Source organism: Ranitomeya imitator, chromosome 2, assembly GCF_032444005.1.
Source record: "Ranitomeya imitator isolate aRanImi1 chromosome 2, aRanImi1.pri, whole genome shotgun sequence".
In the NCBI taxonomy this organism is placed as follows: Eukaryota; Metazoa; Chordata; class Amphibia; order Anura; family Dendrobatidae; genus Ranitomeya; species Ranitomeya imitator.
Window position 1 is genome coordinate 500,051,739 of NC_091283.1, and position 72,089 is coordinate 500,123,827.

The 72,089-nt window shown below is 43.1% G+C and overlaps 3 protein-coding genes across 3 annotated transcripts; all 3 read left to right on the forward strand.

The window, feature by feature from the left end:
- Nucleotides 1–16,612: 16,612 nt before the first annotated feature.
- Nucleotides 16,613–22,544, forward strand: LOC138666702 (keratin, type I cytoskeletal 19-like). Its single transcript, XM_069754888.1, has 7 exons — nucleotides 16,613–17,086; nucleotides 17,195–17,277; nucleotides 17,398–17,554; nucleotides 18,511–18,672; nucleotides 20,463–20,588; nucleotides 20,954–21,174; nucleotides 22,442–22,544. Exons 1-7 carry the CDS (start codon nucleotides 16,613–16,615, stop codon nucleotides 22,542–22,544), a joined length of 1,326 nt encoding a protein of 441 aa, XP_069610989.1.
- A 3,933-nt stretch (nucleotides 22,545–26,477) lies between these two features.
- Nucleotides 26,478–43,816, forward strand: LOC138667520 (keratin, type I cytoskeletal 19-like). Its single transcript, XM_069755689.1, has 8 exons — nucleotides 26,478–27,035; nucleotides 27,104–27,186; nucleotides 27,378–27,534; nucleotides 27,614–27,775; nucleotides 32,554–32,679; nucleotides 33,072–33,292; nucleotides 33,396–33,430; nucleotides 43,209–43,816. Exons 1-8 carry the CDS (start codon nucleotides 26,517–26,519, stop codon nucleotides 43,229–43,231), a joined length of 1,326 nt encoding a protein of 441 aa, XP_069611790.1. The 5' UTR covers nucleotides 26,478–26,516; the 3' UTR covers nucleotides 43,232–43,816.
- Nucleotides 43,817–55,181: 11,365 nt separating this feature from the next.
- LOC138667521 (keratin, type I cytoskeletal 14-like) lies at nucleotides 55,182–59,056 on the forward strand. Its single transcript, XM_069755690.1, has 6 exons — nucleotides 55,182–55,332; nucleotides 55,423–55,584; nucleotides 56,304–56,429; nucleotides 56,627–56,847; nucleotides 57,935–57,969; nucleotides 58,530–59,056. Exons 1-6 carry the CDS (start codon nucleotides 55,183–55,185, stop codon nucleotides 58,586–58,588), a joined length of 753 nt encoding a protein of 250 aa, XP_069611791.1. The 5' UTR covers nucleotide 55,182; the 3' UTR covers nucleotides 58,589–59,056.
- Nucleotides 59,057–72,089: the final 13,033 nt, after the last annotated feature.

Consider the following 72,089-nt stretch of genomic DNA (forward strand, 5'->3'; position numbering starts at 1 on the left):
GCATGCTCCAAAAAGTGGATACTTTGCCCAGACAACCCTAAAACTATATAAAGAGGACAGGTCATTCCCAAATGTACCAGCCAGCAAGAGAGACCCTTCCATGCAAGAGAGACCCAGCCAGACCCTGCCAGCAAGACCTTGCCAGCCAGGCCCTGCCAGCCAGCCAGAGAGGCCCTGCCAGCCAGAGAGACCCTGCCAGACCCTGCCAGCAAGACCTTTACAGCCAGGCCCTGCCAGCCAGCCAGAGAGGCCCTGCCAGCCAGCCAGAGAGACCCTGCCAGCCAGCCAGAGAGACCCTGCCAGCAAGACCTTGCCAGCCAGGCCCTGCCAGCCAGAGAGACCCTGCCAGCAAGACCTTGCCAGCCAGGCCCTGCCAGCCAGCCAGAGAGGCCCTGCCAGCCAGAGAGGCCCTGCCAGCCAGACCCTGCCTGAGACAGCCATGTGAGTACTGCCATCCAGCGTGTGTGTGTGCGTGCGTGCGTGTGTGTGCGCGTGTGTGTGTGTGTGCGTGTGTGTGCGTGTGTGTGCGTGTGTGCGTGTGTGTGCGTGCGCCTGCCTGCCCTGTTTATATGTTTTTCATACTATGCTGGTATTTTGAATAGCTGTGCTATAAAATGTGTTTTGTGTGTGTGTATAAATGATGTGTGATGTGTTCTGCATTTTTGTTGTTTTCCATAATGTACTTGTATTTCAAATAAAGAGCAGTGTAGCTCCTACTGTACCCTAAAAAAAGTAAATTTTAAAAAAATATAGTAATAAACATTTCACAAAACTGTCAGTAGTCTCTTTTCAAGATAAATGTAATATTGGGTATACATGCAGTAAAGGTTATATATACAAATGCGTAATGCAAATCTTTGCTATAGAAAATGTTATCTGGTTTTAGAAAATACAAACTGTAGGTTAATCATAAATAACAATTTTTGGAATTGGTATTTTAATTTTGAATGAGGAACATTTTTTATAAGGTTAAACTTTGTTTAGGTGGGTTTTACCGACATGCGCATTGCGCATATCAAGTTAAGTAGTTTTGGTGTTGCTTTAAAGGGTTTTTTGGGGTTTTTTTTGTGGGGAAACAGGAGGTAGAGGGTTTGGCAGCTTGTGCATCAAGCATATCTAGCATATCAAGTATGACGGTTAAGAAATTTTTTTTTCTTTTGTGGTGGGGGAAATCTAAAAGTAAGTTGGTACTGTAGTAGGTACTGACCAAAACGTACACAGGCAGGCTCCCCAAGTTTTGGAAAAAGATGTAAAGTCCCAGCTGCATCTATCAATCTATCCTTCCCTAAAGCTGCATCTATCCTTTTGTATAGTAGCTTAGAACTCTCTTTATACTTACAGATCCTAGGGACCAAGAGGGACGCAAGGACCGACTACAGTACCATAGAAGCAAGCCCCCAAGTTTTTTAAAAAGATGTAAGTGTAAAGTCTCTACAGCTGCATCTATCCTTTTGTATAGTAGCTTAGAACTCTCTTTATACTTACAGATCCTAGGGACCAAGAGGAACGCAAGGGACCGACTACAATACCATAGAAGCAAGCCCCCAAGTTTTTTAAAAAGATGTAAGTGTAAAGTCCCTAAAGCTGCATCTATCCTTTTGTATAGTAGCTTAGAACTCTCTTTATACTTACAGATTCTAGGGACCAAGAGGGACGCAAGGGACCGACCAACCCAAGATTATTGAAAGACCATCACATCAGCAGCAAACTGAGGTGTCTATTTTTTTTTTCTTAATAAATTTTTTTTGGGGGTACAACTATGGTAATTGTATTTTAACCCTTTATGTGTTTATTCTGTATTCACAGGAATATGAAGCAGAGGGGCTTACAGAAGGAGACGGAAAGGGTGGAGAAATACAAGGAGCGGGAGCGCATAGTGTAAGTTTTGCACAGATCGATCCTCACATACAACGCACTACACCCAAAACAAACATTCAGCACAGCACACACAATACATATGCCTCTATCCAAGAACAATATTAACCCCTTTACCCCCAAGGGTGGTTTGCACGTTAATGACCGGGCCAATTTTTACAATTCTGACCACTGTCCCTTTATGAGGTTATAACTCTGGAACGCTTCAATGGATCCTGGTGATTCTGACATTGTTTTCTCGTGACACATTGTACTTCATGACAATGGTAAAAATTATTTGATAGTACCTGCGTTTATTTGTGAAAAAAACGGAAATTTGGCGAAAATTATGAAAATTTCGCAATTTTCCAACTTTGAATTTTTATGCAATTAAATCACAGAGATATGTCACACAAAATACTTAATAAGTAACATTTCCCACATGTCTACTTTACATCAGCACAATTTTGGAACCAAAATTTTTTTTTGTTAGGGAGTTATAAGGGTTAAAAGTTGACCAGCAATTTCTCATTTCTACAACACCATTTTATTTTAGGGACCACATCTCATTTGAAGTCATTTTGAGGGGTCTATATGATAGAAAATACCCAAGTGTGACACCATTCTAAAAACTACACCCCTCAAGGTGCTCAAAACCATATTCAAGAAGTTTATTAACCCTTCTGGTGCTTCACAGGAATTTTTTGAATGATTAAATAAAAATGAACATTTAACTTTTTTTCACAAAAAATTTAATTCAGCTCCAATTTGTTTTATTTTACCAAGGGTAACAGGAGAAAATGGACCCCAAACATTGTTGTACAATTTGTCCTCAGTATGCCAATACCCCACATGTGGGGGTAAACCACTGTTTGGGCGCATGGCAGAGCTCGGAAGCGAAGGAGTGCCATTTGACTTTTCAATGCAAAATTGACTGGAATTGAGATGGGACGCCATGTTTCGTTTGGAGAGCCCCTGATGTGGCTAAACATTGAAACCCCCCACAAGTGACACCATTTTGGAAAGTAGACCCCCTAAGGAACTTATCTAGAGGTGTGGTGAGCACTTTGACCCAACAAGTGCTTCACAGAAGTTTATAATGTAGAACCGTAAAAATAAAAAATCATATTTTTTCACAAAAATTATCTTTTCGCTTCCAATTTTTTATTTTCCCAAGGGTAAGAGAAGAAATTGGACCCCAAAAGTTGTTGTACAATTTGTCCTGAGTACGCTGATACCCCATATGTGGGGGTAAACCACTGTTTGGGTGGATGGGAGAGCTCGGAAGGGAAGGAGCGCCGTTTGACTTTTCAAAGCAAAATTGACAGGAATTGAGATGGGACGCCATGTTGCGTTTGAAGAGCCACTGATGTGCCTAAACATTGAAACCCCCCACAAATGACACCATTTTGGAAAGTAGACCCCCTAAGGAACTTATCTAGAGGTGTGGTGAGCACTTTGACCCACCAAGTGCTTCACAGAAGTTTATAATGCAGAGCCGTAAAAATAAAACAAAATTTTTTTCCCACAAAAATTATTTTTTTAGCCCCCAGTTTTGTATTTTCCTGAGGGTAACAGGAGAAATTGGACCCCAAAATTTGTTGCCCAATTTGTCCTGAGTGCGATGATACACCATATGTGGGGGGAACCACTGTTTGGGCACATGGGAGGGCTCTGAAGGGAAGGAGTGCCATTTGAATGCAGACTTAGATGGAATGGTCTGCAGGTGTCACATTGCGTTTGCAGAGCCCCTAATGTACCTAAACAGTAGAAACCCCCCACAAGTGACACCATTTTGGAAAGTAGACCCCCTTAGGAACTTATCTAGATGTGTGCTGAGCGCTTTGACCCACCAAGGGCTTCACAGAAGTTTATAATGGAGAGCCGTAAAAATAAAACAAAAATTTTTTCCCACAAAAATTATTTTTTAGCCCCCAGTTTTGTATTTTCCCGAGGGTAACAGGAGAAATTCGACCCCACAATTTGTTGTCCAATTTGTCCTGAGTGCGCTGATACCCCATATGTGGGGGGGAACCACTGTTTGGGCGCATGGGAGGGCTCGGAAGGGAAGGAGCTCCATTTGCAATGAGGACTAAGATGGAATGGTCTGCAGGTGTCACATTGCATTTGCAGAGCCCCTAATGTACCTAAACAGTAGAAACCTCCCACAAGTGACACCATTTTGGAAACTAGACCCCCTAAGGAACTCATCTAGATGTGTTGTGATAGCTTTGAACCCCCAAGTGTTTCACTACAGTTTGTAACGCAGAGCCGTGAAAATTAAAAAAAAAAATCTTTCCCCCCAAAATTATTTTTTAGCCCCCAGTTTTGTATTTTCCCGAGGGTAAGAGGAGAAATTCGACCCCAAAAGTTGTTGTCCAATTTGTCCTGAGTACGCTGATACCCCGTATGTTGGGGGAAACCAACGTTTGAGCGCATGGCAGAGCTCGGAAGGGAAGGAGCGCCATTTGGAATGCAGACTTAGATGGAATGGTCTGCAGACGTCACATTGCGTTTGCAGAACCCCTAATGTACCTAAACAGTAGAAACCCCCCACAAGTGACCCCATATTGGAAACTAGACCCCCCAGGGAACTAATCTAGATGTGTTGTGAGAACTTTGAACCCCCAAGTGTTTCACTACAGTTTATAACGCAGAGCCGTGAAAATAAAAAATCTTTTTTTTCCCACAAAAAATATGTTTTAGCCCCGAGTTTTGTATTTTCCCAAGGGTAGCAGGAGAAATTGGACCCCAAAAGTTGTTGTCCTATTTGTCCTGAGTACGCTGATACCCCATATGTTGGGGTAAACCCCTGTTTGGGCACACGGGAGAGCTCGGAAGGGAAGAAGCACTGTTTTACTTTTTCAACGCAGAATTGGCTGGAATTGAGATCGGACGCCATGTCGCGTTTGGAGAGCCCCTGATGTGCCTAAACAGTGGAAACCCCACAATTATAACTGAAACCCTAATCCAAACACATCCCTAACCCTAATCCCAACAGTAACCCTAACCACACCTCTAACCCAGACACACCCCTAACCCTAATCCCAACCCTATTCCCAACCGTAAATGTAATCTAAACCCTAACCGTAACTTTAGCCCCAACCCAAACTGTAGCCCTAGCCCTAACCCTAGCCCTAACCCTAATCCTAACCCTAGCCCTAACCCTAGCCCTAACCCTAGCCCTAACCCTAGCCCTAGCCCTAACCCTAGCCCTAACCCTAGCCCTAACCCTAACCCTAGCCCTAACCCTAGCCCTAACCCTAACCCTAGCCCTAACCCTAACCCTAGCCCTAACCCTAGCCCTAACCCTAGCCCTAACCCTAGCCCTAACCCTAGCCCTAACCCTAGCCCTAGCCCTAATGGGAAAATGGAAATAAATACATTTTTTTAATTTTTCCCTAACTAAGGGGGTGATGAAGGGGGGTTTGATTTACTTTTATAGCGGGTTTTTTAGCGGATTTTTATGATTGGCAGCCGTCACACACTGAAAGACGCTTTTTATTGCAAAAAATATTTTTTGCGTTACCACATTTTGAGAGCTATAATTTTTCTATATTTTGGTCCACAGAGTCATGTGAGGTCTTGTTTTTTGAGGGACGAGTTGATGTTTTTATTGGTAACATTTTCGGGCACGTGACATTTTTTGATCGCTTTTTATTCCGATTTTTGTGAGGCAGAATGACCAAAAACCAGCTATTCATGAATTTCTTTTGGGGGAGGCGTTTATACCGTTCCGCGTTTGGTAAAATTTATGAAGCAGTTTTATTCTTCGGGTCAGTACGATTACAGCGACACCTCATTTATATCATTTTTTTATGTTTTGCCGCTTTTATACGATAAAAACTATTTTATAGAAAGAATAATTATTTTTGCATCGCTTTATTCTCAGGACTATAACTTTTTTATTTTTTTGCTGATGATGCTGTATGGCAGCTCGTTTTTTGCGGGACAAGATGACGTTTTCAGCGGTACCATGGTTAGTTATATCTGTCTTTTTGATCGCGTGTTATTCCACTTTTTGTTCGGCGGTATGATAATAAAGCGTTGTTTTTTGCCTCGTTTTTTTTTTTTTTTTTCTTACGGTGTTTACTGAAGGGGTTAACTAGTGGGCCAGTTTTATAGGTCGGGCCGTTACGGACGCAGCGATACTAAATATGTGTACTTTTATTGTTTTTTTTTTTATTTAGATAAAGAAATGTATTTATGGGAATAATATTTTTATTTTTTTTTTCATTATTTTGGAATATTTTTTTTTATTTTTTTTTACACATTTGAAATTTTTTTTTTTTACTTTTTTACTTTGTCCCAGGGGGGGACATCACAGATCAGTGATCTGACAGTTTGCACAGCACTCTGTCAGATCACTGATCTGACATGCAGCGCTGCAGCCTTCACAGTGCCTGCTCTGAGCAGGCTCTGTGAAGCCACCTCCCTCCCTGCAGGACCCGGATCCGCGGCCATCTTGGATCCGGGGCTGGAGGGAGCAGGGAGGGAGGTGAGACCCTCGCAGCAACGCGATCACATCGCGTTGCTGCGGGGGGCTCAGGGAAGCCCGCAGGGAGCCCCCTCCCTGCGCGGTGCTTCCCTGCACCGCCGGCACATCGCGATCATCTTTGATCGCGGTGTGCCGGGGGTTAATGTGCCGGGGCGGTCCGTGACCGCTCCTGGCACATAGTGCCGGATGTCAGCTGCGATAAACAGCTGACACCCGGCCGCGATCGGCGGCGCTCCCCCCGTGAGCGCTGCCGATCGCATATGACGTACTATTGCGTCCTTGGGAAGTAAAGCCCACCCCACATGGACGCAATAGTACGTCTAATGGCAGAAAGGGGTTAATTTATTTTTTTATTTTTTATTTTTTTTATTAGTCTTCACAATCCGGGGCTCGACGTAGAGTTCCTCAAAGCACCTGCCATAGTCGTCGGAATGATAAACGCGGCGGTCGCCGAAGAGTAAGTTCCTTTTTGTTTTGGTTTTTAGTAAACTGTAAAATTCATGTGTTGTAATCTTTCCCTTTTTATTATCTTTTTGTTAGGCTTCACAGTGTGCTCCCGAACAAGATGACGAAGAGGAGGGCATCGATGTGGACACCCTCATCCAAGCTGTACAAATTCGGGAGCCGCTGTGGAACATGTCGGACCGCCGCCATGCTGACCAGTTAATCACCCAACGGCTATGGGAGGAAGTGTGCAGTGCTGTTATGGATAATTGGGAGGAACTCGATGCTGGGGCCCAGGATCTAGCGCGTAAGTATTAACACTTCATAACCTTATGTTAGCATGATTTAATGTGGTGTATAGTAACCAATTTTTGCTTTCTCTTTCCAGGTAACAGGATTATTGTGCGGTGGCGGTCACTCAGGGATCGCTTCAAGAGGGAGTTTAATCAGGAGATGCAGGCCCCGAGTGGATCTAGAGGACGCAGGAGCAGATACAAACATGCCAGAGCCCTGTCGTTCCTCCGGTCGACGCTGCTGAGCAGAAGGTAAATATTCTACACCACATATTTTCAGTCAAACTGTAAAAATGTGTAGCCTTCAATTTTATTTGCAGCAAGGGCAATTGTAATATACAGATACTCATTTTTTTTCTTCTTCTTTAACAGCACTTTCTGCAGCACTCGGGAGCCTGCATCAGAGTTGCACCCCTCTGGAGCGATCCCTCAAGAGTCCGCCACTGGGGACCACGTCGACCCCTCTGTTTCTGCACCTTCCCTTTCGTTTGATGCTGAGTTTGTAGGCTTATTTTCTTCATTTTGTTTATTTAATTTTTTTTGATATCACGTCAGGCAATATGTGATCACTGTACTCTGTGGACTGATATTCCTGTGCGCGTGCCTCCTGCTGCATTTACTGCAGGGTCTAGTCCTGTGGCGCCATTCTGTGTGTCACGTTTCATATACTTGCTGGATTTTAATATGAATAAAGTTTATACATTTTTGATGATACTTCTTTGGTCATTTATCATCTTTTCTTCGTTGTTGTTATGTATTTGATGATAGGCCGTTTAGGTCCTGTTGTGACTAATGGTACAGATTCCTGATTTTTACTAGTGCTACCATGGTAATTGTCTATATATATTTGTATCTAACTTTCGCTGTGTTTTGCACAGACTCTTCTATAGGCATGGACTTCAAGGCCAGGGAAACAGCCTGGCGTTCACATTTTGAGCAAGTGTTTGGGGGTGATCCTACCTTCTCCCAGCACACCGGTGATCGTAGATGGGATGACCATGTATTAACACTGCAAAATATGGTGGTTAAGCGGATGGGGGCGGAGGCGCGCTCCCGGGATCTTCAGTCCACATTGCGGTGGGTATTATTTGGTGGCGATATCGGCCGTATAGCTGTATTGTAGTACTTACGACTTAATGTGTATATCGGCAGCCCCAGGTTTACTATTACCTTTATACTGCACTGTCATTTTACTAACTCTCCTGGGTCTGTAGTCTGCGGTGTACTATTTAGGTCACCGTTGATGTTATCGCCTCCCACGTTAATTGGTCTGCCCATGTATTGCCGTATTTATGTATGTATGCTGAGTTTGTAGGCTTATTTTCTTCATCTTGTTTATTTAAATTTTTTTTATATCACGTCAGGCAATATGTGATCACTGTACTCTGTGGACTGATATTCCTGTGCGCGTGCCTCCTGCTGCATTTACTGCAGGGTCTAGTCCTGTGGCGCCATTCTGTGTGTCACGTTTCATATACTTGCTGGATTTTAATATGAATAAAGTTTATACATTTTTGATGATACTTCTTTGGTCATTTATCATCTTTTCTTCGTTGTTGTTATGATTTAATGTGGTGTATAGTAACCAATTTTTGCTTTCTCTTTCCAGGTAACAGGATTATTGTGCGGTGGCGGTCACTCAGGGATCGCTTCAAGAGGGAGTTTAATAAGGAGATGCAGGCCCCGAGTGGATCTAGAGGACGCAGGAGCAGATACAAACATGCCAGAGCCCTGTCGTTCTTCCGGTCGACGCTGCTGAGCAGAAGGTAAATATTCTACACCACATATTTTCAGTCAAACTGTAAAAATGTGTAACCTTCAATTTTATTTGCAGCAAGGGCAATTGTAATATCCAGATACTAATTTTTTTTTCTTCTTCTTTAACAGCACTTTCTGCAGCACTCGGGAGCCTGCATCAGAGTTGCACCCCTCTGGAGCGATCCCTCAAGAGTCCGCCACTGGGGACCACGTCGACCCCTCTGTTTCTGCACCTTCCCTTTCGTTTGATCTCTCAGCCTCATCCACCAGCGCTGGAGCAGCAGGGCGGACTTCGTCACTTGAAGCTGCAGGTGATGAGTTAGAGTTCCCTTTACCCCTCTGCCACTGCCGCAACATCTAGACCACCTTTGTGGTCAGGACGGCAGCGCCAGAGAGGTCAGGAAAGGAGCTATGCGCCTGACTTTTTGCAGCTGAATGCATCCTTTCACAGTGCCATCAAGCTTTTGAGTGAGCAGTACACTGCTGGCTACAATATGCCTAACAAAAGCATACTTGAACTCAGCAGTCGTCTGGATAGGATGCAATCAGATGCAAACCAGTCACCAAGACACTGTTTTTTTCAGTCGGTCCTCAGGCACATGGAAAATCTAACTTCTGACCTGCAGATGCATGTGATGCAAGGCTGCCACACTGCTCTAGCGCAGGCGATGTCCCATGCCCCTCCACCTACCCTTCATGTTTCAACACCTTTCCCCTCTCAAGCCACCGTCTATCCTTCTGTGCATCCTCCTCCTGTCCGTCCTCCTCCCGCCCATTCTACTTCTTCGTCATTCGTTCCTTCCCCCTTAGTCTTTCCCAGTTTTTACCTTCCCCTTTCCATTCTTCCACTTTAAGTTCTCCGTTCCCGATCCCACCCACACCTTCCTACCTCACACACACCACATCTGCACCTCAACTCTCTGCCCAAACTCATGTTTTCACCACCCATTCTACTTCTGTTCCTCCCCGTGATGTCCGTGATGTGCTGTCTCCCACTCTCGACGTGGTCCAACCTGTCAGCCCCTCCGCTACTATCTCCACCCAAAATTATGAAAATTTTTATAAAGTAAAGAAATACACTTTTTTTGGTTGAAAAACATTTTTATTGTCTTTCTCTTTTTTTTTTTTAAAAAAACCTGTTTTAACGCCACCAAGGTTATGGTAATAGCAACAATAAACAGTGTTTAAAGGGTACCATTTCAAAACATACTATGCTGCATTAAAGTACAAAGGTTTTGTAAGCAAACAAAAAATGGTATTTTTACAAGTGTAAAAAGCAAAAAAATTTTACACCATTTCATACTGCCAGTCAACTGATCCTGCAGGAGACATGAAGTAGTCAGCAAAACTGTCCCGCATTCTGGAGACTGCTACTGGACTGCGAAAAGTGGGGTTTTGTTAATCCCGCAAGGTGCTTTCTGAAACATTATCCTCCAGGGAAACTTGTTCTTTTGATAAAACAAAATTGTGCAGGACCACGCACGCTTTCACCACATCATCGACAGTTTCAGTCTGCAGTTTAATTGCAGTCAGTAGGACTCTCCATTTGGCAGTTAAGATGCCAAAAGCACATTCCACAACTCTTCGTGCTCTAGTTAAGCGGTCATTGTAAATTTTCTTCCTCTGGGTCAGTCCACTACTTCCAAAGGGTTTCAGCAAATGTGGGGAAAGCTGGAAGGCATCATCTCCAACACAAACAAATGGTAATGGTGGACCGGTGGTTCCAGGGAGAGGTCTAGGGGGCGGAAAGTCAAATGTCTCTCCATACAAACGACGCCCCATTGGTGAATTTTTAAAGATTTGTGAGTCATTTGCGCGTCCATACGCACCGATATCCACAGCGATGAACTTGCATTGTGCGTCGGCTATGGCCATCAACACAATAGAGAAGTACTTTTTATAGTTATAAAACTGTGATCCAGAGCCGGAAGGATTGACGATCCGTATGTGCTTTCCATCAACTGCTCCAACACAATTTGGGAACTGGCAAATTTGATGAAAATTTTGGGCAATCTCCAGCCACCTCTCCTGTGATGGCTCTGGAATGTATTCCACTTGTAGGCACTCCCACAATGCCCGGCAGGTATCTCTGATGATCCCTGAGATGGTGGATATCCCGAGCCTAAACTGAAAATGGAGGGATGAGAACGACTCTCCAGTTGCAAGGAATCTGTTAACAAAACGAAAAGACAATAATTAATAAAAAAATTCAAAAAACAACATTACAGTTATAAGTCTGATGAATGAGAATCATTTAAAAAAAAATTACTTACTGAATAGTCACCATGAGACGCTCCACTGGTGATATGGAGAAGCGCATCTGGGTGTCTCGTCTCCATATACATTCTTCCACTTGGCCCAATAAAATTTCGAAATTTTCAGCTCTCATCCTCACATAATTGAAGAACTTCTGAGGGTTTTCCCTTAGTTCGATGTAAAGCGTGGAATAAACACCACGGGTCATGCGTTGTGCTGTTATGGGATGGATCCACAGCCTTCTCTTCCGCCGCTGCCGCATGATTCGCAGTCTTTCTTCCTCCCTCTCTCGAACGCTGACTGCCAACTGATTAGCCTCAAAAGTAAAATCCGCATAGATCTTTGCAATGTTCGCCAGTACTCCTTCCATTTCTGCCACTTTCTCTACAACCTTTCAAAGATGTGGTGTAAATACACACTATATATAGTTTTCCAGTAGATTCCAGTAGCCAATCACATTGAAATCCTCCCCTTTTAAAAAACGGATCCATCAAAAAACGGTTACAACGGATGTGAAAACGGTCGCAACAGTTCTAACGGATCTGTTTTTTTAACGGATCAGGGCAGCTGATCCGTCAAAAAAAACGGATCCGTTAGAACCGTTTTCGCAACAAATTTGACGGATCCGTCGATCCGCCACGATGTCGGACCTAACTGACGCCACACAACTGAAGTGTGAAAGAACTCTTACCCGACCGTGGACACTATCAGTAGACGAAGCAGTTTTGTAACTGAAAAGTTCCTGCTGCCAACTCTGAGAACAGCTGATCGGCGGGGGTAAAGGGAGTAGCATTCCACCAATCGGACATTGACGACCTATCTCGCAAATAGGTCATCAATGTTAAACTAGTAGACAACCTATTTAACTGCATCCCCTGTCCCAAACTAGGTCACCCAGGGAAATTTTTCTTACTAGAGCACTAAATCAGAAAGGTCATGCTTTTTAAATGAGATTGCATAAATGGAAATAATTCCATCCACAGAAAATAAAGATCCTGCTATGGATTGTACACCTCTGCTGAACTAAATGTCCTATATCAGAACTTAGGATTTTAATAGATGAACAAATCCTTAGAATATCTCCACATTCCGGAACACAAAACTTGTGATACTAAGTCAAGATTCTTGGCCATCCAAATTGTATACATGAGTTGCCCAATACACAAACCACAGACCACAGGAGATCTGCAAAACAAAAAAGAACAGTTAGTTTCAAAGCTCAAGGTGAGCATAACCCAAAGAAGATGATTTCCATTTAGTTATGCTGGATCTAGGATTTGAGTTACTCTTCTCTGGCTGCTTCAGTAGCTGACCCAATATGGAAAAAATGTGGTCTTAATTACCCCGCTGAAATCCCCAGTGCTTACAATAAAAAGACACAAGGTTCCGCAATAAACATTCAAAAAAGGTAAAGGATCCAGCTTCCAGTATATATAAACCTAATATTGTATTTATTCTATTCTACTTCAAAAACAAGATCGACCAAACAAGGCTAACCTTTACAGTTCCATCGCCCCAACCACTCCATATACCAGACCTCTGCCCTTCCCTAATAACCTCCCTCTCCAACATCACTGAAGGAGAGCTTACTCGCCTCTTCTCCAAATCGCACCTCACCACCTGTGCACTTGACCCCATCCCCTCCCACCTGCTCCCCAACGTCACTAACATGCTCATTCAAGCCCTAACCCATCTCTTCAACCTATCGCTATCTTCTGGTACCTTCCCTTCGGCCTTCAAACATGCCACCATCACACCCATCCTCAAAAAAACTAACCTTGACCCAACTGCTATGCCCAGCTACCGCCCCATATTACTGCTCCCGTTTGCTTCAAAACTCCTTGAGCAGCACGTCCATGCTCAAATTTCCTCCCACCTCTCATCTAACTCTCTCCTTGCCAACCTCCAATCTGGCTTCCGCCCCCACCACTCCACCAAAACTGCCCTGACAAAAATTACTAATGACTTACTCACAGTCAAAGCTAACAGACAGTTCTCCATCCTCCTCCTTCTTGACCTGTCCTCTGCTTTCGACACAGTCGATCACTGCCTACTGCTACAGATTCTTTCTTCCCTTGGCATCAAAGACCTTGCCCTGTCCTGGATTGCCTCATACCTTTCCGACCGCACATTTAGCGTTTCCCACTCCCACACCACCTCCTCATCCCGCCCTCTCTCTGTTAGAGTCCCTCAGGGCTCTGTCCTAGGGCCCCTACTTTTTTCCATCTATACTCTTGGCCTAGGACAACTCATAAAGTCCCATTGCTTCCAGTACCACCTGTATGCGGACGACACTCAGATCTACCTCTCTGGCCCAGATGTCACCTCTCTGCTGTCCAGAATCCCGAAGTGTCTGTCAGCCATATTCTCCTTCTTCACCTCTCACTTCCTAAAACTCAATGTAGACAAAACCAAACTCATCATCTTTCCCCCATTTCACGTATCCCCCCTACCTGACCTATCTATTATGGTAAATGGCATCACGCTCTCTCCCGCACCTGAAATCCGCTGCCTCGGGGTAACTCTTGACTCTGCCCTGTCCTTCAAACCGCACGTCCAAACTCTTGCCACCTCCTGTCGCCTCCAACTCAAAAATATTGCCAGAATCCGTTCCTTCCTCAGCCCACAATCTACCAAAACTCTTGTACATGCCCTCATCATCTCCTGCCTCGACTACTGCAACACCCTCCTCTGTGGCCTCCCTGCTAACTCTCTTGCACCACTCCAGTCTGTCCTCAACTCTGCTGCCCGGCTAATCCACCTCTCTCCTCACTACTCCCCTGCTTCACCCCTCTGCAAATCCCTCCACTGGCTCCCCATTCCCCAACGAATCCAGTTCAAACTACTAACACTGATCTACAAAGCCATCCACAACCTGTGCCCCCCCTATATCTCTGAACTAATCTCCCAATATGTTCCCTCACGTAATCTCCGATCCTCCCAAGACCTCCTACTCTCCTCCACACTTATTTGTTCCTCACACAACCGCCTCCAAGATTTCTCCCAAATATCCCAAATATCCCCCATCCTCTGGAATTCCATGCCACAACACGTCTAACTATCCACCACCCTCGGCTCCTTCAGACGGAACCTGAAAACCCATCTCTTCAAGAAAGCCTACAGCCTGCAATAACCATTCTGCCGCCTCACCATCGCCAGAGCTGCCGCCTCGCCATCGCCAGAGCCGCTGCCTCACCCCTACCTTCTGTCTCTTCCCCACTTTCCTCTCCCCTCTGTACCAGTCTGTCACTGTATACCTGCTTACTGTAATCGATAGCTATAACCCTGTATGCAACCCCTTTCTCATGTACAGCACCATGGAATTAATGGTGCTATATAAATTAATAATAATAATAATAATAATATTAAAAAAGTGCAAAAATATACAAATTTTGTGAAAAGTTGAAGTGAATACCCTCAATAAAAAAAACAACGTGTTTCGAACATTGCAGCATTCTTAGTCCTGGTAGCATTTGGTTTATTTGAACTCACAGCAATAAATGTTACATATTCTGAAAGGTTTCCTAAGCCCTATTTCAGGATACTTTTAGTATCCAATGAAAAAAAATAATAACCTGACCCTTTAAGTTCCTGTTGTTTCAGGGAGCACCATGGGTATAATGCTACAATGGTCAGACTCTGACCATAACTTTTGGATTGTATCTAATGGACATGCAAAAAGGTCATTAATCAGCTGTAACATCACCAATTGTGATTAGTGAATCTTGTATCATCACCTGTGTATAGATGTGTCACCTGTCATTGTAATCCTGCCTCCAAGCAAAAAATAGTCTATTCTTATCGCTAATATGAAGCCATCTTGCCCTAAGAAATGATCTCTATTCCTTGCCATTGCTATTTCAGATGGCCTTTTTGGGTCACCGAAATTCGTACCAGTGACGCCAAATGTTCTTAATCAGCTCCCTCGGGTGTTGGGGGCACGACAACCACTCCTGTCAATGAAAATGACGTTGTTCCCAGAGAGTGACATGACTTGTTGTCATCAATTTCACAGTATGCGCTCTGATGAAATAGTAAAAGCTGCAGCTGACAAGCAGCCACTCATTGGCTGAAAGTTTTGCCACCTTCTGGGAACAGCGAAGCCAACATTTTATGAATGGCACCACTGTAGGATGTGAGTTTGGACTGTTTTTATTTTATTTGCTGTCCTGAATTAATTAAATTTGGGTTGTCCAGCAGTAGACATCCCCTTTAAGAATGGCTTACAAAATACCTATCTTAATGAATTGGGCAATAAATATTGTAGCAATGGTGGGAATGGAAAAGAAGAAGAAAGGTTGTTTACTCAGTGTACAACTCTCACATTATCTGTGCAGAAACAGACTCCTGTCCTTTAATGAATTGTCCTAAAGCTCAATTATTATTATTATTATTATTTATTATTATAGCGTTATTTATTCCATGGCGCTTTACATGTAAGGAGGGGTCTACATAATAAACAATTCACACCTGGTACAGTAGGAGAGAGGACCCTGCCCGTGAGGGCTCACAATCTACAAGGGATGGGTGAGGATACAGTAGGTGAGGGTAGAGCTGGTCATGCAACGGCTTGGTCGATTGGTGGTTACTGCAGGTTGTAGGCTTGAGGTAGGTCTTCAGGTTCTTTTTGAAGGTTTTGATGGTAGGTGAGAGTCTGGTATGTTGTAGTAGAGAGTTCCAGAGTAGGGGTGATGCGCGAAAGAAATCTTTTATGCGTTTGTGGGAAGAGGAGATAAGAAGGGAGTAGAGAAGGAAATCTTGTGAGGATTAGAGGTTGCGTGCAGGTAAGTACCGGGAGACGAGGTCACAGATGTATGGATCAATTACAACAACAATGGGGAACACATCCAAGAAAGTGAAGTTTCTTTAGAGACCTTCCAAAAACAAGTTTCAGGCTAAGAACTGGCATGCAACTCCTTTCCAAGGATTGCTTCTAAATTTATGGAATCCGATGTATGAAAGCATGAACCCCACAGTTGAGCACTTCCTTAACAAATATGACCATGGTATCTGTTAAGATTATCCCTCCAACTCTACATATCTACTTTAAGTGGAGTGGTCAAGCAAATGTGGGGATCCAGTCTCTTCATTGCCCTTAATCAAAGTGTAGATTACTACTGTACTGAAGGGTCTATTGGGCTAGTACCTTATGTACAGTATATGAATATGCTTGTGTTCAATTTGATATTTTCTCATTGCTCAGCTACAATAAACTTAATTTAATGTATATGAATTGCTCAAGTACAAGAGTGACTCTCATTTAAGGTGTTTGCAATGTCCTGTAATTTTTTAGTTAATAAGCTTCTCCAACTCAGAAACACATTGCTCATTAATCCCTAAACTGAATTTCTTTGTTGATAAAGCTTCTTTAGATTTGCCACACCATGATGAATCAAGAGAAGCCCAATAAATGACGACATTTAATGATTTCTTCTACATATAAAAGCCTCACAGAGAAAAGGAGTTGTATCCATTGCCTGAGTCCATTCTAGAACAACCTGAAATAATCATGAGCCACGGGATCAGCCATTCCTCCTCCAGATCTCTCATGGGGATCTGCCATTATCCTAAAGCTTCTTCACACCATGGAGGCATCCATAAGATCCACCAGAAGAGTTCCTCCATTTCTCATTATGGTGGTCACTGCAAAGTTCCCGTTGCTCATGGAAGCCCAAAACTCACATTTTCTGCCCATTCGTCATCAGGTCACCACAATCATAACACCCACAGTCATGGGAGCCATATCAAAAGCTCAGGAAGTCATCATGGATGGAAACACTCTGGTCTGCTTGATATTAATGAAAAGGAAACCTTACAACACCTCAACAGTAGATTATCATCTTATTTGGATAAGGTGCGCTCCCTAGAACAAGAAAATGCTCAACTGGAAAGGAAAATCTGTGAATGGTATGCAAGCCATGCGCCCAGCTCTTTGCCTGACTCCAGCAACTACTTTAGGACCATCAGGGAGCTTCAGAATCAGGTATGACTACAATTAAGTCACCCATCTGTCATTCATATGTATACTATTCTTGGTGTAAAATGTATGCTACTGTATAGTGTATCAATCATTTATCTATGTTCATTGAAGGTTTCCTCAGCCACTGTGGAGAATGCCAGGATTATATTACAGATAGACAATGCACAGTTGGCAGCAGATGACTTTAGAAACAAGTAAGTATTGCGGTTGTGTCATAATTAAAACCAAATTCATCACATTTCTTATAACAGTAGAACTCCATATTATGACGGTATTAAATATATCTATCGCTTTATTCTTTATGTTTACAAAAGGTATGAAATGGAACGCAACTTGAGGTGCAATGTTGAGGCAGATGTTGCAGAGCTTCAAAGAGCTCTGGAGGAGCTGAACATGCAAAGAAGAAATTTGGAATCAGAAGTTCAGTGCCTCCAAGAAGAACTTATTCAACTTAAGAGCAGACATGATGAGGTAATTGTGGCAATACATTTTCAATCTATTGTCCTGTCAATAATCAGTAGTGTTTTGCTGGCTTTTTATGGATTAATGATCTCAGATATTAAACATGCATGGTCATACTGGTGAAGAGGGAAATAAGGAAGTCACAGGCTGACAAATTTGGTGAACTAATGAAGAGACATGTTGAAATTCAATATAGAAAATCATTACTTTCTCCAATGTTAGACTGCGAAACAGTCAGACTTCCCTGACAGGGTAAAGTCATAGTTTGACCAAAAGGTCCAAGCCACAAATGTTACAGAATCTTCTAACACCAATACAGCTTGTGAGTCCACTCAAATAGTGGGACATTTTTGTCATCATAGCCTGACTAGTCATTTACATAACAGATTATTTTAAGCCGCCGTCACTAGGGACTGAATCATTAAATAACTATTAAGAGGGCATATTATTGGAATGTCATATATATTTTAGAACAGCATTTCTAAAACAAGTAGCTTCTACTCAAGTAATTAAAAAAAATCACATAAAGATATGGTCATACACTTTCCTGCAAATTATTAGCTTAGTTCATCCATCTTGTAACAGTCCTTACAGTTCTGGTCATCAGGTCCATGCACAGCCTACAAATATTTGGTGGATCAATTGCACATATAATTGCTACAGTTCAAATAATTATTTTATCTACTGGACCAATACTCGATTCCAATTATTATTATGTCTACTATACTTTAGGTTGAGCTCACATGTCTATGTTACATAGTTTCTGCACAGTATCGCAGAGCTTGGAGCGATTGTGGGTCTCTTGCCCTTAACTAACACTCTAGTAGTCATAGACTGTGTGAGACTGTTAGTTCAAGTCAGGAGAATTGGGAACATCCATGTCATTGCAGTTTATATACAGACCTTAAAATATGGATGTGTGAATTCAGCCTATCTTACTAAAATAGGCAATTTTTAAATTCAAGGAGATCAATTCTTTACAATCACAACTGGGAGCCAGAGTCAATGTGGAACTTAATGCTGCTCCAGCTGTAGATCTGAACAGAGCCCTATCTGGAATTAGAGAAGAATATGAAAACCTGATGGAGCGAAATTTAAGGGAAGTGGAGAGCATTTTCCTAAACAGAGTAAGTATAATTCATTCTAAATATCAATGGTGTAGTGACAGGGGCAGAAGGGGTTTCAAAAGCGGTGCCAGTCTATAGATACCATGTACAGTCATGGCCAAAATTTTTGAGAATGACACCAAAATTATATTTTCACATGATCTGCTGCCCTTTGGTTTTTATTAGTGTTTGTCTGATGTTTATATCACATACAGGAATATAATTGCAATCATATTATGAGTACCAATAGGTTATATTGACAGTTAGAATGAGTTAATGCAGCAAGTCAATATTTGCAGTGTTGACCCTTCTTCAAGACCTCTGCAATTCTCCCTGGCATGCTCTCAATCAACTTCTGGACCAAATCCTGACTGATAGCAGTCCATTCTTGCATAATCAATGTTTGCATTTTGCCAGAATTTGTTCGTTTTTGTTTGTCCACCTGTCTCTTGATGATTGACCACAAGTTCTCAATGGGATTAAGATCTGGGGAGTTTCCAGGCCATGGACCCAAAATTTCTATGTTTTGTTCCATGAGCCATTTAGTTATCACCTTTGCATTATGGCAAGGTGCTCCATCATGCTGGTAAAGGCATTGTTGGGCACCAAACTGCTCTTGGACGGTTGGGAGAAGTTGCTCTTGGAGGACATTCTGGTACCATTCTTTATTCATGGCTGTGTTTTTAGGCAAGACTGTGAGTGAGCCGATTCCCTTGGCTGAGAAGCAACCCCACACATGAATGGTTTCAGGATGCATTACAGTTGGCATGAGACAAGACTGGTGATAGCGCTCACCTCTTCTTCTCCGAATAAGCTGTTTTGCAGATCTCCCAAACAATCGAAAAGGGGATTCATCAGAGAAAATGACTTTGTCCCAGTCCTCAGCAGTCCACTCCCTGTAACTTTTGCAGAATATCAATCGGTCCCTGATGTTTTTTCTGGGGGGAAGTGGCTTCTTTGCTGCCCTCCTTGAAACCAGGCCTTGCTCAAAGAGTCTCCGCCTCACAGTGTGTGCAGAAGCACTCACACCAGCCTGCTGCCATTCCTGAGCAAGCTCGGCACTGCTGGTAGTCCGATCCCGCAGCTGAAACAGTTTTAAGATACGGTCTTGGCTCTTGCTGGTCTTTCTTGGGCGCCCTGGAGCCTTTTTAACAATGGAAGCTCTCTCCTTGAAGTTCTTGATGATGCGATAAATTGTTGACTGAGGTGCAATCTTTGTAGCTGCGATACTCTTCCCTGTTAGGCCATTTTTGTGCAGTGCAATGATGGCTGCACGTGTTTCTTTAGAGATAACCATGGTTAACTGAAGAGAGACAATGATACCAAGCACCAGCCTCCTTTTAAAGTGTCCAGTGATGTCATTCTTACTTAATCATGACTGATTGATGCCAGCCCTGTCCTCATCAACACCCACACCTGTGTTAATGGATCAATCACTAAAACGATGTTAGCTGCTCCTTTTAAGGCAGGACTGCAATGATGTTGAAATGTGTTTTGGCGGTTAAAGTTTATTTTCTGGGCAAATATTGACTTTGCAAGTACAGTAATTGCTGTTAAGCTGATCACTCTGACATTCAGGAGTATATGCAAATTGCCATTAGAAAAAATGAAGCAGTAGACTTTGGAAAAATTAATATTTGTCTCATTCTCAAAATCTCTGTCCATGACTGTAGTGTGATGTCATCCCAAAATTTATTTAGCAAACACTGGTGATCCCTAGGATAGCTATTGACTAAGGTCTAATTTATAATTTAGAAGTGCTGCTTAACCTCACAAGTAAATGAACCCTTACCTCTCTATTTTCATTGCAGACGGCAGAGCTGAACCAAGAGATGTCTTCAGGAGCAGCACAACTTCAGTCTGTTAATAATGAACTCATCGACCTGAAGCGCTCTGTACAGACCTTGGAGATTGAACTGGAAAGCCAACTCAGCTTGGTATGACCATAGATGGGTTCAGCATTAGCTAGGCATGTGCATGGTCTTAAGGGGGGGCAGACATTTTATTCAGTCATACAGAATTACATGCCAGCTATTCAAATGAGGTACTGGTCAATTAAGAAGTGACCAAGCGAAAGTATCTTGACTTGGACTCTGGCTGAAAAACGGGTTTGTCATTTACTGTATGTCATCCTTATGCCATAATAAACCATAGGGAAAGGAATTGTTGCAAGAAGTCAAACCATTTGAGAAGGATCGATGACTCATTTACATGAATGTGAACATCTTCATGCTTATTTTTTGTTAAGTCTTTCGTGAGTTTGTAGTTTGCAATTTATTCAGTAATTTTCCTCTCATTTTAGAAAACAGCTCTAGAGTCCACGTTAAAAGAAACGGAAACAGCGTTTAGTTCCCAGCTTGCCCAGTTACAAGGGATGATTAATAACGTTGAAAGTCAACTAACCAAGATTCGATCTGACTTAGAACGTCAAAATCATGAATACCAACTTCTCATGAATCAGAAGACTCACCTGGAAATGGAGATTGCAACCTACAAACGTCTCCTAGATGGTCATGACATCAAGTAAGCACAATTCTGGCATCACTAAACATTTGGTATAAGTTACCTACAGATGTTACACAATTACTACTTTCAGGATGACCTGACAGCCATCCAGTAATTTTGCAACACTTGGGGAGTACGAGTTTGGAGACCACTGCTTCTATACAGTAGTGTCTTCATTTCATATCTTTAAGGACAATCTGTTAGAGAACTTAATATCTCAATTATTTTTATACATTACTACATTTCTTTAATTAGCATAAATATAGGCAAGTTTCCAATTGGCTTGGTCTTTCTATCTGATTTCATTCTTCAGCTGTGAGAGCTTTTATCTTACAATGTGTAGAGCTTTCTTGCAAGGAGCCCAGTAGTTAGATTCCAGGAGTGAAGTTGACTCCTGAGATACCAGTCAGCTATCTCCAGATAGCTATTGAGGGTGTATGTACATCCTTAACCTGAGTTTCATCTAGTCAAGCCTATAGGCTTCATGACTGCACCAAAAGTATTCATGTAAGCCTCTATATAATTAGTTTATAGTTTATGTATTAGTAATGTCTAAAGGTTTTTACTCTTTATTTAGGGCTCCAGCTCACATTAACAGTTCATGGCATAAAGAGGGTAAGTTATGATCTACACAGTAATGGAATATATACTGTAGATATGTAGGTAGGTTACAAAGAAAATATAAATTGTTTCCATTATTCTCATATACTCATATAGCAGAATTGAAAAATAATTGTACATGTCCAAGACCTCATCGCATTTGCTATGTATTTTTTAATCAACTCCTTTAAACAACAGTTTTTCTAATAAGTAGCATGTTGCTTGCTAGTTACATACAATGATTAAAACCTACAAGAGAAAAAAGTAAGCGAAAACCATGATATAACTAAGTAAAAAAGCAAAAGTGCATTTAAATAACACAGAGTTTTTAGTAATACTGTTTTTTGATAAAAAAAAAATAGCACAAAAGCCATCCCACCGTGTCAAGGTAACTCTGATAGGGACAGTCCTATACGGTCTAATATTAAAACCTTACCATGTGTCAATGTTGACCTCAGTGTGAATAAGGGCAGACATTGACACATGGTAAGGTTTTTTATATTAGACACTTTTGCTTTTTTACTTAGTTACATCAGGGTTTTCGCTTACTTTTTTCTCTTGTAGGTTTTAATGTTTTGTGCCCAATGTGAACATGCGTTTAACCTCTGCATGTGTACCAACTCAAGCTAATCTCAATGTTTGTGTTTTTTACATACAATGATTATGTTTTTTCTTCTTTCTATAGCATCTTATCACAGCAGCAAGTGTTAGAAGCTTTTGGAAAGACTGAAGATAAAATGCACACCATTATCTTCTGTAAAGAATATGGTTTTGAACCTAGCTTCTAATTTCTGTTTTCTACCTATTCTCTTGGCACCATGCACGTTATGAATCCACATGAGACAAAACCAACAAAGTTTCGTAAAACTCCAAAATGTAAAAATCTTCCTGCAGCCATCATTGGGGGAACTATACAGGTTTATTATTGTACCAACAGTATGCAGAAAGCTTTCTAGCTCCCTGTAGTGGTGTCTGCAAGAAGCCTACTTTATATAATCCAATTCTGCAATTATGCAGTGGATTTGTGGTTCGCTATCACAAAAGACAACTTTCAATAACTCTTAAGAGTAGGCCGTTTATTGTATGATAAAGCCAATAAACTTTAGAAAAATACTTAGAATTGAGAGTCCTCAGTGGTTGATACCTTTTAATGGCTAACTGAAAAGATGGTAATAAATTGCAAGCTTTCGAGACTACATACGTCTCATCATCAGGCAAAGACTAAAACAAATTCTGAAGAATCTTATATTTATGCACAACATAGTATAGAAAAAAAAAAAAAAGCATGGATAAGCCAGGTGACATGAAGCAGAATTACCATGGGTGATAAACAGTTACGTCCATAAATATTGGGCCAATTCTTGGATAAGGATTGTTTTATTGTCCTCTGATTAGGGTCTCTGTTGTGATGACCCTTCATGGTCTGAGGGGCAAGTTCCTTAGTTGATGTAAAAAGACATAAATCCGTGTGACATATACTATGTTGTCCATAAATATGTGATTCTTCAGAATTTGTTTTAGTGTTTGCCTGATGAAGAGACGTATGTAGTCTCGAAAGCTTGCAATTTGTTACCATCTTTTCAGTTAGCCATTAAAAGGTATCAACCACTGAGGACTCTCAATTCTAAATATTTTTCTATCTACTGGCTAACACGGTACCAAGATATATTTCTTTCCTGTAATAAACTTTAGCAAATTAATGGAAAATAATTCTAAATGGAAAAAAAGAGAATTCTGTAGATTTAAGGATAGCTTAAAATACTGAGACAATGTCTCAAGCAGTATTAGGGTATGTGTCTACGTTCAGGATTGCATAAGGATTTGGTCAGGATTTTACGCAGGTAAAATCCTGACCAAATCTGCACCTGAGGTCACTGGCAGGTCACCTGCGTTGTCCTTGCGTTGTTTCAGCAATGTAAGGACATGATGCGTTCTGAAAAGACACGCCGCATGTACGTTTCCGCGGGTCTGCCGCATGCGTCTTTTAATGCATAGTGGAGATGAGATTTCATGAAATCCCCTCCACTATGCTGTAACATCTGGACGCTGCCTGTTTGACGCTGCGGCTCTACGCAGCGTCAAACACGCAGCGTTTTTTGAACTTGGAAACATACCCTAATGGACTTTACACATATTGACTTATAGGATTGGACTGAATATCCCAAATGATTTCTCTGAATCTTAAAATGGTTAGCTACCTCTTGCATACATAGACAGAATAGTAATATGTACCGTAACCATAGAGTATGAATATTGATGTATTTGAGCCGTATGGTCATTTTAGCTTTCTTCTTTCTCTACTGTATGCTTTTTGTTTCTCAGTGGTAATAAAATATGTTCATGCAATTTTTTGTTTGCTTGGTTATTTACAAAAGCAAAAAAGAAGACAGGTCAATTCAACATAGTAGCTCATCTTCAGCTTGATCTACTGTATAATTTACTGCGATTATGGTCTGAGCACTACAATTGACTTATACATCGACTATACAGTATATTTGCTTGGAAAATTTTTATGAAAATACCCACCATTGAAATAATTTAATCCCTTTTCTCTGTAATTAAAACACATGTGTGATGGGCCCAAATGAGTGTGCATGTATTTGGCAGTTGGGTAGAATAGCTGTTGGCTACACGAGCATTGCCAGACAGCTTTTGAAGGTGTATGGGTCCCCACCAGGGAGTTTTATCATGATCCCACCAACAGAGAATTAAACCTTGGGGCTTCATGATGACACCAACAGAAGATACATCATGTAAGCCTCTATGCCATTAGTATGTTATTTAAGTATCAATAATGTCTTGTGTTTCCATTTTTGTTTTCCTCTGTAGTAATTTTTTGAGACTTAAAAGAATTACCTGATTTATGATTTATAAAACCTATTTTTAAATGTCCCATTTTAAAAGTTAATAATGGGTTCCCTTACATAGATCATCTCTGGAGGACCTGACATGTCCATGCATGATACAGACATCCCATTGGTTTCAATAGAAAATGTGTAATTCTTCATTTCCCCTGGGTAGGCAGTGTAGGAATAATAAACTGATCACAAAAGATCCCAGAAGTGGTGCAACCAAGGATCAAGTAATTATTAGGGTATCTTACTAACAAAAATGGATTTTCCAAAGAGAATCCACCTTTAAAGTTGAACAACATATGAAAAATATTACAATGTTCTTGCGATCATGAAATAATCATACACAGCCATAAAGTCTCAGAAGTACACTGCACATTCCTATTCTAACTACAGAAGCAATGTATTTAGAAATAATCATCATATAATCCAGAAATTATCATGAACTCCTTACATGACACCAACATTAGTAATTTAATTTTTATTTTCAAGTGAAGTCATAGTTAAATTGCAGTTCTTGGAAAAAAACCCTATTCCTTGGACAAACCGAGATTTACCATCTCTGGATCCAGTGCGGCGTCTTCGCTGCTGCTCCAGATGACTGTTATTGTCTGCAGCGCTAACATCACGTCAGCAGCACTGCAAATAATCAGTGGCTCTGAGCGGCATTTACATGCGCAAAGCCACTGAGTTTACTTATTGGCTACAGCACTATCAATGTGACATCAACGCTGCAGACAATATTAGACAATGGGAGAAGCAGTAGAGACTTAGCCCTAGACCTGATGAGGGTGAATAAGGTGCAGTTTGTTTTCTTAACAGTAAACTGTGAGAGGAGTTTTCCAAAATTGGAACACCACTATAAGTTTTAATCAACTTGGAGCCCTTTTCTTGATTTTGCTTCACACGGTCAAAGCTCACTATAGAGTGAAGGCCCTCATATTTCTTCATCTCCACCCGGAAACATTGTCCAGGAATTGTTTGTAATATCACAGTTGCATACAATAGGTAAATCATTACAAAGGTTCACAGGGTCATTGGGGAGGAGGGAAGGACAAGCTCAAGTCAATGAGAAGAACCCCGTTTTTGTCATAGCTACTAATGAATCAATATAACTTGTATAACACCAGAAAACTCATTGCTCAATACCTAAAATCAGTAACGGGGCCATTTTTTATTTTTTTGTGCTGGTTTTCAATATAGAGGAACATATCTGCTCAAGTAGTAGTGGAAAATCTGCTAAAATAACAGACTCATCCAATTGTTTAGAATGCTAAAAGGTGAAGAATAATAGGACGTTCACAAAACTTTTTACATCTAAAAAAGTGATATATGGGACTTGGATGTTGAGACCCTCACAAATCACTAAAACGATGAGGCAATAAAATCCATAACCTACCCTCCAGCCATCATGCTAAGCTTCAAAGTAATATGGAGCCATAACTGCAATACCACTAGGGGTTTGTGGGCACATACTGCATCTTTGTATGCCCCCGATTTAAGAAAGGTTTTTTTTTGCAACACCAGATTTTTCAGATTTTACATTTCATGTTAATGCAAATATATTTCCTGCTTATAAAAATACATTTTGTGACTGATGGACAGGTCATAATTAAAACAAATATATTGACAAAGTGTGGTGAATGTAACTCTCTGATGTCTGAGGCCTGTTTCATACTTCAGTCAAGTGATTCACTAATCCTACTATTACACTTTACTTGTGATGCTAGCTTTGAAATGTGAAAAATGTTAAAAGAATATGATGGGGAATGATGCATATAAAATCCTATTAAACTGACCTAATGTCGTGGCTTCATATAAATACAGGACTAGTGCAGACAACATTTTTACAGATCATTCATTGAACACACATCAGTTTCTAGAGTCTTGAAGAAAGGTGTGAGAACAATGGAAATAATGAGTCAATTTATCAGTCACTCTTCTTCGAGATCTCTGGTGGGAGTTTGCCATACTGGAAGTCATTACCCGAAAGCCTCCAGCCATATTTCTTCTCACCACCATGATCTCCATAAAGACTATCTGAAGACTTCCTCAATCTCACATCTTGGTGGTCACTACCAAGATTGCAATGGAAGAATCGCAAGATTATCATTTTCTAGCAGGTCGTCTGGTGGTCATAGTTATGGAGTTAAAAATGTCCTTGCTGCTCATAGTCATGGAAAGCTCCTCAAAAGCTTGGGAGGCCATGATGACTGGAAAACTAATAGCCTGGTGAACATCAATGAGAAGGAAACCATGCAACATCTTAACCAGAGACTATCTTCCTACCTTGAAAAAGTCCATGCCTTGGAGCAAGAGAATGCTCAGTTGGAGAGAAGGATCTGTGAGTGGTATTCCACCAACGCTCCCAATACATTGCCTGACTACAGCCAATTTCTTAGGAAAATCCAAGATCTCCAAAATAAGGTAAAAACACTCTTCAAGATAAAATTTATGTCAACTCCTTAATTATAATAATTTTGTATTACTTTCAGATTTTTTCCACCAAAGTGGATAATACACATATCATCATGCAAATAGACAATGCACAGCTGGCAGCAGATGACCTGACAAACAAGTAAGCATTAACTGCTAAAATTAAGCAGTAAATCTATATGAATAATGGTAAAGGTGGCTATCACTTATCAGGTTTTAAAAATCCCATTCTGTTAGAAGACCCCCTGAATAGAAACTTATCACAGGGTTTCTAGATGCAGAATCAACAACATGACAAATCATTGCCAAGTTCTTTTTATCTTCACTTTATAGATATGTGATGGAGCTTGATCTGAGACATAACATTGAAGCAGATGTTATTAGCCTTCGAAACGCACTGGAGCAACTTAACATGCAAAGTCAAGACTTTGAAATCCAAGTTCAGTGCCTTCAAAAAGAGCTCCTCCAATTAAAGAGCAATCATGAAGAAGTAAATACAAATCAATAGTGAGAAATTGCACATTTTAAGTAATGCACTATAAAAAATTATATGCTACTTGTCATTTAAGGATGTAAACTCTCTGAAGGCTCAACTGGGTGCTAGAATCAATGTGGAAGTAGATGCTGCTCCTTCTACAGATCTAAAAAAAACCCTGTCGGAGGTTAGAGATCAATATGAGAACCTGATGGAGAGAAACCTTAAAGAGGTTGAGAGCATATTCCTGGCAAGGGTAAGACCTGAAGAAATATTTTATTTTAATAAACATATCTCAAGTGTAAATTCTTATGTTATGTTTTTTTATATTCTCACTTGGGCAATGCTCACATGACCATATTTTCTATCTAATTGCTGTTCATGGAAAAAACTGACATCATTCAGACCATTGTTATTCAATTGGGCTATGCAGATGTCTATGTTTTTTACATGGTCCGCGTGAAAAAAATAACAGCGTGCACTAGTCTCTTCCGTACTTCAGATGGTACTTACCTATTCAAGTCTATGGGTATGTAAAAAATTAGATCCCATATGGATCAACTATATAGCATTTGATTTTAACTGATGCATTGCCATTATTAACATAGAAAACTATTTTTGGTCTTGAAAATTTTATTCATTGCTGATGTATAAAAACAAATGGCATATACAAAAACCAGATGAAAAATCTTTGTTTTTTTTAATGAAAATTGGACTTTTTTATATGCTTGTCTGAACTTAGAAGACTCCTTTATATGAAATAGCACAACTTTCATTTATCGGGAATCTGTCAGTGTGATCAACTCTTCTAAGCCATCTATATGTATGTCATAGGAAGTTAAATAAAATGACACCTTGATATCTGCGATTCGATACCTTATTTCAGAGAATTTCTCAATTTCTTAATGTGAAGAATATTAGAGATTTAATTTCATGCCAATCATTTGTATCCTAAGTGGCATGAGATTATAACCCCTTCTTCACTCCAGCTAGCAGCAGCAGAGAGACCAAGCCTTAAGGGCTATTAGTGACAGATCTAACACCTTGAGTCAGCTCAGAGCAAAACAAAATGCTTGATGCCATGTTCATACCATGTGGTCTAAACTGCTTTCTTGAGTCAACTATGATTCCATAAGGAGTTATGGAGATGCTATACATCCTAGCCGTATATAGTGTATATTTCCAAGATCCCCAGAACATGTAGAATGCCCCCATGGGTCTCAAACCATTCTAGCACCGAGGGATATGGGTATACATTGAACAGCTAATAGAAAGCAGATATCAAAGCTGTGTTTGGTCTTAACACATAGCAGGGGTCCAGAACTGCCACCCTAGGACCATCCAGAAAGGAGTTATGATCTTTCATAGATTTTGGAGTTTGTAGCTGGAAAGGCAAAGGGAGGGGATTTAGGTTCAGCCCAGAGGGCAGGAGGGGAGTGACCAAAAGGCAATAAAGGCTAGTGAACGGCCATGTGATCCCTCTCTCTGTCATGCATATGGTCCACTTTGGAAATGAAGGCTGCATTGAGTAATATGCTGAGAAGGGACCAAGGAGACAGCTGGCACAAAAGACTTCAAGCTGTCATAGAGGGGGTAATACATGGTATTAAGAAATGGGGTATGTAAACTTTTGATCAGGAACATTTGGATGTTTTGGGTTGTCAATATGATTTAAAAAGAGAAAACACAATAGTTTGACAATAAATGGCTTCACCCAACCACTAGCCATGAGTGGAGAAAAACTTTTGGTGTTATCATTCATATTCTCTGAAAGAAGGCCAAGAAAGCAAAAATTCTGCCGGGGTATGTAAAATTTCAGCACAACTCTAATTTAACCTAATTTAACCCGGTAGCATGGAAAGTAAAACCGAGAAACGGATGTGTGGATTCGTAGATTGAGGTAAAAGAGCAGCCTCTTTTACCTCAATCTACGAATCCACACATCCGTTTCTCGGTTTTACTTTCCATGCTACCGGGACTGGGTTCTGGCCTGATAAATAATCTTGCTACCAGACTGAAATTATATATAATGAGGAACTGGTGGCAGTCCTCTGTTTCACTGGTGCTAGTGAAAGGGGCCTCTCAGCCTCTCAGGGTTGTGAGTGTGGTGCCACATCAGTGACTGTGTAGGCCACATCCTCTCACTCCAAGTGCCTCAATGGACCCATGTGGACAGGGGGTGGTGGTATGCAAAACTGCCCCAAGTTGACCATAATTGTCCCGAGGGGGTGCGGAACATCACATTGGTGTAAGTGAGGAAAACCATACTACGTGATTTTGCTGATGTAAAAGTGCCATCAGGCAGGGTGGCGAGGTGCGGATACGTCACATGTGGTGGCAACGGAGGGATTCTGCATGATCTCTTTTGTGTCATCCTTCACACTTAATATATAAATGAGCTGTTAAGATCTATGGGCTGGACATAGATTTCCCTGAGAATCTGTCTCCAAAGCTAACTTTAAAAGAATGGGGAAACAATCAATGAAAGACATGAAGATCAGGAGGCAAAATGGAAACTGGGAGGTTTAGGGGCGCTGCGGTGGAGGACTAAAGAGCCTTGGGATGCCAAAACAGTTTCTATTAATACCAACGATTTTCTGTGCCTGACCGGCGCCTTTCTTAAGGTATAAAAGCCAAGTGTGTAGATCAGGAGAGTAGACTGTCAGTCATTACATGTCTCATACTGGTTACGGTCCATTCCATTTAAAATAAGCTCTGGAGGCAAATTCTATGGTGAGAGCTCTGTCCAGCCCATCATCTTACAGTTCATTTACATATTAAGAAAAACGTGCATATCTGTGGAAAAAGACATCTGATTGCAGATATCAAAGTATTATTTTATTCATCTCTTTATGACCTACCTGCCCACATGGACTGCTTAGGAGGATTGATCCTAGTGACAGATTCCTTTTAAGTTACACATACTGAGATGTCACCAACAAAAACTGCATCAGTCTGCATTATGGCACTCATATAAGACTCATGTAATGCCTGTGTATGAGGTATATTTTTCTGCCTTGCTTCTATGCATGCCGTAAAATACAGAAGTATATTAATTGCTTTTGGTGGAGAATATGGAGACTCACAAAGGCATGTATAATGCCTACATGTTGGTATTATGAACTCATGTGCCAGCATACATGGTCTGTGCGTAAAGGTTATCTGTGGATATCTGACGTTATAGTTTTTGGTTGTACAACCAAATCCAATCTGTAATATATGGAGTTGATGTCAAACTTATAAACCAGTTCAGATATTTAAAACTCCTATTCAATGAATAAACGATTGTGTGAGAAAGTGTCCAAGTTAACCAAGACTCTTCACTTTAAGTGGAATTACCAAAAATGAATATAAAGCAGCTAGATGGTGGCCCGATTCTAATGCATCAGGTATTCTAGAATATGTATGTAGTTTATTTATGAAGTTATCGGAATAATGCAATTTACCCACAGGATTCGGCCGGCTGCGACCAATTAGCGAAGCGGGGTTCAAATTCCTTGCCAATTTGTGGCTGGACTGCGCCTGTCGCTGATTGGTCACGCCCGGCCGCGAACAATCAGTGAAGCCAGGGCCTGCTCCAGGTTTTTGAGGGCCCCGGGCGAAAGAGTCTCAGTGGGCCCCCCTCTTTAACACATACCACGATTCATAATGCACAGATACAGCAGAGAAATATAGCACAGCCAAGTAGCATACAGCTCACGTAGTATATAGCACAGCCCATGTAGTATATAACACAGCCTATGTAGTATATAACACAGCCCACGTAGTATATAGCACAGCCTACGTAGTATATTGCACAGCCACGTATATATAGCACAGTACCTCTAATATACAGCACAGACACGTAGTATATTGCCCAGCTACATAATATATTGCACAGCCACGTAGTATATAGCACAGCCACATAGTATATAGCACAGCCACATAGCATATAACACAGCCAATGCAGTATATAACACAGGCCACATATTATAGAGCACAGCAATGTAGTATATTGCCCAGCCACGTAATATATACCACAGCCACATAGTATATGGCACAGAGACGTAGTATATAACACAGCCCATGCAGTATATAAAACAGCCCATGCAGTATATAACACAGCCAACGTAGTATATAGCCCAGCCACATAATATATTGCACAGCCACGTAGTATATTGCACAGCCACGTAGTATATAACACAGCCCATGCAATATATAACACGGGCCACATAGTATAGAGCACGGCAATGTAGCATATTGCCCAGCCACGTAATATATACCACAGCCACGTAGTATATAGCACAGAGATGTAGTATATAACACAGCCATGCAGTATCTACCACAGCCCACGTAGTATATAGCAATGTGGGCACCATATCCCTGTTAAAAAAAATAATTAAAATAAAAAATAGTTATATACTCACCTTCTGTCAGTCCCCGGATCCAGCCCAGGTGTTTACCAATGCTCCTCGCGACGCTCTGGTCCCAAGAATGCATTGCAGTCTCGCGAGATGATGACGTAGCGGTCTTGCGAGACCGCTACATCATCATCTCGCGAGACTGCAATGCATGGACCGGAGCGTCGCAAGGAGCAGCTGCAAAGGCGACGGAAGGTGAGAATATAATGATTTCTTATTTTGTATGGTATTTTTAACATTAGCTCTTTTTACTATTGATGCTGCATAGGCATTGGTCACACGGGGTTATAGCAGCGTTAACGGACTGCGTTACACCGCGGCATAACGCGGTGTAACGCAACCATTAACCCTGTGTGAGCGCTGACTGGAGGGGGCACTGACAGAGAGTAGGAAGGGGCGAATTCGCGGCCGGACTGTGTTCCTGTCGCTGATTGGTCACGGCCTGCCAGCCGCGACTAATCAGCGACGCGGGATTTCCATGACAGACAGACAGAAAGACAGACAGACAAACAGATAGACGGAAGTACCCCTTAGATGATTATATATATAGATGTTTATATCTAGAATATGACCATATCCTATAGATCAATATGCTAGTGCAGAAATCTCTCTTACCACTCATATTCCCTCACAGAGTGCAGAACTGAACCGTGAAGTGTCCTCTGGAGCTGAACAACTGCAGTCATTTAGTAGTGAGCTCATTGACCTAAAACGCTCTGTACAGACCCTGGAGATTGATCTGCTGAGCCAACTGAGCATGGTATGAGATTTTAATGCATAAAAACTAAAAGTTGAGCAAAATGATTTGTGGCTGCCAGAACAGAGCATTGCGAACCTCCTACAACCTATGACAACAATGGCATTTCTTCTGATTAGTAGGCCTCCCGATGTCGTGTGTGCACTATGCAGGTAGCAGGTATGCCGTAAGTAGTAGGAGGTTCACACAGTCTTGGTTACTTGGCCATGACTACCAACATGGCCACTGCCACTAGACCATGGATCATGTGAATCTTTTTGCTCAACTCCAATGAAAACCATAGAGGTTACACTGTAATTGTAAAATTCAATCAGTATTGCCATTGAGTAATGTTGTAAAGTTCAGCTCAAGCTGAAACTTCTAACCTTCTAAATATTATGCTCTCCTTACTATAGAAATCAGCCCTGGAGAACACTTTGGCAGAAACAAAAGCCACGTTTGGTTCCCAACTTGCTCAGTTACAAGAAATGATTGACAACATAGAGTCACAGCTTGGGCAGATGCGTTCTGACCTAGAACGTCAGAACTACGAGTATAAAATACTTAAGGATCAGAAGACCCTTTTGGAGATGGAGATCACTACCTATAAGCAGCTGCTAGATGGAAATGACATACAGTATGTAAAATAAAGATCATCTTTCATTTTTTTCTTGAATCAATATAATAAAAGTAATAGGCTAATTATAAATGTTAAAATGTTACATTCTTTCTTCATACAGATTTCCAGCTCATCACAGCACAGAACATAAAGACAGTAAGTTGCAATTTTTCTGCCACTTTCTGATTTGTTAGGATATGGTGTAACCACAACAACCATCTATATAGGTTACATCAATGTTGGCGTACAGTGATCTTCAGGTTTCTGGTCATACTTCACAATGTTAGTTTGTAGTGAAATGTTATATGAAGAGTCTCAAACCGGAGGCTTGTAAAAGTATGATGTCTAAAAGATGGAAACAGATGGACAGCATCATCGTAAAAATTATTGGACTTTTGGGGTATGTGGAGGCCAGAAGACCTGAAGAAGAGCCGAAAAAGCTCCTCATAAAATGAACATTAATTTTTTTATTTTCAGCATTTTTCTGGCATTTCTTGAAGTAGTTTGTAACCATTTTTGTCGGCATTTTCATTATTGTATTTTTCAGGCTGCGGGAGGTAGGTTCCCACAAACCGCCAAACATGTATGGCGTGATGATCATGTGGGCTCAATCCGAGCTCCGGCACAAACAAAAGCAGTTGTCAGTGCTGTTGGCAGATATGCAACAGATACAGATTTATTTGTGTGCAGGAGGAGTGTACACTTTTCTGACAGTAGATGGCGATATTGTTACTGTTATATGCTTAGTTGAATGCATATACTTGTTGTTCTTTGGTTTCAATTAATCTCTGGTAAAAGGTCCTCTAGACTTCCTGTTATGCTGTATTAAGAAGCTGATGCATGCACCTCATGTTCTGTGTAGATAAAAGTTGAATTACCCCATATAACGTACTCTCACAAACTATGCAACAAGCGCTGTAGGAGAACTGGCACCCTGTGGGGCAATGCCCTCGATTGGTGCCAGCACTGATTGCGGATGTTTAACCCCTCTGATGTCACTCTCAATAGTGACAGCTACATCGATCTGCTTACAGAGGGAGAGAGCTGCCTCTCCACTTTGATCGACACAACATGATTGCGATTGCATTGCGCCAATGGTCTCCCTGGTGACCACTGGCTGAAAGATGGCCCTGGGGTCACCCAGGTGGCCTCTAAGTTCCTGATCAGAGCAGGAGCTGACACACCTCTCGCCTGTGTGCGATTGCCTGATATAATGCCCTGCTATTCAAAAGTGTTTGGCATCACAATGTCAGGAATGATCTGATTTGTAAAACTGTTCCACTAGTTAACCCCTTAGTGACAGAGCCAATTTTGACCTTAATGACCAAGCCAAAATTTACAGCTCTGACCAGTGTCACTTTAAAGGATTATAACTCTGGAACGCTTCAATGGATTCCACTGATTCTCAGAATGTTTTTTCGGGGCATGTTGTACTTTATGATAGTGGTAACATTTCTTAGATATGACTTGTGTTTATTTGTTAAAAAAATCAGAAACTTGGCTAACATTTTGAAAATGTTACGATTTTCAAACTTTTAATTCTTATGCCTTTAAATCAGAGCGTTATATCAAACAAAATAGTTAATAAATCACATGTCTACTTTACATCAGTACAATTTTGGAAACATAATTTTTTCTTTAGGAAGTTAGTAGGGTTAAAAGTCGTCCAGCGATTTCTCATTTTTCCAACAAAATTAACAAAATCATTTTTTTAGGGACCGCATCACATGTGAAATGACTTTAAGTGCAAATGCTCACTACTTGAGTTTGCATCAGATGCTAGTGTTTACACTGAGTAGTGCAGATTCCTGTATGTTTTTTGGGGGGTGTCTAAAAGCTGCAAAACATGCAGTGCTTGAACTTGAGCACTTGTGCTCGACACTAATGACGACATATTCAATATGACAACCAAATATTATCAAATTCTGTCTTGTACCTGTGGGTTCAAAATGCTCAATATACCCCTGGATAAAATTCTTGAGGGGTGTAGTTTTCAAAATGGGGTTACTTGTGGGGGTTTCCACTGCTTAGGCACATCAGGGGCTCTTTAAACCCGACATGGTAGTATAGTTCTGGTACCTAAACCAAACTTTGGACTAAATTTGGGGTCGGGTACCAGAACCCGATCTTCCAATGGTCTGCTCATCCCTAGTGTTGAACACTTTGAGGGTGCAGCATATAAAATGGTGTCACTTTTGGGTATTTTCTGTTATATAGGTGTTAGAGCTGGCGGAATGCACCGAGTAAATATAATGATGGTAAAGGTGCATTCGCAGCCCGGGGTCCACCATGCAGAAGTGAAACCTGCTGCTAGGCTATGGCGGTACTATGCTAGAATAGATACGGGTTCCGTCACCCGGTCTATATAGGAGCGAACTCTGTTGCTTCACAGAGTCACTGGGAATCAAGGAAACACTGTGCCCTGTTAGCAGTCACAGGGTGCAGCAAATGAATACTAGTGGGATCCCTGCAATTCACCCCACTATGCTGGTGATTGATCCCACTCTGACCCTCGGTGGCTTTTGAGCCCGCGCCTGAGGACGCCCTGAGTCAGATGCTGGCATCAAGCAGGAGTTCCTACCCTACACTGACCGATTGTCAGAAGTAACTGAAGATAGCTGCACAGAGTGCGTACAGCGCCGCAATGACGGTCACTGCTGGTTAGACGCACTGCTGAACATGCTCTTGTTTGTAGATTAACCTTGTGAGGTGCTGGTTAACTCCAACATTCGTGAGCATTCAACATCACTAGGAATGGTAATGATTAAGGAGCTTTCATCCATCGACAGACATTCATCTACACACACACGTTATCAAGATTATACAAGCGCATGGCGGAGCTGCCATGTTAACCTTTTATAGAAGTAGCGCTCCAGGACCTTCCAGATGGTCCAATAGGAGCCGCAACAGGACCTGAGCATGTGAACCCCAACCTCCAATGGGAGGTCGTCCCGTGGGCATGCTCAGTATGGGAAAAGCTGGACTTAGTCCCAGAAACGCCTGCTCGCTGCTGATCACTGCTCTCTACAAAGGCAGAGCCTGGAAAGGCAGCAGTAATCAAGCGCCCAGTGTTAGCTTGAGCCAGATGCTGGGATCTATGTCTCTGCTGAGCAGGTTCCACTGTGGCTGGAGGAGAATGGGAGACCGCAGTAGACATGGTTCAAGATTCCCTCTGTGCAGCGGTGGAAACTCAACACCTAACATGGCCCCCCTCCTTGGACCTCGCTACACTCGAAGGCCGCAATGAGCTGCGGAGCCCGAGTGTGCTCCGCAGGCATCCAGGACCTGTCCTCTGGGCCATGACCCTTCCAATCCGCCAAATAGAATATTTTGCCATGTACCACCTTACAACCCCATGATGGCCTTCACCTCGTAATCGTCCATAGTCAAACCCGATGTCCCGGCAGATGACTCGGAAAACCGGGACATGTGAATGGACTTTAAGAGGGACACATGAAAGGTTTTGGTGATGCCTAGACATGGAGGAAGGCCCAGATGGTAGACCACAGAGTTAATCTGTTCCAGGACCTTGAAGGGACCCAAGCAGCGAGGTGCAAATTTAGTGGACTCAACTCGCAGCCAGATGTTACGGGCAGAGAGCCAACACTAAATCTCCAGGAGCAAAGGTCGGAGCGGGGCGCCGATGTGCATCCACGTAGGCCCTCCATTCATTTGTGCAGTCCCAAATGTCACGTGCCTCCACAGCCCAGTCTGCCACCCTGGAGTTGGTGGAAGAAACGGGCATGGGCACAGGAACCCGCAGACGCTGACCGTAATTAAGGAGTAATGAGGTCTTCCCAGTGGAGTCGGCTACAGCATAGCAAGGATGCCCAGTCATCCTGCCTGGCTGAGACAAAAACATTGCAGGTATGTGACCAGGGTCTGATTAGCCCTCTCTACCAACCCATTCATCTCAGGATCGTAAGCTGAAGAGAGATTCAGCTTGATGCTGAGAAGACGACAAAGCTCTCTCCAGAACCGAGGCGCAAACAGGGGACCCCGGTCACTGACAATTTTGTCTGGCATACCATGTAGGTGGAAAACGTGCTTGATAAACCACACCGCCAAGGCCCGTGCAGAAGGTAGCTGTTGAAGCTGCACCAAGGGCACCATTTTGGAAAAATGGTCGGTGACTACCCAAATAATGGTGCAGCTATGGGACTTGGGTAAGCCCACCACAAAGTCCATGCCAACCACTTCCCAGGGCCTGTCTACCACCAGCAGGGGATAAAGTAGCTCAGCAGGTCATTGTCGAGGAGTCTTATTCTTGGTGCAGGAGACACAGTCCCGAATATAGTCTCCAACGTCACGGGCCATATGCAACCACCAGTATGTCCTCGCCAGAAGGTCAGATGTCCTTTTGGTCCCAAAGTGTCCACCCACCCTGGACGACTGAGCCCAAGAGAGAACCCCAGTCACAAATTAGATGGCACAAAATCTTGCCCGGGGGCACAGACTAGCAAAATCGGGGCCACAGTCCTCAGGCTCTCAGGAGGGACAATAAGCCGAGGTTCCTCCTTCTCCGCTAATGACATTACGGAGCGGGAGAGAGTGTCGGCACAAATGTTTTTCTCCCCGGAGAGAAAATGGAGAGGGAAATGGAACCGGGAGAAGAACAGGGACCATCTAGCCTGGCGAGAATTTAGCTGCTGGGCAGTCTGTATATGCAACAAATTTTTGTGGTTGGTGTAAACTTGGAAGGGAAAGCGAGCCCCCTCCAGGAGGTGTCTCCACTCCGAGAAAGCCAACTTCATGGCTAGCAAATCCCTGTCCCAGATGGAATAATTCCTCTCCGCTGGCGTGAAGGTCTTGAAGAAGAAGAAGCAAGGATGCTTCCGACCTTGAGCATCCTTCTGGTAGAGGACTGCTCCAGCACCGATGGAAGAGGCATCCACCTCCATGATAAATGGTTTATCCACATCAGGGCAATGCAAAATGGGAGAGCTAGTGAAGTGTGACTTAATTGAGAGAAAGGCCTTGGAAACCTCCTCTGACTACAATTTGGGATTTGCTCCCTTCTTGGTGAGGGCAACCAAGGGAGCTACCAAAGTTGAGAAGTGGGGAATGAACTGGCGAAAATAATTAATGAACCCCATAAAGTGCTGAACCGCTTTAAGAGAATGGAGTTCCTGCTAGTCTATCACAGCCTGTAGCTTGGCAGGATCCATGGCCAATCTCCAGGTAGAGATGATATAGCCCAGGAAAGACAAGGATTCCTGCTCAAACACACACTTCTCCAACTTGGCATAGAGGGAGTTTGCCCATAGGAGGTCGAAGATTTTGCAAACATCTCTTCGGTGGGAGTCTATATCTGGATGGAGAGTAGATGACAATATCATCCAGATAGACTACGACAAAGGTGGAGAGCATATCCCAGAAGATATCATTCACAAAGTCTTGGAAAATGGCAGGGGCATTACAGAGCCCGAAGGGCATCACCAGGTATTCATAGTGCCCGTCCCTGGTGTTAAATGCCATCTTCCATTCGTCCCCCTCTCGGATGCGAATTAGGTTGTAAGCACCCCACAGATCAAGTTTAGTAAATACCCTTGCTCCCCGCAACCTATCGAATAGCTCTGATATCAGAGGCAGAGGGTATTTGTTCTTAACGGTGATGGCGTTAAGACCCCTGTAATCAATGCATGGATATAGTTACCCATTCTTCTTCTGCATGAAGAACCCAGCCCCTGCAGGTGACACTGACTTCCTAATGAATCCTCTTGCCTGATTCTCCTGCATGTAATGGGACATCGCCTCCATCTCTGGGAGAGACAGGTGATAGACTCGACCCCAGGGAGGCTCTGCACCAGGCAAGAGGTCAATAGGACAGTCATATGGGCGGTGGGGCGGAAGGGTCTCCGCAGCCCTCTTGGAGAATACGTCTGCATTGGGCCAATAGTGCTTGGGGAGACAGGAAAGATCTGCGGGTACTTCAGTAGTACCAACCTGAACGCACTCCCTCAGACATCTACCCTCACAAGATTCACTCCATCCCAAAATTCTCCCTATGGACCACTCTATATGTGGGGAATGGTAACGTAGCCAAGGTATCCCAAGCAGGATCTCGTCTATCCCCTTGGGAATGACCAGTAAAGAAATAATCTCCTGATGGGATGGCGACATAGAAATAGTAAATGGGGTGGTCTGGTGTGTTATCTGTGAGGGCAGTGTCGACCCATTCACCACTCTTACGGTCACTGGCTTGGCATCACCAGAGGTATTGTGTGTTGTTGGGCGAAGGCAGAAGACATGAAGTTGCCCTCCGCCCCGGAATCCACGCAAAGCTCAACCGTATGAGTGGATGGGTCTATAATAATTGTCCCCTTGAAGGACAGTTTGGAGGAAAACGTCGCCGTGTCTAGTGCACCTCCTCCTATAACCACTGGATGCTGATGTTTTCCCGACCGCTGGGGAGATTTCCTAGCATAATGTCCAGACTGCTAGCATACAGGACAGACCTTGGGTGCACGAGCTGTCCGGGAGTTAGACCCTGCCCGTGACACCTCCATGGCCTCAGGTGGCTCAGACGCCTGGACCAGAGATTCCAGAGGTTTGGTGAAGGGGGGAGCCAGGTGAAACCTCTGCCTACACTGGGCTCGCTCCAACCTTTGCTCATTAAAATGAAGATCGTTGCGGGAAGATATAGCTATTATCTCCTCCAGTGTGGCAGGAATCTCCCTAGTGGCCAAAGCTTCCTTCACATAGTCAGCCAGTCCCCTCCAGAACACTGGATAAGAACTTTATCCGACCAGTCCAGCTCAGATGCCAATATCCGGAAATGGATAGCAAAATGGCTGACCATGGACGAACCCTGTATCAATGCCTGCAGTTGGAGCGCCGAATCATGGGTGACACGAGGTCACATAAAGACCTGTTTCAGAGTGTCCAGGAACCTTGGAGCACTCTGCACCACATGATCGTCACGCTCCCACAGCAGCGTTGCCCACTCCAATGCCCTACCCGACAGAAGGGATATAATAAATCCAAGTCTAGCCCATTCCGTGGGAAAACGTGCAGCCAGGAGCTCAAGATATATGGCACACTGGCTCATGAATCCCCAACACAGCTTACTGTCGCCCGTAAAATTATCCGGCAACGGAAGACGGGATAATGTCAGAGCAGGAGTGGCAGTGGACAAACTGGCTGCAGCCACTCTAGCAGCCAGAACAGCTACTGCGGTAACATCCACAGCTGAGGTTGTACGCTCGAGAGCTGCCAACCTGCCCTCTAGCTGCTGAATGTACCGCTGCAGTCGCTGTTCGTCTGCCATTACTAGCCAGAACCTTGCGCTAGTATAATGTTAGGGCTGGCAGAACACACCGAGTAAATATAACATATGAGGGAATGTGAAAAAGAGCACTCACATCCGTAAAATTTCCAATCTTTATTCTGACATCAAGTCAACAGCAGGACAAAATAGTGAGAACTGTGGTTCCGACAGATAATGGCCGTTTTGCGCTACCGCGCTTCCACAGGTCTTGACCCGTGGAAGCGCGAAACGGCCGTTGTCTGTCGGAACCACAGGTCTCCCTATTTTGTCCTGCTGTTGACTTGATGTCACAATAAAGATTGGAAATTTTACGGATGGTGAGTGCTCTTCTTCACATTCTCTCATATGTTTGCCTGGACTAAACTTTCTTTTTTCCGAATGAGCACCTGGATTCCATTATGGCATTTACAACAGAACACCAGCTGCGATGGAGTGTGTGCTGGTGACTTAGTAAGCTGATGGTGCGGACTATTTTTCTCTTTTCTTTGTTGCGAGTAAATATAACGATGGTAAAGGTGCGTTCGCAGCCCGGGGTCCACTGTGCAGAAGTGAAACCTGCTGGTAGGCAATGGCGGCACTATATTGCGGTACTATGCTAGAATAGACACGGGTTCTGTCACCCGGTCTGTATAGGAGCAAACTCTGTTGCTTTACAAAGTCGCTGGGAATCAAGGAAACACTGTGCCCTGTTAGCAGTCACAGGGTGCAGCAAATGAATACTAGTGGGATCCCTGCAATTCACCCCACTATGCTGGTGACTGATCCCACTCTGACCCTCGGTGGCTTTTGAGCCCGTGCCTGAGGACGCCCTGAGTCAGATGCTGGAATCAAGCAGGAGTTCCCACCCTACACTGGCCGATTGTCAGGAGTAGCTGAAGATAGCCGCACAGAGTGCGTACAGCACCGCACTGGCGGTCACTGCTGGTTAGACGCAGTACTGAACGTGCTCTTGTGTGTAGATTAGCCCTGTGAGGCTCTAGTTAACTCCAACTTTCGCGAGCAATAAACATCACTAGGAATGGGAATGAGTAAGGAGTTTTCATCCATCGACACACATTCATCTACACACACGTTATCAAGATTATACTAGCGCATGGCTGGGCCATGCAAACCTTTTATAGAAGTAGGGCTCCAGAACTTTCCAGATGGTCCAATAGGAGCCGCGACAGGACCTGAGCATGTAACCCCCGACCTTCAATGGTTGGTCGTCCCGTGGGCATGCTCAGTATTGGAAAAGCTGGACTTAGTCCCAGAAAAACATGCTCGCTGCTGATCAGTGCTGGCTACAAAGGCAGAGCCTGGAAAAGCAGCAGCAACCAAGCGCACAGTATCAGCTTGAGCCAGATGCTGGGTTCTATGTCTCTGCTAAGCAGGTTCCACTGTGGAGGGAGGAGAATGGGAGACCGCAGTAGACATGGTTCAAGATTCCCCCTGTGCAGCAGTGGGAACTCGACACCTAACATTAGGTCACTCAAAGTCACTTCAAGCATGTTGTGGTCCCTAAAGAAATGGTTTTGTAAAATTTGTTGGAAAAAATTGAAATTGCTGATAAACTTTTAACCATTCTAAGCTCCTAGGAAAAAAATGGGTTAAAAAATAATGCTAGTGGAAATATGGTAAATGTTATTTATAAATTATTTTGCACAGTATGACTAGCTTAAGGACATAAAAATAAAAGTTTGAAAATTGTGAAATTCTCAAACATTTCACCAAAATTCTGATATTTTCACAAATAAATGCAAAAAATTTCGATCTAAATTTAACACAAACAAAAAGTACAATGTGTCCACAAAAATAATCTCAGAATCACTGGGATTTGTTGAAATGTTCCAGAGTTATCACCACATAAAGTGTCCCTAATCAGAATTGTAAAACATGGCCTGGTCAGGAAGGCGAAAACAGGCTTTGGGGTCAAGGGATTAATGAAATGCTCACAAGGACTCCCAGATGTTTTCCAGATTTCTTTTTAGCCTTCAGATGTGCATGTATGGGAATTCCAAGTAGAAAATATTTGAAAAATGGTCCGCTCACTTATTTTAACTGCTTGGCGGTTTTTGAAACCTGAAACAAATAAAAAATGCTCAAGTGTCTGAATATACTGGATGATCAGCAAGCCATTTTACATAGAATTTTCTATGTTCATTCTTTTGAGTGTTTTATGGTTGTGTTTTCAAGTGGTTTTCTGAAAGGACCTACTCTAGCTACAAATTTGCCAAAAGAAAACATTGTGTGAACATGCCTTTATTGTCACTCGACATACATAGAACATTTTCTAGAAGTATTTTACTATGGCCCAATGGCCTAGGACTTGCATCGATGAAGTTCTGATCCATTTTTTGTAAATCTTTTCCATACAAATTACAGTAAGAGTCATAGAGGACATTGGAAAGAAAAACATTTTTTTAGGGGTATTCATTACTGCAAGAGGTTAATGTGGACACAAATCTTGAACTAATCTGATAGCCTCCTTAGTATTTATAGAAAACAGTAATTTAGCAGCGTATGAAAATCTCATACATTTAGCAAACCTCGCATAAGAGCTCTAATAATTTGGAGTAATTTTTCTATAAGGTATTTAAAAATAGTTTTTTTCATGACCTGAGAACCTCTCTAAATGAAAGCTGGGCCAATGTGATATCATTGAATTCTGTCTTTTTCCAACAGAACTTCTTGAAGACAAGTGCTAGTCATTTATGGATGAACTTGAAGACCAATAAACAAAACTCCACAGCACCAATACAATAGACTCTGCTGCATATATCTGGTGGATCTGTCTTTCTTTAGATACTTATTTTTAGCTTGGTGAATGTTACAAAGAATGTTTTACAACCCAATGGCCTAATTTTACTGAGAACAGATGACAATGTCCCTGCCTATTAGTAGAATTAAAATTATGTTATAGGACTAAGGGATCATGCACATGACAGTTTTCTCTCTGAGAAAAACTGTCTGATTATTCTGATCAGTCTCTGATCAGAGTTTGATCACAGTTTGAACAGAGAGGCATCAGTTATTCTCAGACTTGGAGATGTAAAAAGGAAATGTTTCTCCACCCTCTCCATTCTGTCAGCCATAAAAATCATTGAATGCGCGCCGATGTTTTTCATGGACCTATAGACTTGCATTGCCGATTTTGATCTGACACTCAGATCAAAATTGGACGTGTTTCCAATATTCTCCGATATAGTTGATTGAGTGCACAAGCCCTAAGAGGAACATGAGCCCTAAGGCTACTTTCACACTGGCGTTTTTTTTAATACGTCGCAATGCGTCGTTTAGGGGAAAAAACGCAACCTGTAAAGTTGTTTGCAGGATGCGTTTTTGCCCCATAGAGTAACATTACCGACGCATTGCGACGTATTCACAAACATCGCAACCGTCGTGCAATGGTTGCGCCGTGTTGTGGCGGACCGCCGGAGCAAAAAACGTTAAATTTAAAGTTTTTTGCTGCTGACGGACCGCTGTTTCCGACCGCGCATGCGCGGCTGGAACTCCGCCCCCACCTCCCCGCACCTCACAAAGGGGCAGCGGATGCGCCGGAGAAATGCATCCGCTGCCCCCATTGTGCGGCGCATCAAACGCTAGCGTCGGAATCTCGGCCCGACGCACTGCGATGGGCCGAATCCGACGCTAGTGTGAAAGTAGCCTTAGAGGAACATTAGCCACTTAAGCCACCAACACACAGTAGAATGATGTCCATAACTTATTGTGTGCAATGGAAGTTTCTTGAGTCACTTTCCAATATCCCAACTGGATTAGCAAAGGATTAGTATAAGTGCAGGTTGTTTTATTATTTTTACTAAAGTTTTTACGAACTGGTAAAGCTCTATTAAAGATATGTCTAAATACATAAAATGTATTTGTTGGATTTGGACGGAATGTCATTGGCATTTTTTGAAAACTTTTTATCATTTTCTGTCTAATTCTGTTTTCCCTAGTAAAATCTTTCAGAAATTTCACGCAAGAGATGTCATCATTTATTTATTATTTTCATATTCACATTCCTTAAAAGGGTTATACAACATTAGACCAAAAAAAGGTTCTGCTCTTTTTTTCCCAAAAAGCGCTCCATTTGAGTGAGTGGGGACGATACGAGAAACAACCAAAGGAGAAGAGCAGTATTACTTCTGAGAAAAAAAACACACAAAAAGACATGACATATAGGAAACCAACTAGTACAATACAAGATGAGGAAACTTTAGGAAATAAAGAAAAATATAAAAGGAACCAAAAAATAATAAAATCTGTAAAAATTATCATGGATCAATTTACTTTGAAGGGAACCTGTCAGGTCCCCCATGCCCTCTAACCCAGCTCATATGTACACTGTGTTCCAAATTATTATGCAAATTGGATTTAAGTGTCATAAAGATTTAATTGTTTTGTTTTTCAAATAAACTCATCGATGGTATTGTGTCTCAGGGCTCAATAGATAACTGAAATCAATCTTAAACACATGTGATAATTAGTTTTCCAGGTGATTCTAATTAAAGGAAAACTACTTAAAATGATGTTCCACATTATTAAGCAGGCCAAAGATTTCCAGCAATATGAGAAATAAAAAGGATCTCCCTGCTGCTGAAAAGCGTTAAATAGTGCAATGCCTTGGACAAGGTATGAAAAAATTAGATACTTCACAAAAACTTTGTGATCATCATACTGTGAAGAGATTTGTGACTGAAACAGGGCACACACAGAGTTCATGCAGATAAAGGCATAATGAGGAAGGTTTCTGCCAGACAAATTCATGGGATTAAGAGAGCAGCTGCCAAAATACCATTACAAAGCAGCAAACAGTTATTTGCTGCTGGTGCCTCTGGAGTCCCTCGAACCTCAAGGTGTATGATCCTTCAAAGGCTTGCTGTGGTGCATAAACCTACTATTCGGCAACCCCTAAACAGTGTTCATGAGCAGAAATGGTTGCAGTGGGCCCAGACATACATGATGACTAATTTTCAAACAGTCTTGTTTACTGATGAGTGTCGAGCAACCCTGGATGGTCCAGATGAATGGAGTAGTGGATGGTTGGTGAATGTCGCAGCAAGGCTGTGACGTCAGCAAGGAGGTGGAGAAATCATGTTTTGGGCCGGAATCATGGGGAAACAGCTGGTAGGGCCCTTTAATGTTCCTGAAGGTGTGAAAATGATCTCTGTAAAGTAAATAGCGTTTCTGACTGACAACTTTCTTCCATGGTCTAAAAGCAGAAACGTGCCTTCAGGAGCAAAATCATCTTCATGCATGACAATGCCCCATCTCATGCTGCAAAGAATACCTCTGAGTCATTGGCTGCTATGGGCATAAAAGGAGATAAACTCATGGTGTGTCCACCATCTTCCCCTGACCTCAACCCTATAGAAAACCTTTGGAGTATTATCCAGCACAAGATCTATGAAAGTGGGAGGCAGTTCACATCAAAACAGCAGCTCTGGGACGCTATTCTGACTTCATGCAAAGACGTACAAGCAGAAACTCTCCAAAAACTCAAGAATGCAAGAATTGTGAAGGTGATATCAAAGAAGGGGTCCTATGTTAACATGTAACTTGGCCTGTTTGGGTGTTTTGGAGTTAAATAGCTTTTTTGTTCAGTGAATGTGACCTCCTAATGCTGCAAATTCCACAAATGAGCATTTTCAGTTTTTTAAAACATATCAAATGTTTAGAAATTCTACTGTGCCTAATAATTTGGAACAGTGCATTTTGAGGTTTTATTCATTTTGGAGATTATACTGTTATCATTGGGAGGTTTCTTCAATAAAATTCAATGTATAATCTAGCGGGTGGTGACTTTTATTAGACTGACTGTCATTTGCACCGACCATTTAGGAAAATCCGAGAAAAATATCATCTGCATAATAATTTGGAACATAGTGTATTCACTTATGTATTACTAAATTCCCTGTCTAGCCAGTCCTGTATAATGTTATTCACTTAAATACATGTGTAAAAAGAAGTATTTATAGCCTCCACTTTTCTTGTACTAATTAGGCCTTTGATTAGTCGATGGGGTGTCAGTTTCCTCAGACAAGTAGTCCCTCTCTGCATGTTATAAGCAATGCATGAATAAGACTTCAAGATTCTCATTCACTTTGCTAGCAACAGGAAACTCTTCAGGTTTTGGGAGAAATCTTGGCAGAAAAAAACTGTGACAAAAATGGGACAAATCTGCAGAGGGTGGACAGGCCCTTAGGGTCACTTAAACCTACTGACAGGTTTCCTTTGAGGTGTCTGCTACCAAACTCACAGTATAAACTAACAAAACCCACAGCCCAGTATGTCATGTAGCTCCTATAGCTCCTATAAAAATAGCAACTTTAGGCTCCGATTCATCCAGACTGTGACTTTCCCATCATGTGAATGACCTCATGCAGGTCCTGGCAGGTCTGCCAGGGGAGATTAAGTGGACCTTCTCCCACTTGCTCTATGAAGGTAAACATAAAACCAGCCCTTTTTACACAACGTAACCCTCACAACACGTAGTGTGCTGGAGAAAAATGCTCTGGTTTAATATCACTGACGCCGTTAAACGTAGTGACACATTTCTCCCCTCTATCACCTCGCAGTGACTCTGTCAATACTAGATGGTGGCCCGATTCTAACGCATCGGGTATTCTAGAATATGCATGTCCACGTAGAACATTGCACAGCCCACGTAGTATATTGTCCAACCATGTAGTATATTGCCCAGCCACGTTGTATATTGCCCAGCCACGTAGTATATTGCCCAACCACGTACTATATTGCCCAGCTACGTAGTATATTGCCCAGTCACGTAGTATATTGCCCAGTCACATAGTATATTGCCCAGTCACGTAGTATATTGCCCAGTCACGTAGTATATTGCCCAGCCACGTAGTATGTTGCACAGCGACGTAGTATACAGCACAGAGCCACGTAGTATACAGCACACACACGTATTATTATTATTATTATTATTATACATTTTTATAGCGCCATTTATTCCATGGTGCTTTACATGTGAATACGAGGCAAATATAGACAAATACATTAATCATGAGCAGATAACAAGGCACACGGGTACATATGGAGGGAGGACCAAGCCCGCGAGGGCTCACAGTCTGCAGGGGATGGGTGATGAAACACTAGGAGAGGGTAGGGCAGGTTGTGCGGCGGTTCAGTAACTTCAGGATCACTGCAGGCTGTAGGCTTGTCGGAAGAGGTGAGTCTTCAGGTTCTTTTTGAAGGTTTCTATGGTAGGCGAGAGTCTGATGTGTTGGGGTAGAGAGTTCCAGAGTATGGGGGAAGCACGGGAGAAGTCTTGGATGTGGTTGTGGGAAGAAGAGAAGAGAGGGGAGTAGAGAAGGAGGTCTTGAGAGGATCGGAGGTTGCGTGTAGGTAGGTACCGGGTGACCATGTCACAGATGTATGGAGGAGACAGGTTGTGGATGGCTTTGTATGTCATTGTGAGAGTTTTGAACTGGAGTCTTTGGGCGATAGGAAGCCAGTGAAGGACTTGAGACAGGGGAGAGGCTGGGGAATAGCGGGGAGTCAGGTAGATTAGTCGGGCAGCAGAGTGTAGGATTGGAGTGGTGCCAGAGTGCTAGAGGGGAGTCCAGAGAGTAGGAGGTTGCAGTAGTCGAGACGGGAGATGATAAGGGCATGCACTAGCGTTTTTGCGGTGTTGCGGTCAAGGAAAGCACGGATCCGGGAAATATTTTTGAGTTTGAGATGGCAGGCGGAGGCAAGGGCTTGAATATGTGGCTTGAAAGAGAGGGCAGAGTCGATGATCACCCAGAGGCACCGGGCGTGTGGGACTGGGGAAAGTGATCAGCCATTGACATTGATGGATAGGTCTGGTGGAGGGGTAGAGTGAGATGGGGGAAAGATGATGAATTCTGTTTTGTCCATGTTCAGTTGTAGAAAGCGAGCAGAAAAGAAGGCTGAAATAGCAGATAGACAGTGCGGGATTTTGGTAAGTAAGGAGGTGAGGTCAGGTCCGGATAGGTAGATCTGCGTGTCATCAGCGTAGAGATGGTACTGCATACCATGGGATTCTATGAGCTGTCCCAGGCCGAAAGTGTAGATGGAGAAGAGTAGGGGTCCTTGAACAGAGCCTTGAGGAACACCGACTGACAAGGGGCGAAGTGAGGAGGTGTGTGGGAGGGAGACACTGAATGTTCGGTCTGTCAGATATGACATGATCCAGGAAAGGGCCAAGTCTGTGATGCCAAAAGATGAGAGGATTTGTAGCAAAAGGGAGTGGTTCACAGTGTCAAAGGCAGAAGACAGGTCCTGGAGAAGGAGGACAGAGTAGTGTCGCTTGCTCCTGGCAGTTAGTAGGTCATTGGTGACTTTAGTTAGGGCAGTTTCAGTTGAGTGATGGGAACGGAAGCCTGATTGTAACCGATCAAAGAGGGAGCAGGAAGAGAGGTGGGAGGACAGTTCAAGATGGACGTGTTGCTCCAGCAATTTGGAGGCATAAGGGAGAAGAGATATCGGGTGATATCGGGTGATAGCTAGACACAGAGGATGGGTCAAGGGAGGGCTTTATGAGGATGGGTGTGATCTTGGCATGCATGAAGGATGAGGGGAAGACACCTGTTGTGAGTGAGAGGTTGAAGAGGTGTGTTAGGGTTGGGATGAAGACCGTGGAAAGGTTAGGGATGAGGTGGGACGGGAGCAGGTCAAGTGTGCAGGTGGTGAGGTGTGATCTTGACAGGAGGGTGGAGAGCTGATCTTCTGTCATGGTGGAGAAGCTAGTTTTGGAGGAGCAGGGTTGAGCAGCTAAGAGGGGCAGTGGACGCTGTGGGCCAAAGCTTTCTCTGATCGTATCGATCTTCTGTTTAAAGAAAGAGGCGAAGTCTTCAGCAGAAATGAGGGGGGAGGGGGGAGGGGCTGGGGGACGGAGTAGAGAATTGAAAATATACTGCCCAGACACATAGTATATTGGCCAGTCACGTAGTATATTACCCAGCCACGTAGTATATTGCCCAGCCACATATGTAACAGGTTAAAAAAGACTTAAAATAAAAAATAAACATATACTCACCTTTCGAGGGCCCCTTGTAGTTCTGGCGCTTGTATGTGGTGAACGCGGCAGCTTCCGGTCCCAGGGTCGGTATTAGCGCAGGACCTCTGATGATGTCGCGGTCACATGACCGTGACGTCATGGCAGGTCCTTCTCGCATAACATCCTTGCCACCGGAACCTGCCGCTTGCACTGCCGAGGAGAGGACGCGACGTCGGAGGGTGAGAATAACGTTTTAATTATTATTATTTGTAACATTAGATATTTTTACTATTGATGCTGCATACGCAGCATCAATAGTAAAAAGTTGGTCACACAGGGTTAATAGCTGCGTTAATGGAATGCATTACACCGTGGTCCATTAATGCTGGCATTAACCCTGTGTGAGGGCTGACTGGAGGGGAGTATGGAGCGGGCACTGAGTGCAGGGAGGATGGAGCGGCCATTTTGCCACCGGACTGTGCCCGTTGCTGATTGGTCTTGGCTGTTTTGCTGCGACCAATCAGCGACTTGGATTTCCATGACAGACAGAGGCCGCGACCAATGAATATCCGTGACAGACAGACAAACAGAAGGACAAATAGAAAGACGGAAGTGACCCTTAGACAATTATTTAGTAGATATACACTGTATAACAAATTTGTCCCCCAAAATATTGGAAAATTAACTGCAGGTGAATTTAAGCATGCATCTTCAGATAGAACTCAAGATATAATATTATTAGTGAAGACTAATGCTTTTTATTTTGAGCAAATATACTTCCGAGTATACCATATATAAATGGTTACATATGCAGTCCATAGTCATTAGAAGAATATAAAACTCCTGGCTTGAGCCTAACCTATCAAACCTAAAACACCCAAGGAGATATTGTATATTATGATTATGTTTTTGACAGCAAATTGCTTACAAACCATGACAAAACTGCAATATGCAGGATGCTTTGCGAAATTACCCATATGACTAAGTGGTCTCGCGAGACCACTAGGTCTTCTGGGTAATTTCGCAAAGCATCGCTGGGAAAGGAAGATGGCGGCAGGCGCGAGCGCCTCAGCGGACAACGGAGGGTGAGTATAGCAGGTTTTTTGTTTTTTTACTAATTTTAACATTACTTTTTTTTACTATTGATGCCGCATAGGCAGCATCAATAGTAAAAGGTTGGGGACATGCAGGGTTAATAGCGGCGGTAACGGAATGCGTTACCCGTGGCATAACGCGGTCCGTTACCGCTGGCATTAACCCTGTGTTAGCGGTGACTGGACGGGAGTATGGAGCGGGCACCGGGGACACTGACTGCGGGGAGTAAGCAGCGGAGTGCCGGGGACACTGACTGCGGGGAGCGGAGCAACGAGGACACTGACTGCGGGGAGCAGAGCGCCGTGGACACTGACTGCGGGAAGCGGAGCGCCAGGGACACTGACTGCGGGGAGCGGAGCGCCAGGGACACTGACTGCGGGGAGCGGAGCGCCGGGGACACTGACTGCGGGGAGCGGAGCGCCAGGGACTCTGACTGCGGGGAGCGGAGCGCCAGGACACTGACTGCGGGGAGTGGAGCGCCGGGGACACTGACTGCGGGGAGCGGAGCACCGGGGACACTGACTGCAAGGAGCGGAGCGCCGGGGCCCCTGACTGCGGGGAGTATGGAGCGGCCATTTTCTTCCGGACTGTGCCTGTCGCTGATTGGTCGTGGCTGTTTTGCGGCGACCAATCAGCGACTTGGATTTCCATGATAGACAGAGGCCACGACCAATGAATATCCATGACAGACAGACAGTCAGAAGGACAGACGGAAGTACCCCTTAGACAATTCTATAGTAGATGTTCACACTTCCTGGAATATTTGTAATAATGTTATAATAAATACTGACAAAAGTAAAGAAATAGCACAAACCTATTGACAACTGGGTGCTACTATTCACCATGACATTCATTGCTCCTCTCTTCTCTAGTCATTGCCATACTCAACACCCTTTTTTTTAGCTGGCACTGAGTCTTTGATTTCTCCCCATAGTTTTCGCTAAATTGCTGTTGCCCATGAAATTAGACTTTCTGCCTCTAGATAATGAGGTTCATAAGTCAAAATAGTCATGGTGATACAATGAGCTGGTGTGGCTTCCTTTTCTTCATCCCTTCCATACCTTTTGAGGCAATTGCTTCTCAATCCTTCCTTGTTGTCAACAAAATGCAATTCTTTTAGAGTGTGGATCCTTGCAACTCAATAACTAAGAACGTGGAATGACTCCTTCTCTACATGGACCATTTAACATCCATGATGAGCTTCGTCTATGATAAGGACACTCGGTTGCAGAGCATCTCCTTCATTTCTGTGTGTGAGTGACACAGCTCAGTTGCAGAGCATCTCTTATGTTTCTGTGTGCGAGTGACACCGCTCAGTTGCAGAGCATCTGTTCTGTTTCTGTGTGCAAGTGACACAGCTTAGTTGCAGAGCTTCTCCTTCATTTCTGTGTGCGAGTGACACAGCTCTATTGCAAAGCATCTGTTTTGTTTCTGTGTGCGAGGTCAATTCATGTGCTGTTCACACTGAGTGGCGATCAACCCAGTGTGTACGGATAATCGCTCGCCATGTATTCCATCATTACTCACTAGCTGCAGTTTTTCATCTCTGCACAGTGGACCCCGGGTTGCGATTGCACTTTATTATTTATTTTACTAAGTGAAATCTGCCAACCCTAACAGCAAGGGTGTGGCATCCCTTACTTTATAACAATATAACAGCCACGATGGGCTTCCTCCATAATATAGACACTTTTAGTTATTGAAGTACGGTATGTTATGGAAATGTTTAGAATGTTGTCATAAAATAGAAGAAGAATATAGAAAAAGTGAGCTATTCATTTAATTTAAGCCATTACCGATCAGCCTCACAATTACATTATAATAGAGCTTTACTCATGGCTTATAAAAGGTCATGTAATGCATTACCTATAAATGTACAGCTCAGGTGTTGCCACTACTCAGAATTTACCAATACTTTCATCTTTAAATAAACAAGGAGTTTATGTACTTTGTGAGGGTGTGGAAATGGAAGATGCACAGCATCATAAGAAATATGCAGGAATCCCTCCACCTTCCTGAAGCATACTATGTAATACACACCATAAAACACAAGCTCCAGCTGAACAACCTAAGAATCATTATTCAATAAAGTTCCAAACTAAAAAGCTCATAAAGTTATATGTGCAACGCCTCCTGCTCCATATATAAATAGAAAGGCAGCGAGGCAGTATCATACTTCAGTCGTAGACGTAACATATATTCAGTTGTGCTTCTTTTCCGTTTCCAATTCCTTCTCTTCTCTAGTCAACATGAAGCATTCCACCAGCCATGGTTATTCTTCATTTGGTGGCCATAAAGGAAATTGCCACACAGGAGGTAATTCTTCCAAAATGGTCAGCCATGTATCTACATCTCATCATGGAGGATCTCATCATGGACGATCCCATGTGTCTCATCATGGAGGTTCTCATTCATCCCACCTTGGAGGTTCCCATTTCTCCCACCATGGGGGATCACATTTGCTCCATCATGGCAGCTCTCATTTGTCCCACCACTCTGGAGGTTCCCATCATGGAGGCTGTCATTCATCACCTCACTCTGGAGGATCCCATCATGGAAGCTCTCACTTGTCCCACAACATGGGAGGATCCCATTTAGCTCATCATGGAGGATTCCATAAATCTCACCTGCATTCTTCTCATATGTCCCATCTAGGAGGCTCCCATAAAATGCATCATGGCAGCTCCCATATGTCCCATGGAGGCTCCCATCTGTCACATCACGGAGGCTCACATGGTTCAAGCATGTCCCATCATGGAAGCCACCTCAAATCTGTAAGTCACCATAGTGGATCAAGCTGTAAAGCAGTCTCATTTTCCAAGCATGCATCCAGCAGCCATTATGGAGGCCATGGTCATTATGCAAGCTCAGGAGGTCATCGTGGTTGGAAGAATGATGGTCTACTCAGTATTAATGAAAAACAAACCATGCAAATATTAAACGAGCGCTTATCTTCCTACTTGGACAAAGTGAGTGCTCTTGAACAAGAAAATGCCCAATTGGAGCGCAAAATTTGTGAATGGTATGCCAATAATGCCCCCAGCTCACTACCTGACTCCAGCCAGTACTTCAGGACCATCTCTGAACTCCAAAGCCAGGTAAAGTAGCAGATATCTCAAAATGATATTGTCTATATCACCAAATTAAGTAAATTAGAAATACAATATGAAACTAAATTTAGTAATACACATTTGCAAATATAAATGTATCTGATTCTCAATATCCTAACAAAAAACTTAAAATGTTCATGTATTTTACAGATTGCAGGAGCTACCTTGGAAAATGCAAGGATCATATTGCAGATTGACAATGCTAGATTAGCTGCTGATGATTTCCGTGACAAGTATGTAACCTGATATTTATTTCTATTTAATAAGCACTCAAAGAAAAATGTAATACATGATTTATACTGCAGGATCTTCTGATCTGTTTGCTGGTAAGTAAAATATGTGTAAACTGATAAAAAAAAGGGAAAAAGAAGTTCAGTAATTTAAAGGTTTGGGATGTTGGAATGCATTTAAAGAGGTTAACATATGTCCTGTCAGGGTATATAAATGCTATACAGCACTTTCCCCAGCAGACTATTGGTCTGATAGAATATGGGCTATTTATGTATGACTGACCAGAATATCTGCTAGATGTGATTAGTTGTTTGTCGCAGTTTGATGGCGCTGTATGTGCAGAAATCAGCTGATTGCTTCCATTGCTGTATAAATTGAGTACAGAACAAAGTACACACAAATTTATCAATACCAAGTTCAAAAATAAAGCTAAAGAGAAACGTAATAAAATTTAAAATAGTGATGCGTGGAGTGACATATCTCAACATAGTATCTCTTTCTCAAATTATCTTTTGTGTGGCTTGCTTTACACCAATAGTTTGAGCACAAAAATGGAGCATGCATTGATAAATTTGGCACATTGTACTAACCTAATAAGTACTGTAACTTTTCAAGTCAATTTTTCAAGCTACTAATTTTTAACACAATTTAACAGTATTTGGGCACATTTGCCTTTCTAAATCTACTTCACTATATTTTCGTTATAAAGAATTTTATAACTTGAATACCATCATTCACAGGACTAATATATGGACATGGACCTCCCCCAAACACAAATTTTAAGATATGATAATAATAGGATCTTTGAGTCTTATTTTCCTGATTGATATGTTTTTTGCTTAGCAAAAAGCCTAAGAGGTTGCAAAAATAGTAAAATTATGAAGATCTTTCCCTCATGTGTACATTGAGTGAATCTTGTGCATTTACCTCTGGTAATACTGGGCCACCTGGGAAGGAGCTCTACTACTCTCCCTATAGTCCTTGGCCGGATCTATAAAGTTTATTTTGCTAAAACACCAACCAATGTAGCCAGGCTCTGATTCATATTGCCCATATGGTTTGGACAGGATGAATCAGTTAACAAGTTCCCTCTAAGCCCTGCACTATTCCCAACACAATTTATTAGTCTTGGCTGGGGTGTTGTCGCTTGACATGTTGAAGATTCACTATGATGAACACCTTGTTCTATTTACTTTAGCAAAAGTATATCTGCTGTGTGCTTTCCAGGTATGAGATGGAGCTCAGCATGCGTAATAATGCTGAAGCAGATGTGAATGCCCTACGTAGGGTCCTGGAAGGACTTAACAGAGAGATATGTGATCTTCAGATGCAAGTTCAAAACCTTCAAGAAGAATTACAGGAAATGAAAAGAAATCATGAAGAGGTATCATGCATATATTGCCTCTATTAAATTGGTTGATGGACTGAGCAGAATTTTAGAACCTTGTATAACTTTATCTATCTTGTACCATAGGAAGTAAACTGTCTTCGTGCACAACTGGGAGCCCGAATTAATGTTGAAATGAATGCTGCTCCATCTATTGACTTAAACAGAGCCCTGTCTGAAATCCGAGATGAATATGAGAATCTGATGGACAGAAACCTGAGAGATGCAGAGAACATGTTCAGACAAAGGGTAATGTTCTTTCAAGATTTTTAAAGGATGGTCTGGGCAGTGAGAATTGATTAAACGAGCCATGTAGCTTCCAGGGTACAAAAACATGATCTTGAAGGGCTCTTCCTATCTTAAACATTTACAACATACCCATCTGTAAATCCCACACCTAACTTCAGAATCATCATTTCTGATACCCAACCCATGGCTGCTGTGAATACAGAAATGGGTGCTTATGTCAAGCACCAATGTTAACCCAGTGGAGATTCATATTGACATACCTACTATGGTCTGACTTGGAGAAAATGATACGTGTGAACATAAGAACATTGGTTATTTGTGATATTTTTCACTTACAGTCTTCACTTGCTGTCAAATGACAAGGTCCTCAAGGTATAAAATACAAAATGAAGACAATAAAATCAAAATACACTAACAAAATATGATTACGTTGCTCATGCAGTAAGTCATATTCAAGAATCATGGGTCCTCAACTCCTTGTTCTTCAAGACTAGTGTCTTGATGAATTTGTTAGCTATGTCTCTTTCATCCACTTTTCAAAATGTTGGCAGACCTGGCCAGTACTGGTATAAAAATGCTAAAAGTAGAAATGAAAAAAAAAATTATGTCATTTCAACAGGTTTAAGACAGAGCTCTGGAGAAAAACATATCATATGTCTAATGATTCTGCCCATTATTGTATAGTAAATTTAGAATTCATGCTGTTTTTGTATCTACAGAGTGAAGAGCTGAATCGTCAAGTAGCTTCAGGTTCAGAACAACTTCAGTCTGTTCAAACTGAGGTTATTGAATTGAAGCGCACTGTCCAGACCTTGGAGATTGAACTGCAGAGCCAACTGAGCATGGTGAGAAAGACTTGTAGATTTCTTGAGTTCAATATTTTAACCCCTACCTCATGCTGTCTACAGATTACCTAGCAAAAACCTGCTGACAGATTTGCTTTAAATTGAGTTTATCTCGTGAATCCACAATGAATCAGATAGACATTTTAGAACTTCTTCATAACAATTTTTCATGTCTTGTATTGTGCTTTTACAATCAGACATCAGCCCTGGAAAGCACATTGGCAGAGACCCAAGCTACCTATGGCTCCCAAATTAGCCAGTTACAAGCAATGATCAACAGCGTGGAGTCTCAGTTGGGACAAATCAGGTCTGATCTAGAACGTCAGAACTATGAGTACAAAATCCTAATGGATCAGAAGACGCACCTGGAAATGGAGATCGCCACTTACAAACGCCTCCTGGATGGGCATGATATTCAGTATGTATATCATTAGTTGACACAAATGTTGTTCAGTTTAGAAAAGAAAAAGTTACTTTACTTTGTTGTGTCAGTTCAAAGCTATTCAAAAAGAGTGTTCTCTTGAACAATCTTTTTATTGGTAACAATAAAATGATCACAGAGTGTCCTGCTGCGTAGAAACAATTTCTATAGGGAAACCTCACAAGTAGTAAATTTTTGTACAGCACCACTACAGGAGCAATTAAGTATTATACACCTTATTGACCTTTCATTATTTCTTTTGAAAGGCTCTTGGTTGTACTGTTCAGCTCTATTCAAGCTTATGGGCTGAGTTGGATGACCAGACACAGCCAAGAAACAAGGTGCTGTTACTGGAAAATATGTGGCCATTTTTCCTAATTTCTTATAATAATTTCCACTACTATGACAATTTCAGACACCAGAGCATTAATTGGTGCTCTAGTGGTTATCTGTACCTTCAGGGGTACTGTTTCTTATGGAGACTGTCAACTGTCACAGGGAGTCTTATAATAGAGGCAATACTCCCTGAGAAAAAAGTATTCAAATCAGCTTTTATCTAGAAGGAACAAAACTGTCCATTTTGTTCCAAGTAATTCTTAAAGATTAGACAATAATTTACAGGATAGCTAAATCCAGTAGATGGAAATCGAGAGACTGTTTTCTTCCTTCTGGAGAAGATGTTATATACATAGTTTTTTCCATTTTGGACTTTTAGACTTCTTACTCCAGCTGGGGTCTCTGAAAGGAGACCATGGAGCTATGCCACAGTCCTGCCCTAGAATCAACGAGTACCAGAATGACTAACGATGAGGGGCAACACCCTAAACAAATTTTCTATTGATTGGTGCCATTTCTTTTTGGATGAGATTCTGGCTCAGGTGATGTTCCCAGTAATGATTTGTCAAATGGTTGGGCACTGACTTCTGAGGTCCAATGGCACTAGAGACAGTTTCCTTTCTTCTTGAGAGGAGCAAATATTGCATACTAGGTATCTTTTGCTTGATATTCATTGTAAGCTTTTAGAACTTTAGTACATAACTTACTGACTAATATAACTAAATTAATGTTCTCATTTAATTTTTAGCGTTTCAGAACATCACATGTCAAGTGGACAGCATGGTAAGTTCATCAATTGATTATTCTACACTGAGAAATCTACCACATAAATTACCTCCATCAGCATAACGTGACACATTGCATGTCTATGGCCAGCTTTAAGAGACAAGACTCTTGGTTACTAGGATAGGTAGTAATCTAAACTGACAGATGCATCCTTTAGAGCAGAATTGGCATAACACAGGACAAATTCTGCAATGATGCAATATGGCATAAATCAAAAAATGTTTAGTCACTTTGAGGGGTTATCACAGGAATATAGTTTATTACTTATCCACAGAAAAGGATACCACCACTGTCACTTCTACCAATCATAAGAAATAGGGTCATTTGTCCCCTGTGTGAATGGAGAAGTGGAGTCTCAATTAGTTATAAATAATAAGTGGTAAGTAAGGCTCAGTTTGAATATGACACTCCGGACACCCATTCTCTCGACCCCAAGTCATCATCTATTGATTATCAATATTCAGAATAAAAATAGCATCATTATCTTCTATTCATCAAATAACCATGTCAATATATCTAACAGAATAATCCTACATTCAAGTGTTTTCTTTCTTTAGGATCTCACCACAAAATTGTCCATCATACCACTGAGCATTGCCACGAACCCAAATGCTAATTGTTTGCAACCCACACTGGAGAAATGTGAAGACCAAGCATAAAACATGGAAAATGATGTTAAATAAATATAATTCTTTATCATTTAAATATATTCTCTTTTTATTAGTCACTGGAGGTATTAAGCAAGTGATCCTTGGTTTAATGGTTTGTGGGGAAAACATTTGTTAATATACTGTTAATTCCTATAGTTGTGTTCTGCTGGTTTTAATTATGAGAAGGAGCATTATATTTTATATGTGACTGCTTACATAGAATACCCTTCTTGAGCTGAGGGGGTGAGGTAATGAGTGTATGGTTTATGTCATCCAGTTGAAAAACCTACAATACTCAACTCTCGGTTTAGGTTCTACCCTAATACTACACTATAAAGCCCTACAAATATTGTCCTTTACCAACAAAGGGACATCTATTTATACATTATGTGATAAATTGTAGACATTTATGTAATAATAATTAACCAAAAGCTCAGCAGTAGTGTTGAGCGATACCGTCCGATACTTGAAAGTATCGGTATCGGATAGTATCGGCCGATACCCGAAAAATATCGGATATCGCCGATACCGATATCCGATACCAATACAAGTCAATGGGACATCAAGTATCGGAAGGTATCCTCATGGATCCCAGGGTCTGAAGGAGAGGAAACTCTCCTTCAGGCCCTGGGATCCATATTAAAGTGTAAAATAAAGAATTAAAATAAAAAATATTGTTATATTCACCTCTCCGGCGGCCCCTGGACATCAGCGGGAGGATCCGGCGTCCGGCACGGCTTCTTTCTTCAAAATGCGCGCCTTCAGGACCTGTGGAATGACGTCCCGGCTTCTGATTGGTCGCGTGCCGCCCATGTGACCGCCACGCGACCAATCAGAAGCCGCGACGTCATTCCTCAGGTCCTAGAAGGCGCTCATTCTAGGACTTTAGCTGAGGAATGACGTCGCGGCTTCTGATTGGTCGCGTGGCGGTCACATGGGCGGCACGCGACCAATCAGAAGCCGGGACGTCATTCCACAGGTCCTGAAGGCGCGCATTTTGAAGAAAGAAGCCGTGCCGGACGCCGGATCCTCCCGCTGATGTCCAGGGGCCGCCGGAGAGGTGAATATAACAATATTTTTTATTTTAATTCTTTATTTTACACTTCCGATACCGATACCCGATATCACAAAAATATCGGATCTCGGTATCGGAATTCCGATACCGCAAGTATCGGCCGATACCCGATACTTGCGGTATCGGAATGCTCAACACTACTCAGCAGATACTTTTCTTCCCCTGAGAAACTGTGATGTAACCCACTTTTGAAAAACCATAACTTTGTGATCCCAGAGATCCAAAAGATCTAGAATGGTCTCTTTCATGAGATCTGCTGGGCATGCATATCACAAATAATGATGGCTCTAGGACTGTATGGTCATCCTTTAGTTATATTCTAACTGTATATTATTAAAATAAACTTTATCTCTGACAATGCAAGAATTTGATGTGTCTGTATATCTATGGTTTTAGTATTAGCGACCTCAGGAAATAACTTTCCCACAGTTGGGTTTATCATAGAAATATTGTAAAATTAGAATTAAAGTTGTTTTCCAACAAAGTACATTTTAATCAGTACATCTTGGAATAATAAGTTCCACAATCGGATGTGCTAAAAAATAGTTCCTGTGCTGAAATAATCTTATAATTGCGTTCGTGCAATGTAATGTGTAACAGCTGTGTCCTATGCGGAGCTGCTCAAGTTTTTTTCCTGTTGTACCTGAGGTCTGGACATTGCTTTGTGAGACAGGCTGATCCCTTCCACAACTTTCCCATTTTTATTCTAAGGATGTTCTGCCGGTCGCCAAGATCACCATGAATGCCATTATGCCTCTGGAGGCCAAACCAGATAGAAAACTGGAGTCATGAACAGCATCGCAACCTGCTGTGTCATATACCTGAACTTACTTCAAAATTGTGACACAGATTCTAGTGAGAGACTGCAACAGAACAGTGAGCAGAAGGGTTGAGCGACCTTGACTTTTTTAGAGTCGAGTTGGGTTTCGCAAAACCCGACTATCTCAAAAGTCGGGTCGAGTGAAATCGGCCGATTATGTCGTAAAATCGGGATCGACCGAAACACGAAACCCAATGCAAGTCAATGGGGCAGCATAGTCGGCAGTGAGTGGGGGCCAGGAAAACACCTAGAGTGCCCATTTTAATGGCAAAACCATCCATTCTTCTTAATGAAGCTTGTCAATCTTAATTTCCCTTAAAATAATAGTTAGGCATTGGAAATTGGGGTTCATTTGGCGAAAGTTGTTGGGGGTAGGGCTGGTTCAAGTATTTTGTGGGCCAAGGAAATCTGGACCATGTCAGGGCAATGGAGCAGGGCGAGGTAAGTATTTCAACTTTGCAAGTGCTGTGATCCTGAGCAAGCAGGGGGGGCCCACTGTTTGGCATTGGCACTGGCACAGGGCCCCTCAAAGTACAGCGGTGTGTTTGCACGGCGGGGGCGCCTCCCACCGGCAGCGACACTTTTGCGTACTATGAGGTGCCCTGTGCCAGTGACGTCGCCAAAGAGTATTCCCCCCACACACACCTGATGAAGGAATCTGCACTTTCATCTGCACCTTCCTCTTTGTCCCCGTGTAAGGTGGTATGGTATGCGGGAAGGGGAACCTGACTTTCAGCAGGGTCACATTCTGGCTGTGTAGCGTGCACGGGGAATGTAGCGTTCTGGGTCAATGTACCAGCAGACTCATCTATCACTGGCTGGACAATGGGCAGGATGAGGAGGAAACACAGATATAGGCCCAAATAATAAAGTGGGCTAAATGCAGTTCAAAATTGGTAACAGAACTAACCAGGGGGCATTGCTTTGTTCAGTGGAGTACAACTGTAATGAGAGGCTGACACAGTGAGTAGGCCCAAATCAGTAAGTAGGCTAAATGCAGTTCAAAATTGGTAACAGAAGTAAACAGGCGGCACTGGTTTGTTCAGTGGAGGAGAACATCAAGGAGCGGCAGACACCGTTAGTAGGGCCAACAAAACAAGTAGGCCAAATGCAGTGTTATATTAAAAACAATTTAACAAGAGCCTGAAGATAGAATTTAGGGAGAGGCAACCTGGAGAACACCTTGGAGTGGCAGACACTGGTAGTAGGCCCCAACCCAAGTACTAGCCCCACTGCAGTTTGATTAAAAAACTATTTAACAAGAGCCTGAAGATCGAAGCTCAGGAAAGGCAACCAGGAGAACACCTTGGAGCGGCAGACACTGGTAGTAGGCCCCAACCCTAGTACTAGCCCCACTGCAGTTTGATTAAAAAACTATTTAACAAGAGCCTGAAGATCGAAGCTCAGGAAAGGCAACCAGGAGAACACCTTGGAGCGGCAGACACTGGTAGTAGGCCCCAACCCTAGTACTAGCCCCACTGCAGTTTGATTAAAAAACTATTTAACAAGAGCCTGAAGATCAAAGCTCAGGAAAGGCAACCAGTAGAACACCTTGGAGCGGCAGACACTGGTAGTAGGCCCCAACCCTAGTACTAGCCCCACTGCAGTTTGATTAAAAAACTATTTAACAAGAGCCTGAAGATTGAAGCTCAGGAAAGGCAACCAGGAGAACACCTTGTAGCGGCAGACACTGGTAGTAGGCCCCAACCCTAGTACTAGCCCCACTGCAGTTTGATTAAAAAACTATTTAACAAGAGCCTGAAGATTGAAGCTCAGGAAAGGCAACCAGGAGAACACCTTGGAGCGGCAGACACGGGTAGTAGGCCCCAACCCTAGTACTAGCCCCACTGCAGTTTGATTAAAAAACTATTTAACAAGAGTCTGAAGATCGAAGCTCAGGAAAGGCAACCAGGAGAACACATTGGAGCGGAAGACACTGGTAGTAGGCCCCAACCCTAGTACTAGCCCCACTGCAGTTTGATTAAAAAACTATTTAACAAGAGCCTGAAGATCGAAGCTCAGGAAAGGCAACCAGGAGAACACCTTGGAGCGGCAGACACTGGTAGTAGGCCCCAACCCTAGTACTAGCCCCACTGCAGTTTGATTAAAAAATTATTTAACAAGAGCCTGAAGATCGAAGCTCAGGAAAGGCAACCAGTAGAACACCTTGGAGCGGCAGACACTGGTAGTAGGCCCCAACCCTAGTACTAGCCCCACTGCAGTTTGATTAAAAAACTATTTAACAAGAGCCTGAAGATCGAAGCTCAGGAAAGGCAACCAGGAGAACACCTTGGAGCGGCAGACACTGGTAGTAGGCCCCAACCCTAGTACTAGCCCCACTGCAGTTTGATTAAAAAACTATTTAACAAGAGCCTGAAGATTGAAGCTCAGGAAAGGCAACCAGGAGAACACCTTGGAGCGGCAGACACGGGTAGTAGGCCCCAACCCTAGTACTAGCCCCACTGCAGTTTGATTAAAAAACTATTTAACAAGAGTCTGAAGATCGAAGCTCAGGAAAGGCAACCAGGAGAACACATTGGAGCGGAAGACACTGGTAGTAGGCCCCAACCCTAGTACTAGCCCCACTGCAGTTTGATTAAAAAACTATTTAACAAGAGCCTGAAGATCGAAGCTCAGGAAAGGCTACCAGGAGAACACCTTGGAGCGGCAGACACCGTTAGTAGGCCCTACCGAAATAGTAGCCCCAATGCACTTTTCAAATTCCTATAGGCTGAAATCCAGACAATTGACGCTCAGCTTTTTTCAGAGGAGGACAGCTGTATTGAGTGGCGCAGACAGACACAGGTAGTAGGCCTTAAACAAAAAATTGCGCTCAATGCAGTTTAAAAAAGGTTACAGGGGTACACAGGCAGCATTGGTGTGGTCAGCGGAGGACAATTTGAATTAGGGACTGCAGACAGACTTAGTAGGCTGTCCCCTGTGGACCATGCATCCACCACATTAACCCAGTGTGCCGTAATGGACACGTAACCTTCCGTGGACATGTCTACTGGTCCATGCGTCTGTTGTCAGGTGCACCTTTCTACTCTTAGATTGCCTGAGTGCATGGACAATGCGGACTTTTACATGCTGGTGGAGGGCTGGGATGGCTTTTCTCACAAAAGAAGTGACGACTGGGTAGCTCGTACCGTGGTACAGCGTAGTCCATCTGGGCTTTATAAATATAAAATAAAGAAAAAAAGGATGCTCTATGCACTTTCAACTAGGTTCCAGGGGTACACAGCCAGCATTGGTCTGGTCAGTGGAGGACTATTGGAAGGAGGGACCGCAGACAGACTTAGTAGGCCTAACATAACAAAAGTAGGCTGTAGGCACTTTAAAATAGGTTCCAGGGGTACACGGGCAGCAGTGGTGTGGTCAGTGGAGGACAATTTCAATTATGGAAAGCAGACAGACTTAGTAGGCCTACAATTAAAAAAAGGATGCTCTATGCAATTTAAAATAGGTTCCAGGAGTACACAGCCAGCATTGGTCTGGTCAGTGGAGGACTATTGGAAGGAGGGACCGCAGACAGACTTAGTAGGCCTAACATAACAAAAGTAGGCTGTAGGCACTTTAAAATATGTTCCAGGGGTACACGGGCAGCAGTGGTGTGGTCAGTGGAGGACAATTTCAATTATGGACCGCAGACAGACTTAGTAGGCCTAACATAACAAAAGTAGGCTCTATGCACTTGGAATTATCTTGCAGGGGTACACAGGCAGCATTGGTGTTGTCAGCGGAGGCCGATTGTAAGGAGTGTCTGACAGTTAGTACTCCCAAAAAATAAATAGATGTTAATGTCTCGTAATACAACAAAACCCAAAAACAAAAGGGTAGCATACTTAGGTACAGGGGTGGGCTCCTCTGCTGAGTTTCAGACCTAGTAATTTGGCGCTAAGTATTTACTGGTGTTAATATAGGACACTGCCCCTGACTATTTTAAGTTGCATCATACATGTCAACACATTGGTATTGTCAGTGCCAGGCATTGAAGGATGTCAGCGCATAGACTAAACATTGGTGGAGCTGTGAGAGATAATTTTGCAAATCGTAGAGCACTGTTTGAGCTGGGGGGGGGAACTGTCTTGTGGCCGGCGGTACAGGCCCAGGGCCCCTCATGTTACAATGGTGTGTCTGACGTTGGTTGTGTAGTAAATAACTTGGCACTCAACTTAGTGGATAGTGATGATAAAGAAAATCAAAATTTTATTACTTTGAGTAGCAGTCCAGCAAAATAAACGTTTCGGTCAAACATTAAGACCTTCTTCAGTAAACTGCATAAATATGTGACAGAACATGACAATTACAATGTCGAAAAAATAAATAAATTATAACAAAAGAGTAAATCTCATAGTCTAGATATGTGGACTGGACTGCTACTCAAAGTAATAATATTTTGATTTTCTTTATCATCACTATCCACTAAGTTGAGTGCCAAGTTATTTACTACATGATTACTGGTGTGGGAAACCTCTCTTGAGCACCGACACAGCTGTGCCACGATATACTTCACTATTGACATTGGTTGTGCACCACCACCACCAGAGACACTTTATTGTACTATGAGGGACCCAGTAGCAGTGCCATCGACCAAAAGCGTGCACACCCACCTCTTCAGACAAACGGCACTCTCACGGGTGCTTTTGCCAAATGGCGAGACCACGGCCCCGTGGGGGGAGTTTGCCCATTTAGGGAGGTGTAAACATGTCGTATGCTGGACAAACAGCTGCTGCAAATTACCAGATTAGAAAACTCAGTCAGACCAGTCCACAAGCAAGACCTTTTAAAAGGAAAGCTAGGTGTAAGCCGGGAAAGGTGGGACAAAATAAATCGAAATCCAGGAGTGGTTCATTTTAATGAAGGTTAGATCATCAACATTTTGGGTAGCCAGACGAGTCCTTTTTTTCGGTTAATATTGAACCAGCAGCACTGAATACTCTTTCTGATAGCACACTAGCTGCTGGGCAAGCAAGCTCCTGCAATGCATATTCTGCCAATTCCGGCCAGGTGTCTAATTTGGATGCCCAGTAATCAAATGGGAATGACGGTTGAGGGAGAACATCGATAAGGGATGAAAAATAGTTAGTAACCATACTGGACAAATGTTGTCTCCTGTCACTTTGAATTGATGCTGCAGTACCTGTCCTGTCTGCGGTCATTGCAAAATCACTCCACAACCTGGTCAGAAAACCCCTCTGTCCAATGCCACTTCTGATTTGTGCACCTCTAACGCCTCTGGCCTGCTGCCCCCTGCAGCTCGTGTGAGAACCATCACCGGCGCTGTGTGCTGGGAATGCCTGAATCAAACGGTCAACAAGAGTTGATTGTTTGGTTGCTAATATTTGTTCCAGGTTCTCATGTGGCATAATATTTTGCAATTTGCCTTTATAGCGAGGATCAAGGAGGCAGGCCAACCAGTAATCGTCATTGGTCATCATTTTAATAATGCGTGGGTCCCTTTTGAGGATACGTAAGGCATAATCCACCATGTGGGCCAAAGTTCCAGTTGTCAAATCTGCGGTTGTGCTGGGTCGAGGGGCAGTTACAGGCAAATCTACGTCACTTGTGTCCCTCAAAAAACCAGAACCCGGCCTTGCCACGCCACCAATTTCCATTGGCCCCGGAGAAGCTTCCTCATTAAAAAAATACTCATCCCCATCATCCTCCTCGTCCTCCTCCTCCTGTTCGCCCGCTACCTCGTCCTGTACACTGCCCTGACCAGACAATGGCTGACTGTCATCAAGGCTTTCCTCTTCCTCTGCTGCAGACGCCTGCTCCTTTATGTGCGTCAAACTTTGCATCAGCAGACGCATTAAGGGGATGCTCATGCTTATTATGGCGTTGTCTGCACTAACCAGCCGTGTGCATTTCTCAAAACACTGAAGGACTTGACACATGTCTTGTACCTTCGACCACTGCACACCTGACAACTCCATGTCTGCTGTTGTGAATTCCGCTCTTGGGCTCCCTCAGGTGGTTGTAAGTGGCACTTTTGGGAGTTCTGCTCTTGGGCTCCCTCCGGTGGTTTTGAGTGGAATGGCTGCTCCTTGGATTTAGCAGCCTGCAGCTGCTTCCACTGATTGTCTTTCTGCTCGGCTATTTATGCCTGGCTCTTCCCTTCAGCCAGTGCCACTTGTCAACGGTTCATGGTTAGATTCACATCTCTTTTGGATTTCCCTGATATCCTGACCAGTTCAGCAAAGATACGTCATTTCTTTGCTCTTTTCTGTCCACATGTTGTGGACTTATTCGTTCTGTGCATTCTATGTTTTGTCCAGCTTGTCAGTATGGATTAATTCAGTTAAGCTGGAAGCTCTGGGAAGCAGATTTACCCTCCACACCTTTAGTCAGGTGTGGAGATTTTTGTAAACTCTGTGTGGATTTTTGTAGTTTTTAATACTGACCGCAACAGTATTCCGTCCTGTCTTATCTATCTAGCTAGACTGGCCTCCTGTGCTACATCCTGGTTTCATTCTACGTATGTCTTTTCCCTCTCCACTCACAGTCATTACTTGTGGGGGGCTATCTATCCTTTGGTGATTTTCTCTTAGGCAAGATAGTTTTCCTGTTTCAATCTTTAGGGGGAGTTAGTTCTCAGGCTGTGACGAGGTGCCTAGGGAGTGACAGGAGCATCCCACGGCTACTTCTAGTGTTGTGTTGATCTTAGGGACTGCGGTCAGTACAGGTACCACCTCCTTCAGAGCTCGTCCCATGTTGCTCCTAAACCACCAGTTCATAACAGTCTGCCATCCAACTGCCTGCCCGTGTATGTGTATCCTCCCACAAATACATAACAGCACGCCTCTGTTCGCACAGTCTCTGAAGCATGTGCAGTGTTGAGTTCCACCTTGTTGCAAGGTCGATGATTAGGCGATGCTGGGGAAGGTTCAAAGACCGCTGATAGTTCTGCATACGGCTGGAGTGTACGGGCGAACGGCGGATATGCGAGCAAAGTCTGCGCACTTTGAGGAGCAGGTCGGATAACCCCGGATAACTTTTCAGGAAGCACTGCACCACCAGATTTAAGGTGTGAGCCAGGCAAGGAATGTGTTTCAGTTGGGAAAGGGAGATGGCAGCCATGAAATCCCTTCCGTTATCACTCACTACCTTGCCTGCCTCAAGATGTACAGTGCCCAGCCATGACTGAGTTTCGTTCTGCAAGAACTCGGACAGAACTTCTGCGGTGTGTCTGTTGTCGCCCAAACACTTCATTGCCAATACAGCCTGCTGACGCTTGCCAGTAGCTGCCCCATAATGGGCACCTGGTGTGCAACAGTGGCAGCTGCGGATGGAGTGGTTGTGCGACTGCAGTCTGTGGACGAGCTCTCGCTTCTGCAGGAGGATGAGGAGGAGGAGGGGGGGCGAACGGCTACAGCCAACTGTTTCCTGGACCGTGGGCTAGGCAGAACTGTCCCAATATTGCTGTCCCCTGTGGACCCTGCATCCACCACATTCACCCAGTGTGCCGTGATGGACACGTAATGTCCCTGGCCATGCCTACTGGTCCATGCATCTGTTGTCAGGTGCACCTTTGTACTCACAGATTGCTTGAGTGCATGGACGATGCGCTCTTTAACATGCTGGTGGAGTGCTGGGATTGCTTTTCAAAGAAGTGTCGACTGGGTAGCTCGTAGCGTGGTACAGCATAGTCCATCAGGGCTTTGAAAGCTTTGCTTTCAACTAACCGGTAGGGCATCATCTCTAACGAGATTAGTCTAGCAATGTTGGCGTTCAAACCCTGTGTACGTGGATGCGAGGATGAGTACTTCATTTTTCTAACGAGAGTCTCATGTAGGGTGAGCTGGACTGGAGAGCTGGAGATCGTGGAACTAGCGGGGGTGCCGGTGGACATGGCAGACTGAGAGACGGTTGGAGACGGTATTCTTGCCGGTGCCCTACATGCAGTGTTTCCTACTACGAAACTGGTGATTCCATGACTGCTTTGGCCTGGCAACGAAACCTGCACAGATAAAGCAGGTGGTGCTGGAAATGGTGGCCTTACAGTGACGGAAGGGATGTAGCGTTGCTGACTAGCTTCATTGGCCGAGGGTGCTACAACCTTAAGGGACGTTTGGTAGTTAGTCCAGGCTTGAAAATGCATGGTGGTTAAATGTCTATGCATGCAACTTGCATTTAGACTTTTCAGATTCTGACCTCTGCTTAAGGTAGTTGAACATTTTTGACAGATGACTTTGCGCTGATCATTTGGATGTTGTTTAAAAAAATGCCAGACTGCACTCTTTCTACCATCGGATACCTTTTCAGGCATTGCAGACTGAGCTTCTTTAACCGGATGGCCACGCTGTCCTCCGACTGGTTTTGGCTTTGCCACGCGTTTTGGGCCAGATACGGGCCCGGCAGATGGAACCTGTTGCAATGTTGATGCCTGCTGCGACCCCTCCTCCTCCGCTTCAGAACTACTGCCGCCTGCACCCTGTTCCCCCAATGGCTGCCAATCGGGGTCAACAACTGGGTCATCTATGACCTCCTCTTCTATCTCGTGTGCAACTTCGTCTGGGTCACCGTGTAAGCCGGTGGTATAGCGTTCGTGACGGGGCACCATAGTCTCATCAGGGTCTGATTCTGGATCAGTACACTGCAAGGGCAATGTTGTGGTCTGAGTCAAAGGAACAGCATAGTAATCTGGTTGTGGCTGTGCATCTATGCACTCCATGTCCGATTCAACTTCTAATGGGCATGGCCTGTTAACTGTTTCACTTTCTAACCCAGGAACGGTATGTGTAAAGAGCTCCATGGAGTAACCCGTTGTGTCGCCTGCTGCATCCTTCTCTGTTGTTTTTGCTGAAGAGGACAAGGAAGCGACTTGTCCCTGACCGTGAACATCCACTAACGACGCGCTGCTTTTACATTTACCAGTTTCAGAAGAGGAGGCAAAAGAGCTAGAGGCTGAGTCAGCAAGGAAAGCCAAAACTTGCTCTTGCTGCTCCGGCTTTAAAAGCGGTTTTCCTACTCCCAGAAAAGGGAGCGTTCGAGGCCTTGTGTAGCCAGACAACGAACCTGGCTCCACAACTCGAGACTTAGGTGCTATATTGCTTTTCCCACGACCACCTGATGCTCCACCACCACTACCATCATTACCAGCTGGCAATGACCGCCCACGGCCACGACCTATTCCACCAGACTTCCTCATTGTTTGCAAAACGTAACCAAAGTAACGGTGTTTGTTACTGTAAAACAACTTACAAGGTGAACTAAAACTTCTGTTGGATTTATATATCCCTTTATAGGTGGGTGAGACTGCAAGGAAAATCAGGCACAATGTTACACGCTATGTTTTCTGTGGCACAAAATGAGAGAGATGCCACACACGCAGGACTGTCACTCAAGCACAAATGGCAATATTAATCTCCCACTAATTTTTTTTTAAGGGAGAATTAAAAAAAAATAAAAATAAAACAGTATTATAGACACTAGGCTTTCTGTGCCCCACAATTTGAGAGAGATGGCACACACGACTGGCACTCAAACACAAATGCCAATATTAATCTCCCACTTTTCTTTTTTAAGGGAGAATTAAAAACCCCCAAAAAAATACAACAGTATTATAGACACTAGGCTTTCTGTGCAGCACAATTTGAGAGAGATGGCACACACGACTGGCACTCAAGCACAAATGCCAATATTAATCTCCCACTTTTTTTTTTTTTAAGGGAGAATTAAACCCCCCCCCCCAAAAAAAAAAAAAAACAGTATTATAGACACTAGGCTTTCTGTGCCCCACAATTTGAGAGAGATGGCATACACGACTGGCACTCAAGCACAAATGCCAATATTAATCTCCCATTATTTATATTTTTTCAGGGAGAATTAAAAAACAAAACAAAAAAAAAGGAACTGTCCTACAATTACTATCTCCCTGCAATAATCTCAGCAAGGTATGGCAGGCAGCAATAACAAGGAGTGGACTGCTGCACAAATTAAATCAAAAGTGTGGACAAACAAACAAGATAGCTGTGCAGAAAGGAAGGAACAACAGGATTTGTGCTTTGAAAAAAGCAGTTGGTTTGCACAGCGGCGTACAAACAGCAATGCAGCTATCAGGGAGCCTTCTAGGGCAGCCCAATGAGCTACAGCGCTGAGGAAAAAAAAATGTAGCCTCCACTGTCCCTGCAAACAAAAGGTGGTGTTGGACAGTGGAAATCGCTACAGCACAAGCGGTTTCGGGGTTAATGGACCCTGCCTAACGCTATCCCTGCTTCTGACGAAGCGGCAGCAACCACTTCCTATGCTCAGATCAGCAGCAGTAAGATGGCGGTCGGCGGGAACGCCTCTTTATAGCCCCTGTGACGCTGCAGACAGCAAGCCAATCACTGCAATGCCCTTCTCTAAGATGGTGGGGACCAGGACCTATGTCATCACGCTGCCCACACTCTGCGTCCACCTTCATTTGCTGAGAAATGGTGCATTTCGCGTCATTGAAACACGACTTTGGCGCGAAAGTCACGTACCGTATGGCTGACCCCACACAGGGATCGGGTCAGGTTTCATGAAACCCAACTTTGCCAAAAGTCGGTGACTTATGAAAATGAACGACCCGTTTCGCTCAACCGTAGTGAGCAGTATTAACCCTGGGTTAGCGGTAAAAGGAGGTGTTAGCCATGTCAAATGCTAAATAATGTGTCCACAGGGGAGAAAAGAGCAGATTTCCGAGCTGGAGCTGCTAGTTTGCATTGCAACACTGGCACCACTTCCATCTTTCAGCTCATCATGCCATATATCCTTGATGACCCCTGGTTACTGTAGTATAGCGGTGGGCCCCAACGCCCTGTAAAAATTTAAAGACAAGCTGCAGAATTTCATTCAGCTAAACCCTAAGGCCGGGGTCACACTAGACCGTAATACGGACGAGTGCAATGCGATAAAAAAAGCATAGCGCTCGTCCCAATGTTAATCTATGGGGCAGCTCCCATCATCCGATATTTTCTCGGTCGTATTCAGGATCCGAGTGAAATCGCAGCATGCTGCGATTGTCCGCGTATCTCGGCTGAGAATTGCCAATGAAATAGGGGTGATAAAAAATAGCACAGCACACGGACCATCAGTGTGACTTGCGAGAAATTCTCAGGCATTGGGCAGGTGACAGGAAAGGCTCAGCCATTATTTGCTCATTTTGCAAGTGTGTGAGAAAATCTCACCATACGGATGCCATACGGATGTCACACGGATGTCACACGGATCATTTGATGCGAGAAAATCGCATCCTCGCACTGCACACGGATCACTGTTTTGGTAACATTTGTGCGATTCTCGTCCGTCAAAAACGGACCGTTTTTTTATACGTTGTGTGTGTCCCCGGCCTAAGACAGAGGCACAAAAGATTACTATTCTAATCAGTCAACTCACTGGTGCTGCACAGCAAGAGGCCAAGCAAACTGTAGAACCTGTGCTCACTAAGTTAAGAGACACCTTTGATTCCAGCACTACAGCAGAAATTAATATGAGGCTTTTTAGCTGTAAACAAAAACCTCAGGAGACAATAAGGGACTATGCAGAAAATCTACAAGAGGACCTGAGGGCCATTTAGCAGACTGTTCCTGGAAGCATCCGA

Excerpts from the sequence above, each read along its gene's own strand:
- LOC138666702 (XM_069754888.1), top strand. The coding sequence starts at position 16,613 with ATGAGCCACGGGATCAGCCATTCCTCCTCCAGATCTCTCATGGGGATC. Across the intron at positions 17,087-17,194 it reads TCAGGGAGCTTCAGAATCAG|GTTTCCTCAGCCACTGTGGA; the intron begins GTATGACTACAA and ends TGTTCATTGAAG. Across the intron at positions 18,673-20,462 it reads AGAGCATTTTCCTAAACAGA|ACGGCAGAGCTGAACCAAGA; the intron begins GTAAGTATAATT and ends TTTTCATTGCAG.
- LOC138667520 (XM_069755689.1), top strand. The coding sequence starts at position 26,517 with ATGGAAATAATGAGTCAATTTATCAGTCACTCTTCTTCGAGATCTCTG. Across the intron at positions 32,680-33,071 it reads TGCTGAGCCAACTGAGCATG|AAATCAGCCCTGGAGAACAC; the intron begins GTATGAGATTTT and ends TCCTTACTATAG. Across the intron at positions 33,431-43,208 it reads CAGCACAGAACATAAAGACA|AACTTCTTGAAGACAAGTGC; the intron begins GTAAGTTGCAAT and ends TTTTTCCAACAG.
- LOC138667521 (XM_069755690.1), top strand. The coding sequence starts at position 55,183 with ATGGAGCTCAGCATGCGTAATAATGCTGAAGCAGATGTGAATGCCCTA. Across the intron at positions 56,848-57,934 it reads CTGGATGGGCATGATATTCA|CGTTTCAGAACATCACATGT; the intron begins GTATGTATATCA and ends TTTAATTTTTAG. Across the intron at positions 57,970-58,529 it reads CATGTCAAGTGGACAGCATG|GATCTCACCACAAAATTGTC; the intron begins GTAAGTTCATCA and ends TTCTTTCTTTAG.